The following is a 60,948-nucleotide window of genomic DNA, read 5'->3' on the forward strand; positions in this document are numbered from 1 at the left end:
CGGATGCTCTCCACGTGACGTGAAACTCGTTGTTGGCGACATGAACGCACAGGTAGGACGACAGGAGATGTACAGACCGGTGATCGGGCGGAACAGTCTGCATGCCGTATCTAACGACAACGGCCAACGATGCGTCAACTTTGCAGCCTCTCGTGGTATGGTAGTCCGAAGCACCTTCTTCCCCCGCAAAGATATCCATAAGACTACCTGGAGATCACCCGATAACCTAACCGAGAACCAAATCGACCACGTTCTGATCGACGGAAAATTCTTCTCTGACATTACCAATGTTCGCACATACCGCAGTGCGAATATAGATTCGGATCACTATCTAGTTGCTGTATGTATGCGCTCAAAACTTTCGACGGTGAACAACTCGCGTCGAAGCCAAACGCCGCGGCTTAACATCGAGCGGCTACGGGACACAGAAGTAGCCCAAGAATACGCGCAGCAGTTGGAAGTGGCCCTACCAACGGAAGAGCAGCTTGGCGCCGCCACTCTTGAAGATGGCTGGAGGCACATAAGATCTGCCATAGGTAGCACCACAACAGCAGCACTAGGTCCAGTGGCCCCGAATCAGAGAAACGACTGGTACGACGGCGAATGCGAGCAGTTGAAGAATGAGAAGAATGCAGCATGGGCGAGAATGCTGCAACACCGCACGAGAGCGAACGAGGCACGGTATAAACAGGCGCGGAACAGACAAAACTCGATCTTCCGAAGAAAAAAGCGCCATCAAGAAGAACGAGATCGCGAAGCGATGGAAGAGCTGTACCGCGCTAAAGACACACGGAAGTTCTACGAGAAGCTTAACCGTTCGCGCAAAGGCTTTGTGCCACAAGCCGACATGTGCAGAGACTATGACGGAAATCTTCTCACGAACGAACGTGAGGTGATCGAAAGGTGGCGGCAGCACTACGACGAGCACCTTAATGGTGATGTGGCCAGTAGCGGAGGTGGCACGGAAATAACTTTGGGAGCACGCGCGGACGACGAAAGACTTCCGCCTCCAGTTCTCCAAGAGGTAGAAACGGAGATTGGACGGTTGAAAAACAACAAAGCCGCTGGAGTGGACCAACTTCCGAGCGAGTTGCTAAAATACGGTGGTGATGCACTGGCAAGAGCGCTGCACTGGGTTATTTCCAAGATTTGGGAGGAGGAAGTATTGCCGGAGGAGTGGATGGAAGGTGTCGTGTGTCCCATCTACAAAAAGGGCGACAAGTTGGATTGCGCCAATTATCGTGCGATCACAATTTTGAGCGCCGCCTACAAGGTACTCTCCCAAATTCTATGCCGCCGTCTATCACCAATTGCTAGAGAATTCGTTGGACAATATCAGGCAGGATTTATGGGCGAACGAGCTACAACGGACCAGATATTCGCCATCCGCCAGGTGTTGCAGAAATGCCGCGAATACAATGTACCCACACATCATTTATTCATCGATTTTAAAGTGGCCTATGATACAATCGATCGAGAACAGCTATGGCAGATTATGCACGAATACGGTTTCCCGGACAAACTGATAAGATTGATCAAGGCGACGATGGAGCGAGTGATGTGCGTAGTCCGAGTATCAGGGACACTCTCGAGTCCCTTCGAATCTCGCAGAGGGTTACGGCAAGGTGATGGCCTTTCGTGTTTACTGTTCAACATTGCTTTAGAGGGTGTGATAAGAAGAGCGGGGATAGACACGAGTGGCACGATTTTCAGAAAGTCCGTTCAGTTACTTGGTTTCGCCGACGACATTGATGTTGTTGCATGCAACTTTGAGACGATGGCGGACACGTACATCCGACTAAGGGCTGAAGCTGGGCGAATCGGACTGAACATCAATGTGTCAAAGACGAAGTACATGATAGCGAGGGGCTCAAGAGAAGACACGGTACGCCCCCCACCTCGAGTTCATATTGACGGTGATGAAATCGAGGTTGTCGAAGAATTCGTGTACTTGGGCTCACTGATGACCGCCGATAACGACACCAGCAGAGAAATCCAGAGACGCATCGTTGCTGGAAATCGTGCCTACTTTGGACTCCGCAGAACGCTCCGATCGAGCAAAGTTCGCCATCGCACGAAGTTGACCATCTACAAGACGCTGATTAGACCGGTACTCCTCTATGGGCATGAAACATGGACCCTACGTGCAGAGGATCAACGCGCCCTTGGTGTTTTCGAACGGAAGGTGTTGCGGACCATCTACGGCGGAGTGCAGATGGAAGACGGAACGTGGAGAAGGCGGATAAACCATGAATTGCACCAACTGCTGGGCGAACCAACCATTGTCCACCTCGCAAAAATTGGGAGGCTGCGGTAGGTCGGGCATGTCACCAGAATGTCGGATACCAACCCGGTGAAAATGGTTCTCGAAAACAATCCGACCGGCACAAGACGACGTGGTGCGCAGCGAGCAAGATGGGTCGATCAAGTTGAGGACGATCTGCGGACCCTTCGCAGAATGCGTGGCTGGCGACGGGCAGCCATGGACCGAGTCGAATGGAGACGTCTCCTACGTACAGCAGAGGCCACCCATGCCTTAGCCTGACTGGTAAGGTAAGTAATCCATTGCTTCCATCTTTCAAACGTTCCGTCACTGATTCGTTCATCCCAACCAGGTGTCTTGTAGTAAAACTTTCCCGCATCTTGCTAGCAGGCGTTATGTTGGCCCGATGTTGTTCTCTCGTAGCAAGGCATTGTCTTCCTGCATTGATGTGTTGAATCGGATTTCGTCCGCTCTAGTGTCCCAAAGTATTCCTAGAACCCGTTCCGATTGCTTTTCTAGGCCAGAGTTCAAATCGAAGATGGTTTGTTGCTCTACCTCCCAAGTTGTTCAAGGACGGCTCGTTTCTAACTTCAAACCCACCGTACTTGTGGATTGCATTCACCTGTGCGACGACTTGGACAGCTTCTTCTATGGTTGCAAACCTGTCAATGTAATCATCCACGTAGTGGTTGTGGACGATTCCTTGCACCGCGCTAGGGCATTATTGGGCGAACTGGTTGGCATTCGTGTTTTTCACGAATTGCGCTGTGGCCGGGGAGCAAGTTGACCCGATGTTTACTACGTCCAGGTCCAGGTACGTTTCCAGCGGTGATGTTGGGTCGGTTTGATACACGAACCGCTGTGGATAACGATCTTGTGGTCAAATATGTACCTGGTGGAACAACTCTTTAATATCAGCGCTCACCGCAACCGTATGTTGTCAGAAGCAAAAGAGTACCGTAGGGAGAAGCGTCATTTGATCCAGCCCTTCTGAGAGCATGCTATGCTGTAATTATCACACGCGACGAGGATCACCGCTTTTGAGCTCCTCGGTTGACGTACGATGTGCGTAGCCTTTTTGCCCGTACTCATGAATCTGCTTTCGAACAGACCTGATTCATAACGTTGTTCCATCCGTTTTGTTGTTTGCTAGAGAATCCGAAGGGTACGCTCATCGTCTGCGGAGATTCCGGCGTTGGCCGGTTGTATTCCTACTAGTTCTAGCAAAAAATATACTTTCAACGTTCGGTTCAAATGATCACCTTCAGAACACTCGTAAACATGGTAGTTAACCGACAGTTGTCCTGCATTACGATGGCCTCCGTAAACGCATTAACCAAGCCTCGTCTTGACGGCTGTTGGACCCCCTTTACATCCTTCCTTTACCTTTAGTGGAGCTGCCAACTTCAGGTTATCAACACCGATTAGAAACTGAGGTGTCACGTTGTGAGGGCCCAGATAGCCGTAGCGGTAAACGCGCAGCTATTCAGCAAGACCAAGCTGAGGGTCGTGGGTTCGAATCCCACCGGTCGAGGATCTTTTCGGGTTGGAAATTTTCTCGACTTCCCAGGGCATAGAGTATCTTCGTACCTGCCACACGATATACACATGCAAAAATGGTCATTGGCATAGTAAGCTCTCAGTTAATAACTGTGGAAGTGCTCATAAGAACACTAAGCTGAGAAGCAGGCTCTGTCCCAGTGGGGACGTAACGCCAGAAAGAAGAAGAAGAAGAAGAAGTGTCACGTTGTGGTACTCTTGTATGGGTAGACCTTGCAAATGTTTGAATTTACCAGCTAGGTAATCGATCGGCAAACATTGCCTGGGCAAATCGAGGGACTCCACAGTTCCTACCTCTGACATAATGTACCTCGGTGCTCGTTTATCGATGCCAAAAATTTCTATTGATGCTCGATGCGAATCATTCTCTTCTCTTGTCACGTTACCAGTCCATTTGAGATACAGCGAGATCCATTTGAGATCACTTTAAGCGACGCTGCCAATTTCCGCTCGATCGCTGAAACATTGGAGCCTTCCTCGAGGAAGGCATATGCAGTGACCTTTTTCACTGTACAACACGACGGGAATTATACGAAACAACAAAGATGGAATGTCTCTGATGTGGAGATGGTGATCAAGTTTTGCTGGTGCGCTATAAGTCGTTGCATCTTTCTCATTGGAGTGACGAAGTGGATGGTGACGTGTTAAGCAACCATTCACTCCACATCTGCTGCTGATTCTGCAAGATCGTCGGCCATGGTTATATAAGCAGGTGCGACATAGGCCGAGGCTTTGAACTCTTTTCCAACGTTCGTCGGTTGATAGTGCCTTGAAAGCCGTACAGTCGCTCACACGATGTCCCGTTTTCTTGCAGATCAGACAATCGAAACTGTTGCTGGAATCTACTGGCCAATTCATGCTACTCTTCGTGCTGCTAGTTGCCATCGGAATGCAGAAAGTTCCAGTTGAGCGTCATTCTTCTTTCCCGCTTCCGGTATCGTTCATGTTCACTCCCCCATAGGAAGATACGCTGCACGCGTTAGCGACGACTTCTTTCATATACTCGCCGAACGTTAGAAGGTTTATCAGAGGTCGATTCTTCCGGTACGATGCCCATCGCATTTTGTACTCTGCACAGTAGCGTAGCTAGGGGAGTGCGGTGGGTGCTATCAAAACAGTAGAAATTCAGATTAAAATAAAAATAAAATGTATGAGGTAGGGAAAATCATGGAAGGAGGGGACCGGAATTTATACTGCGTAGGGCCCCTGTAGCATCCAATTTATTGATGAACGTTACCTTCATGTCAACGATGAACGTATATGATGGACAGAACATCGTGTTTTGGAAAAAAAATCTTCTAATCATTGGGTATCCGAGGGCTTTCTATAATTTGGCCCTGAGAAAGCCAGGAAGAAGTTTGGAAGCAATTTATTATGAGTCATATTTTGAACCAAACCGGTTTCCATGCTTTTTAAAATAAATATTTGTACTTCAGATATCACTATGCGATTATTTCTTAAGTTGACAGATTGGAAAAGCTTCACGAATTCTTCAAGCATTTTGTACTCTGCACAGTAGCGTAGCTAGGGGAGTGCGGTGGGTGCTATCAAAACAGTAGAAATTCAGATTAAAATAAAAATAAAATGTATGAGGTAGGGAAAATCATGGAAGGAGGGGACCGGAATTTATACTGCGTAGGGCCCCTGTAGCATCCAATTTATTGATGAACGTTACCTTCATGTCAACGATGAACGTATATGATGGACAGAACATCGTGTTTTGGAAAAAAAATCTTCTAATCATTGGGTATCCGAGGGCTTTCTATAATTTGGCCCTGAGAAAGCCAGGAAGAAGTTTGGAAGCAATTTATTATGAGTCATATTTTGAACCAAACCGATGTTTCCATGCTTTTTAAAATAAATATTTGTACTTCAGATATCACTATGCGATTATTTCTTAAGTTGACAGATTGGAAAAGCTTCACGAATTCTTCAAGTGATGCGGCTACAGTTTTCTTCAGGAATATTTACAAAGATTCCTCTAGGGATCCCACAAGCACTTATTATGATGATTCCTCTTATTCTCCCAGGAATTCTGCGTGAAAATTTCAATATGATTTCTCAAGGTATGATAAGATAAATTCCTTCAGAATTTGTTTAATGAAATTGTAAAACAGTTCAACGATGTGATAACTCCACAAATTCTCCTAAAAATTCTTACAGGATTTTCTAAAAAAAATTGTGTAGCCATTTTTTACCATTTTCTACAGTTATAACTATCTCAGAATAATAACTGGAGATATACGAAGATACGAAGATCCCGGTCGAGCTTCTCAAGCACGGAAGCGAGCAGCTTTACCAGTCGATCCACCGAGTACTGCTGAAAATATGGGAGGACGAAGAATTGCCCACCGACTGGTTGGATGGCCTCATCCACCCTATCTACAAGAAAGGGCACAGACTGGAGTATGTCAATTACAGAGGAATTACCCTGCTGAATTCGGCGTACAAAATTCTTTCGCGCATCCTGTTTAACAGACTGTGACCGCTCGAAAAGTCCTTCGTCGACGAATACCAAGCTGGTTTTTGTGAGGGCCGTTCGACAATGGACCAGATGTTTAGCTTGCGAATGATCCTAGACAAATTCCGGGAGTATAACTTGCAGACCACTTGATTTCAAGGCGGCGTACGACTCAGTGAAAAGAAATGAGCTTTGGCAGATAATGTCTGAAAATGGTTTTCCGGCGAAACTAATTCGGCTGATACGTGCTACACTGGATGGTTCGAAATCAAGTGTTCGGTACGCAGACGAGGTGTCAACCTCGTTCGTGACGTTAGACGGATTGAAGCAGGGAGACGCACTTTCGAATTTACTGTTCAACATTGCACTCGAGGGTGCTATTAGGAGATCTGGCGTGCAGAGAAATGACACTATTATCACAAGGTCGCACATGCTTCTTGGCTTTGCGGACGATATAGATCTAATTGGAATCGATCGCAGGTCAGTGGAAGAGGCCTTCGTGCCTCTGAAGAGGGAGACAGCGAGGATAGGCCTGACCATTGATTCTACCAAAACGAAGGACATGGTTGCAGGTAGAGATATAGGCAGGCTTGGTGGTGTAGAAGCTGAGGTAGTGTTTGATGGGGATGTGTTTGAAGTTGTTGAAGAATTTGTTTACCTTGGAACACTTGTGACATGTGACAACAACGTTTCCGCGAAGTGAAAAGACGTGTAACGGCTGCAAATAGGGCCTTTTACAGACTACGTAACCAGCTTAGGTCCTGCAGCTTGCAAACGGAAACAAAATTCGCCCTGTATAAAACATTGATTCTTCCGGTGGCTCTCTACGGGCACGAAGCGTGGACGTTGAAAGAGTCAGACCGGAAAGCTCTCGGTGTTTTTGAGCGTAAAGTGTTGCGGACAATACTTGGTGGGAAACTCGAAAATGGTTTGTGGCGCAGACGCATGAATCACGAGTTGTATCAAGTGTACATAGATGCGAATACTATCAAACGTGTAAAATACGGCAGACTTCAGTGGGGTGGTCACTTAGTGTGAATGTCGGAAGAAAGAAAGGTATTTTTAGATAAATTTCTAGTTGCAATATTAAAGAAATTTTGAACGAAAAGAAGAGGAAAATCATAACAATCCCAGAATGTATCTTTGGAGTTATTTCTAAAATCAATGGAAGATTTGATAGATGAGTTCCGAGAAAGATCGCTTCTTTGAGTTACGAATCTTTACTCAAATCCCTGGAGTATTTTTTATCTTTGGATGAATTCTTCAAGGTATCACAAACGAAAATCTGTAAGCAAATCCTAGGGAAGCTTGTGTAGAAAGCGCTCAAACTCCTGAAGAAATCTTCAGATTAATAGCTGAATAAAAAGTTAAGCAAACAGCTGAATTACATTATCAGAAAATCATGTAAATAATATTAGACGAAAAAAACATGTAGTGATAGTAGACGTCTAACATCACGCCGAATCTCCATAGAAATTGTTAGAAAGACCCTTTGAGAGATGATTGGTTGAAATCTCTAAGAAATATCCTGTGTTCTTTTCAGTCACGTTTCGGGCACGAGGTCTCTAAAGTTCATACTTTAAGACACTAGGCCAATACCAGCTCTAAAGTGGTCGTTTCGGCATATAAGTCTTCATTAATTGCCACCTTGATTCCTAAATATAAAGTTAAAAACGCTTTCAAAAACAGATGAACAAAAGTTTCATTATTTTAAATCAAAAATCGTAAAGTAGACAGAAAAGAAAATTTGGTTTCGATTGCTTGACTAGCCATATGTCAATTGTATGTTAGATTAGCGGCGCACACTAAAGGGCCCTCTAATTTGAGTCCGCACCGGGCCCCGAAAACCCTAGCTACGCCACTGACTCTGCAGGCAGCTTTTCGACCAAATCTTTCAGTAGGGTTGGGTTGCCCAGGTAATCCAATAGGTTGGCAGCGGTAATATGGTCACAAAGAGTTTGAGGGCCCTATTTTGGAAGTCGAGTTGATCAAAAATGACTCGACTGGAGTCACTGTCGACCAAAAATTTCGCTCGACTCGACTCTGTCACTCGAGTTTATCGACAGTTGTCACTCTATGTGACTAGATTACTATGGGAGTCGACGAGTGACATCTGAAATATGCATGCTTACTTTGATCGACAATGACTCCAGATGAGTCACATGAAACCGCTCGATTTACAAAATAGACCCCTGAATTTATGTTCCATACTCGATTATATATGTTCCATACTCGATTATAGTGACGAGCTTATCAGCCTTAGAACTCGGCCTACTTCTGACTCTTTAGATCAGCGACTCGATCAGCAGTTCAGATCGTCCATGGTACATGCGAAGTGCTTCAATCACGTGGGGTACAGAAATATGAAGAATTAGACGACTTCGCGTAGCTTCCCAGGCTGCACCTTTCAAACAACGTTGCAACCGAATCATTTTTCTCGCCACCACTGTATCCACAGGCTTGCGTGGTATAGGTGTACAGGCTTATAAACACTGGCCAATCTGCCGGATTCGCAGCGAAGTTTGGCAAGTCACGTGGCAAGATTTCTCGTGCAGCAAGTTGTTGAGGTGTGGGACCGAGTGCTACAGGAAACATGGGAGCTTCTGACTGCCTCCGAAATTCGTCAATCAGGTAAACAGGTAAACAATGCAGTAAACAGGGTTAATTTCGCTGAGGAATACGGAAATTCCTTCGAACGACTTCTGGTTGAAATGTTAAAAAAAATCTGAAGGGGGGGGATCTGAAGGTTCTTATGGTTCCCTAAGACAATTTCTACTTGTCGTATCATCTGATAATTCCTTGAAAAGTATTTGAAGAAAATCTTGGAAGAACTGATAAACAAATCCCTTATACAATAGTTGTAGAAACCCTGGACGAATTCCTCTTTAGTAACTCCTGATTTTATTCCTAGATGACATCTTAGAGGAGTAGGGTGATGTGCTAGTGTCCATCGTATTAAGCATTGATCAGTGAGAACTGCAATTTTCCCAGTATTGCAGTGAATGTTGTTGATACAAACCGATGCCAAACAATTCTTTCTCAAAACGGCTTTACCATTGTACAATAACATTTTGATAAATCTTGATCTATTTTTGTAAATAATGCAAATAAAATGCATCTTACCGTATTCTCAATCCGTCGTATCGTTTTCAACTCCGTCGCAATCAGTTTCCAGATTCGTCTCACAACTTACGGCTCACTGTGTGTATTGAGTGGTTGAAACACAACATATCAACGCTTTAATAAAATGTTTTACTAGAATATATAGATCTACGGGCATCTCCCCATTCCTTCAGCATGATAGTACTAATACTAATTTCCTTTAAAATTAATTGTTCGTCATCAAAATTCAGCCCAAACATATTAACACAATTCCTTTTGACCGTACAATTATGGCATTTGCTCACAGTACAGCGAAAACAACACAATCAAAGGAACCGTATTTTTACGTCGAGCGTCGCGCACGCATTGATGCGCACAAGCTTTTTTTCTCAGTACGACGGATTGAACTTTGTTTACATTCTCAATTATACGCGGCGGTTGAGGAAATTTCGTAAAATTTGGTGATTTATAGAACTTTTACGGCGTGTGATTGGAATGAAATCCTTCAGTGATGAAGTACGAAGGTTTTCCATAGTGAAAATAAGTGCCCGGCGAAGTAAGTAACCCACGGGGGGCGGAAAGAAACTTGTGTTGGAAAGTGGTGTGGCTCAGTTGATCGCTAAGCATTTCTCTCAAATCGTGTTCGTCCATGCGATTTCGGTGAAAAAGTGCAAAGTGTATAATTGAACTGAAGTTATTTACCGAAATACAGTAGTTTTATTGCATTTTTGGTGTACAAGTGTACAAACCATAACAACTTTCACAAAATTACACTTGGATAATGGATCTCACGCAGAAAATTCTTGCACGATTGACATAACTTTTCCGATAGTTGTTTTAACATGCCTGGATACGATTGTTATAAGCATATTATCGGTGCTTCTAAACTGACAGTATGGTTTGCCCAATCGCTTTTGCTTTTGTTTCTGTCTTCCATCACATGAATATTTCAATTATATTATTGTTGAATCAGCTTTCCGTACATTACTACCTTGAAACATTATGAGCTGTACCGCAAAAAACCGCTGTTTTCCAACAAGCGATGTTGGAGTAGATGTAAGTTGATGGGCTCTCACTCACAAGATAGTAGTTTGTATTCCTGCTCCCATATTTATTTACATTTTGTCGCATTTTTGCAATGTCGATAAAGAATATTCGTGACGGTTTTGACAACACAACATCAACAATAATACCATTGTCATGATTGTATATTAATATTGAGTCAATCATATCTATGGTTGATTCAATTATTTTGTGTAGTTGAACCAGTCATACCAAATAGTCAAACCAACCATAGATACTGTTGAATTAATTTCAATGTATGGTTGACTAGAATTCAATGTAAAATATGATTGATCTACCAGCAAATATGATTGACTGGACAATTCTTTTTTCTCCGTGCTATGTTGCAGGTAAGTTTCAATATCCTCTGTGGTGGAACATTTAATGTTTGATACGACGAATTGTAGCGCTTACGACGAAGTAGAACAAAACCCTAGTTATAAAAAAATCATGTGAATTTTTTTGGAAAACCCAAGGATTTTTTAACAGATTTCTGAAACGTTCTTTAGATAAATTCCAAGAATCATTCCAGTGAATTCAAGAATTAGCAAATGAGAAAAGATTCAACTTCAATACACACATTAATATACTGTTCTGAATAATAATGAATCTCTAGAAGGAGTGTTTGATTTCGCCATTTAATAAACTAAGACCATTTTTTTATAAAACATTGTTCCTCGAGCAATTTATGTTTGAATCTTTTGTTTTGGAATTCATGTGTTACTGTATTTACAAGGCGGGAACCTCCAGATTTTATACTGATACCGCCTTCGATCGCTGCCAGAAAGCAAAGAGGCGCAAAAATGGTTTCTCTTCAATTTTTTTTTTTTTTTTTTTCTATCTTTAAACGAGATTTTTAGCCCTGGGCTAGTTCATCTCGGGACCAACGGCTTTACTTCCCTTCCGAAGGAAATCGTCACTACTGAAATATTTAGTGACTATCTCGGGGATGAGATTCGATCCCAGGTCCTCGGCGTGAGAGGCGTGTGTTCTAACCCCTACACCAGGTCCGTCCCCTTCAAATTGAATTTAAGGTAATAAAAGCGTATAAAATAATTTCTCTTCCTATTTTTTTTTCTCTGCCCAGAATCGGAGCGCCATCGCACCCTGATTGAGACAATGCGATTACGTAGGAATCTGGCGTGAATTTGCGTTGATTCGATTTGTCGGTCGGAATATGTAATGCGACAACGTGCGTCATTTTTCCGCGCCTGGCTTGGTTAGAGAGACCCTGCGGACCTGTTTTGGTTATTTCCATCACGAAAAAGCATAATTTCAGTTGCAATTCTCTTCGGCGCAATAACGACACAGCACTGACAGCAGTCAACATCGGGAGGGCGTTTTTGCGCCCAGCGCAGTGGGCCCCACTTGTAAAATCCAATCATGAAAGGCTAAATTATTTTTCATTATTTTCATTATGTGCTTCGCATAAAACACCCGATTTGGGTCCGGGTTGCGCCATTACGGTGACAGCGTTGTGTTAGAAAAGCCGCCCGTGTGACAAAGCAGGACGTTGTTGTTGGTGGTGGTGCTGAAGGTGCCAACAATTTGCTGCCGGAAGGATACTGCACAGTCTATAATGAAAATGGGGACAGCGATGAAGTACGGAATAAAGTTAATAATTTCTCATGAGATTCGCCTCGCCCAGCATTAACCAACCCATGATTATATGACTTTCAATCAAAATGAGTGAAGGTGAAGATGCATCGAAGCTACACCTCGAATTTTCAAGAGCACAAATCTTGAGAATCGGACAACCGTTGCACTGGTGATCAGTGAGTTGCATTTTCAGCATAAACGGTTGTCTGGTTCTTAGATTTGTGCTCTTGAAAATACGAAGTTTGGCTACGATGCATCTTCACCTGAAAATCAAAACGTTCCTAAGCAAAAACTGTTATCAAATATTATGTAGCTTTATTTATGGTCCCTCCAAGTTCCCTCGTGCCTCAGGCAATTTGAAACACTGCCATTACCGTCTGGTTCCAGTGCACACAATGTGTTACACAGTGCAACTAAATGAGTCTTTTAAGCGCACTATCAACGGACCATTTTGCCATCCAGCCATAGAGCACGCCATCCAGAGCCCGGCCAAGCCTTTCCCAATTGGTCCCCAGCCAGCACGACGACAGAAACGTTACAGTTTAGAGCACCATCATCAGTGCCGGGTGCTACAGAGGCCACAATGATAATTCGATTTCCTATATTGAAAATTACTATAATAGTCATTCTACTGTTTAAAAAGGTGTGATAAAGGTAATTGAGCGTGGAATCGAGATAAATGGAAAAATCGTTCCAACCTTGCTCGGATCCTTACCATCCAGAGATTGGCTCGGTCCATGTACGTTTTTGACGACACGGTTACGTTGGTAGAAGTACCTTCTCAGTTGATAATAAATCTTCATCTATGAAGGCGACGATGAAGCTGATTGACGTCGGCGGTAATGAGGTTTTATGGAAATCGAAGAGATTTTTAGCAAGCCAATAAAAAATCCCATTACAATCAATTCGCTTATCGCGTCCACATCAGCTCGATTCGATGAAGATACGATACTCGATGGATCACAGATAAACGAGCATCTTGGGAGAAATAATAATCACATTATGGCTTACGTGGGAAAATGAGTTTGGAGGATAATTCAGATGATGGGAAATTTCCCATCAGGACGTTTCTAAATAATCAAATGAAGAATGAAATTGAAGCTTTCCTCAGCTATGGAATTGAAAAATCATTGAAGCATGTTTTCATGTTTTTACCAACCCAATCACAAAATTGGTTTAATCAAACAACATCACATAAAAAGTAAGACTCTCTATGAAATAATGATCTTATGTTAGATCAATTATTGCTAACCACAACTACACTAATAAACTTATTATTACGTAATACTGTCTAGCAATGTGTATTGTTAAGCTAAAAATATAGTTGTAAACCGAAATTGCAAGTAAGGATTTGGATAGACAGAGGAAAAAAAATTTGCCATCCAATTCACTCAAATGTTACTCTTTTCTTGTGAAATTGAATGAACGAAGGGTTACATACATATCGCAAGGGATTCGCAACATTTGAAGCAAATCGAAGATTGTTTAGCACGGTGAAAAATGCTATGTACAATAATCTCCTCATAAAATCGTGCACTGCTTCCAACACGGTAACATGTGGCATCGTGACCACCGTTTAGCCAAATTGGAAAATTATGAAGACACATTGTTATCTTGCAAGACATTTAACACACCGAGAACGACGCTTAAAAATCAGTTGAAACGCTAAATTCGACCCACTACATCTCGGCTATTATAAGTCCGACTTGTAGAAGTTTGGCACCTACAGAAATGCATGGGCTTCTAGATTCATGTCAGATTTGAAATATTTTAAGTAAGGTACCGCGGGGCAAGTGGGAACTAAAAAAACGATAGTTCAAACAAATTGCTCAATCAAATTTTCAAATGTCAATATTTTTCAAATCCAACAACACAATCACGTTTTGGCAACATATTTGCTGGTGTGTGCATGAAACTAATCGAATAATTTCGAAATTGTGAAAACCTTGAAAGAAAGTTTTAAAATGAGCCAATGGTCTAACTTGCCTCGCTAAGCGGGGCATGTGGGACACATCCAGTTTCATGCGTCAATCCACATCAGTAAGTCAACCATTACAATAATAGGATTGATAATTCATAGATTTTTAATTTTAAGTACATATTTGATGTACATAAGGGATCAACCATAAAATATGTTACGTTTTAGGAAGAAACCCTTTATTTAATAGTATGTCACCTCACATTTAATATTAACTGAAAATTCCTCTATAAAAGCGTAAAAAGGTATTTAACATGTTCAAAATATATCATTTATAAGTTGTTAATTAAAATGTAGAACATAAACAATCAATAATTGACGAAATTATAAATATGTTTTGTTATTATTTATATACGTGGCAGAAAACCACCTTATGGGGTGGAATTGTTTTCTCTCTCTACTTAATTTGGTAGAAATAACAAATAAAAACAAATAAAATAGAAAAGTAATCGTTCTCATGATGCATTTCAAATTTCAGCTGTGTGTTTGTTCAATTTTGAAGTCGTATTTCAAAAATAAAAAATAAATTTAAAAATAAAGAATAATAACACTTTTCTTCTCCCTCCTATGCAATTACGTAATTTGAGGTTGATCTTTTTTGATATAAATCATTTGTTTGAATGTTTTAGTGCTACTCTCTAGGAGAATGTATGAAACGTGTACGAAAAGTTTTGATTCTGGTTTTTGTTTTGATAGGTCCCACTTACCCCAGGTACAAATATATTCTGGGGTAAGATAGACCATCGAAAATTTCATATGAAATGAAAACAAAATACTGGTTTATCGTTAGCAGCTTGTAATAATACTCAAAATTATAGCATACTGATGGAAATTCGATTTAAAACACATTTATTTTTTGCGAGTCAATGCAAGATGTGGAACGTGTCACAATTTGTCATGCAAGTTGAAAATGGCGCTGAACTGACAACTGTTACATGAACCACATGGTAATAAAAATAACAATATGTTTAGTACTAAATACATTCCTTGTCATTGTATCTTCAACTTTCTAGAAGAATACCCCCATGAAAAACTTTTCCTAGTTGAGCTATGGCGAAACGCCCCACTTACCCCGTATTCTCACTTGCCCCGCGGTACCTTAACTACTGTTTGATTTGTAGTACTTAAAACACCCGAGCAAGTCCTAAAAACATTTCTAACCAGCAGTAACTTATAGATAACTTGAAATTTATCGCGATAACTTATAGATTTTTCGATTGTATGATGATCGTATTAGTGCAGCCAAGCAATTGGCATTGAATTTTTGATTGTTACCCATTCAAAGAACTACAATATATTTACAAAACTACGAAGCATACAGAAAAAATACATTCTCAATTATTACTTGAAATTTATCACGATGACCCAAACATTTTGTGATCTTAAAATATTCACATATTGAAGTCCATAAATTTTGCAGAATACTGATAATCACAAAATAGTGAAAAATACAGAAGAATACGTAATTAAGCATTTATCGCGATGACTAATCAATTTTAAAATTTTGTATGTTCATGAAAAACAAATTTGCTGAACATCGTTGATAGCTGTTTGTTCAAAGACTGCAATACTTTCACAAAATCTTGTTTAATACAGAAAATTCTGAAATTTCTTTTGCAATGGATCACTGAAGGTAGTTTTTGCAAGTGCCCACCGCATCGAAATAAGGGCGCCACACCCAGTCAACATTTTGGTTGGTATAACTTTTGTTATACATCATTCTATATGAATCAGTTCAATCGTATAGAATGCGTGAAAAGGCTATATACCTACCAAAGTGGAGGCCTTATGCGTACTTGGCACGACTTTTTCAGACTTTCTGCGATCAGATATACGATGCCACAAAATTTGGATGAAAATAAAAAAGCGAGTCTCGAACGCGGGATCTCTAGATTAGGAATCGGACTCCTTACCACTGTACCACCAAGGGTTACATATAAGTAAAATGATTATTTCTCGCATAACTTATGATCTCGCCCTAAAAGCCATTGGTAACCATCTGCGTAGCTCGTTATTTCTGAGTATTTCAATGGATTCACACTAGAGTGATGCAAATTTTGAAATTTTAGCTCCCCTATGCTTAAACGATTTTATTTATGAAAAATAGCATCCTCCCAAAAACATTCCCCCTTGAAGTGATTCGGAAGAAATTTGACTGTGCACACGCCATTTGAAGTATATATGGAGATTACTATGGAAAAAGCGAATCTTTAGTGTTCAGCCCTCTATCTCTTCGTCATAAAATTTTATGGAAAAGTGAACAAATTCTTCTAATGTGAAATCCTCCCAGCTACAACTTTGCCGAAGACCACTTTTTGATTGAACGTCAGGATAAATTGTTATTCATCATTATAAAGTTGGTTTGCATGTAGCATGCTTCACCAACTGTTCGGCAGGCAACAGTGGTGCTCCTGGCGAGAAGAATACACTGAAACTAACGATGTAGTAATCTTAATCATGACAATGTTGTTAACGCAACTATTTCAAGATATTTTTAAATTAAATGCAATAATATCAATATTGAGAACAATGTGGTTGAAATTACCATGTCCCAAGACTATAATACCGTGTAGTTTCAACTTTGTAGTTATGGTCAAAAGTAAAACTTCTTGAAGTCAAAATTGACTACATGTGTAGTGATGGGTAAAGGATAATGATTTCGATTTTACCATGGCCATGGTAAAAATTACACAACATAGAAAAAAATCTCAAGCTCATCTCAGTGGAAGACGCCATGTTTGTCTATCGGTTCTTTTGCGTCTAACCATCTAACCGATGGATAATTTATTTTGTTATTGGAGGCAAACAATAATTCGTATTTCAAATTTAAATAAAGCCTTGCAGAAACGACAACCCAGAGATACTTGATGATCAAGATATTGGTGGTAAGTATGATTTTGCTTTGATTGGGAAACCCATAATCATTCCTTGTAATTTTAACCCGTGATAAAAAATCCTAGAAAATGAATGTTACGAAATGGTTTCCCCATGGTACTGGAATGGCCCCCAGTGTTCGTACGCCGGTAACCGTAGCTTCCACCCGATAAAGTTATGCATCTTTTAGTTGGCGGTCATCACATCCAACGAGCCGGGCGTAGTAGTCAGCTAAGCACCAATTGCACCGACTGTGGATTGAAAACCGCTCTTTTAGTGGCCCTGAAAGATCTCCAAGTTCTGCAGCAGTCACGAGCAGATCAACGCGTCACTGCATCTCCGCACGGCTAGCTGAACCGGACCGAAGAGGTGTGGATAAATTATCATAAACTTAAAAATATAATTAAGCAAAATTGATTAACTTAAAATTTATATTTAATTCAATATATACGCATTATGCTTCAAATAACGAATTTTGCAAAATATCGGAAGATCATACGATACAGATCAGATATTTTGCAAAAAATTGCATATCTGAATGCATTATGCGTGAATTTTTAGCATTTGATAATTTCAGATAAATACATGTTTTCTGTAAAATCCACTACACGGCTTTCGTTATTTAAATGCAGTTGCTGGTTGGAAATTCCACTAAAAGTTGTATTCGTAGTTACCATGTCCTAATCAGTTAAATTTACCACACGATAGTTGTAACAAGAGATGGTTGAAAAAATAACTTTTACTGGCCATCAACATAACTACAAAACATGGTAATTTTTACTGATCTCTTTCCATGTTGCCGCCATGGTAAAATTGACGACAAAATGTGGTCGAAGCGAATGTAGTGGGTAGTCTGCACAAATAAAGTGGCGCTGTGCATTTAATTTAAACCATCAACATGGTAATTTTTACTACAATGCTGTTTTCAGTGTAGATCAAAGTAATCCAGGCTACACTCTTAAAAATAATGAAAACTACTCTGGACGTAATTCTGGTTATGACTGAATGGCACATGATGTAAGTGATGGAACGACACAAAAACGTGTCCTTGAAGACGTATTGAACAAAAAATGTAATTTTACATGTTGAAGGATACAAAAATGATGGAACCGTGATCGACATTTCCCGAATCAGACACTAATGTATTTGAAATTGGACAAAAATTCACGTCATTCGGCTCGCTTCTTTTATGTGCATCCCAGAAGACGTAAATCACATTATTTTTTGGTAATGTGTACTATGTTCTACAGCAAAAAAGCAGTGTTGCTCTGAAAGTAATTGGTTGATCATCGTAGCATGATTCAGACTTTGTTATCAATAATACCAAATTATCCTTAAGTCCCATCGAAATGTGGTCTTCGGCAAAGTTGTAGCTGGGAAGTTTTCACATGAGATGAGTGTGTTCACTTTTCCATAGATTATTATGACGAGCAGTTAGAGGACTGAACACAAAAGGTTTGCCTTTTCCATAGTAATTTCCATATAAACTTCAAATAGCGTGTGCACAACCAAATTTCATCCGAATCTTTTCAAATTTTGGGAGGATCATTTTAATCATAATTGACATCGTTTAAGCATAGGGGAGCAAAAACTTCAAAATTTGCATCAGTCTAATTCACACGTTATTTAACAACTCTATGGTGAAGCAATGATCATTCTCTACCTGACAGTGGTGATGGTTTGGATGCTTATTTATTCATTTACCCAGAAACAACGAGCTACACAGGTGATTACCAATGGCTTTAGGGCGTTATCTCAGTTTATGCGAGATTTGCCAATATTAATACATGCTTCATGTACAGTGACGCTTGCTATGTTGTTCTTTGAGGCCCATCGTCAGCAGATACCAAATTTGGGTGGCAATTTTTGCTAAGTTATTGCTATTTCATACACTGAAAACAGCATTGTAGTAAAAATTACCATGTTGATGGTTTAAATTAAATGCACAGCACCACTTTATTTGTGCAGACTACCCACTACATTCGCTTCGACCACATTTTGTCGTCAATTTTACCATGGCGGCAACATGGAAAGAGATCAGTAAAAATTACCATGTTTTGTAGTTATGTTGATGGCCAATAAAAGTTATTTTTTCAACCATCTCTTGCATTTAAAGTTACAACTATCGTGTGGTAAATTTAACTGATTAGGACGAATACAACTTTTAGTGTTATTTTCAACCAGCAACTGCATTTAAATAACGAAAGCCGTGTAGTGGATTTTACAGAAAACATGTATTTATCTGAAATTATCGAATGTTAAAGATTCACGCATAATGCATTCAGATATGCAAATTTTTCCAAATATCTGACCTGTATCGTATGATCTTCCGATATTTTGCAAAATTCGTTATTTGAAGCATAATGCGTATATATTGAATTAAATATAAATTTTAAGTTAATCAATTTTGCTTAATTATATTTTTAAGTTTATGATAATTTATCCACACCTCTTCGGTCCAGTTCAGCTAGCCGTGCGGAGATGCAGTGACGCGTTGATCTGCTCGTGACTGCTCCAGAACTTGGAGATCTTTCGAGGCCACTAATAGAGCGGTTTTCAATCCACAGTCGGTGCAATTGGTGCTTAGCTGACTACTACGCCCGGCTCGTTGGATGTGATGACCGCCAACTAAAAGATGCATAACTTTATCGGGTGTACGGCTAACGGCGTACGGACACTGGGGGCCATTCCAGTACGATGGGGAAACCATTTCCCAACATTCATTTTCTAGGATTTTTATCACGGGCTAAAATTAAGTACAAGGAATGATTATGGGTTTCCCAATCAAAGCAAAATCATACTTACCACCAATATCTTGATCCTCAAGTATCTCTGGGTTGTCGTTTCTGCAAGGCTTTATTTAAATTTGAAATACGAATTATTGTTTGCCTCCAATAACAAAATAAATTATCCATCGGTTAGATGGTTAGACGCAAAAGAACCGATAGTCAAAAATGGCGTCTTCCACTGGGATGAGCTTGAGATTTTTTTCTATGCTGTAATTTTTACCATGGCCATGGTAAAATCGAAATCATTATCCTTTACCAATTACTACACATGTAGTCAATTTTGACTTCAAGAAGTTTTACTTTTGACCATAACTACAAAGTTGAAACTACACGGTATTATATTCTTGGGACATGGTAATTTCAACCACATTGTTCTCAATATTGATATTATTGCATTTAATTTAAAAATATCTTGAAATAGGTGCGTTAACAACATTGTCATGATTAAGATTACTACATCGTTAGTTTCAGTGTACGATGCTTTCTGGATTGATATATGATCTGTCAGTTTATACAACTTAACACGATTCTATGTTGCACTATGGGGCTCTGCACAAAAAACATTATCTCTCTTTCACCCTCTTCACAAAATTTGTAAACAACAAGACCAGTAAACGTCAAAATCCCATGCAAAATCAAAACTGTGCAGAGTCCTATTTACGACATGTTTTGTTGTCAACACAGATTGTTGTTTATGAATCGTATTAGGGATTTATATAAAACTTATGTTGGCATTGATAGCGATTAATTTGGCATCTTGTGCGATTCGGATTTCTGACGTACGAATACAATCGAAGCTTGTTATAACGACATCGCAAGGGACCGTAATAGAGAAAAGTCGTTATAGAGCATGATTATAACATTAATATATTTCTCAAGGGACCGAAAAATGTCGCTATAAAGAGCTTTTGTCACTATAAAAGTTGTCGTTATAACGAGCTTCGACTGTATGTGATTTTAGATGCACATTCTTATACGATACGTGGTTCACTGAGCAGTATATGGGATTTCACATTGTGACAGCATTGCTGTTATGTCCAACACACAAGGCTACGGTGGCGCTTTCTATGCTTTCAATAGCGGCCGTTTTGGTTATTTTAATGATCTATTTATTGATTGCCTCTAGACCTTATCAATTTAAAGATTTAAATCATTTGTGGATATAAAAATAAATGCATGATTTAATATAGGGGGAGATCCCCTAGTACTGGACAGTACCCAATACCAATGTGTTAGAAATAAAAAGCTATTATGGAGAGTCATATTTGCGTAGAATAACACATCCTTGAATATTTTTTTAAAAAAGAAGAGATGTTTGAAAATCATTAAAAAGTTGACGTATCGCCCTAAATTAGAGCCTCCTTAGTATTTATTTTAAATATGGCATCATAATTTGAAAACTCATACTTTGAACTAAATATGGTCAAACTACGATTTTGGTCAAGCAGCTCCTATCCCCCAGTTTCGGACAACTCGAATTATTATATGATATCTTTGTAATTTTTGCACCAGTGTCTCAAACACATTTTTCATAAATTCCGTCGATCATGGTATCAAACATGCAATAAAGCTGCGTTCGACAAGATTGACCACCGAATACTTTTGCACAAACTGTCCCGCCTCGGAGTATCTATGCATTTGGTTTCTTGGATGGAGTCGTAACTTACGGGACGAGAGCTGCGAGTAAAAATCGATGGATGTGTATCATTACCCCTTTCGAACAAGTCTGGTGTCCCACAAGGAAGCAACCTTGGACCGTTGCTATTTATTATTTTCTTCAACGATGCTGGCTTGGTTCTCGGTGAAGGATTTAAGCTGATTCATGCCGATGATCTCAAACTGTACATTGTAGTACGGACTGAAAATGATTGTATGCGTCTTCAGATCTCGTTAACACTGTTTGCCGATTGGTGCCGCAGAAACAAGCTAATTATTAGCGTAGAGAAATGTCAGGTGATCACTTTTCACCGCAAAATGCATCCAACTGTTTTTCACTACGAAATTGATGGGATCATTCTCAACAGAGTTGATCATGTGACTGACTTAGGGGTTCAGCTTGATGAGAAAATGTCGTTTGAGCTGCATCGTTCTGCAATCATCTCAAAAGCAACGCGTCAGCTAGGCTTTATTTCCAAGGTTGCCAAGGATTTTTCAGACCCGCACTGATGGAAATCATTGTATTGTTCCCTGGTACGCCCTGGTATCTTGGAAAATGCATCCGTCGTTTGGCATCCGCACCAACTCACGTGGAGTCTAAGAATTGAACGGATTCAAAAGAGGTTCATTCGTTTGGCACTAAGAAACTTGCCATGGAGGGACCCCGATAACCTGCCACCGTATCCGGATAGATGCCGACTCCTGGGACTAGAAACATTGGATCGACGAAGAAAGGTACAGCAATCGTTGCTTATAGCGAAGTTGCTAAATGGCGAAGTCGATGCTCCAGAACTGCTTAGTTTGCTAGAATTTCGTGTTCCTAACCGAGTTCTCCGGAGTACAACACTGCTCCAATCAAGTTTCCATCGCACCGTATTTGGATACAACGAACCCATCTCAGCGTGCATCCGAGCATTCTCAGCTGTCGAAGAGTTTTTCGAGTTCGATAAACCGACGAGGTATTTTGCTAATAGAATACGATCTGTAGTTCAGTAATCTGTGTTAAGTGTATGTTATGTTCAAGTTTTTATTCATTAAGACTAACTTGTCAGATGGATTATTTTAAATACAAATACAAATACAAATACAAATACAAATACAAATACAAAAATAAGAAGAATGGCCAATCGTAAAATGTATTTTGAATGATGTCTTGCAAATTAAGTAAAACTCAAATTCTTCTTGTTTATGTTGCAAATGCATTAAATTGGCTATGAAAATTGTGTCAGGTATTGCGGGCCACCTTTTATGATTGACCAAATTGGTATCGTAAAACGGGGTAACTTTAATAATGCGGGTACTTTGATAGTGCGAAACCCACCACATACGAAACGAAATGAAGAAATTTCTGTTTATCAGTTAAGCAAAAGGAATGCAAAAGCAATGAGAATTAGTATGACCCTTCATGTCAAAGCTATTTTCGTTGAAATCAAGTGTATTTGAGGATTTACTCTGATAGGCAAAATGAAGTGCCCACCTCACCAGTTTTCGAATTTCTCTCATTGATTTGGGTCAAATTAAAGTTAAACACTTTATCACACTTAAATCTTTTTTGATATTTTATTTTTGATATTCTTTTAAAGTTGCACTTACGAAATTTTGATAAAAAAAATAATTTTACTCAAAGAAAAAGAAAATCAATTTGTATTGAGAAAAAATAGTGACAAAATAAAGTGCCCACTTTCTTTATGGCCCCAGAAAAGATGATTAAAGAAAAATAAAAAGCAATTTAATAGTTAATGTGTCCCCCTTTGGCCTTAAGGACTTGCTGGAGGCGCTTCGGCATGCTTCTCACCAGGTTTTGTAGGTGTTGTGGTTCTAGTTCTTCCCAGGTTCGCTCCAAGGCTGCAAAATAATTATTTTTGTTGGTAGCACCAGTTTTGTCAACCCTGGCATCGAGAATCGCCCACAAATTCTCGATGGGGTTGAGGTCTGGGCTTTGTAGAAGCCATTCCAGCGGTTCAATCCGACAAGACCGGAAGAAAGACTTGGTCTTCTTGGCAGTATGCTTCGGGTCGTTGTTCTAGAGAAATATGAATTTCTCTTCAAGGCCCGTCTGGATCAGCGAAACCTCCAGATTTTCCCGCAAGATGTTGATGTAGGAATCTGCCGTCATTATTCCGTCGATTTTCACGAGGCTTTCTACTCCACTCCATGAAAAACACCCCCAGACCATCACATTTCCTCCTCCATGCTTCACCGTTCCTTTTTTTTTTCTTTTTAAGCAATGGGAGGATAATCTGCTCAACAGACTCCGGACCAAGGTCCGGGAGTGTGGGGTTGGGGACCATTTACTACATGCAAGCAGTAAACAGGACTACAACCCCGACCCACTATAAACCATTTCCATTGCCGCCAAACCCTTCGTCTCTCCGGGACCACCAAGAAGGCATTGCTTCGGAGAGGGGCTATTGCACATCGAATCCTCCAGGTTAGCTGCGTAGCCATGCAGCAACGAACATCGATGACGCTTAGGAGGGTCCACCAAGGTAGCATGCCGCTTTTGCCAGCTTCCCAGGTGGTCCTCACCTCCCATTGTCCGCTGAAGGCGGACAGGGTCGACCACTACGCCCGCGCCCAGCTGCACCGCAGGTATCGAAAACTGATACTGCGGGCTTCCCAATTTGACCTACTGAAGGCTCAGGCCCTATCAGCTAGCACCAGCTGGGATTGCTGGCGAAGGGGCCTCCACCTGCCCCGAACAACCAGAGGCTCGCATCCAATCCAGTAGGCCAGCGCCACGACAGCAGCGCTACCAGGATGTTCTCCCTGCGGCCACTTAATCGCTGTAAGATCGATTTCGATCGTAGGGCACCGGTGTGACCTACGTAGCCGACTGCGAACCCTTGGACCACCTGTTGTTTAGCGTCTGCACTAGCCACTCCTCGAGTCCACTCGCCACCTCCTTTCTAGTTCCGAGACGATGTGGGTGATAGCCGATAAAACGGCATTCCAGCCAAACTCGTCTTCACACATCCTCTGAACCAAATTGTCCGGAGTCGTGTCCCGACCGCATGTGGCAAACATAAAGGGTAATGGTGCATTCCGGTAAATGGTTTTTCCGGTAAGTGGTCTTCCGGTAAGTTGCATTCCGGGTAATGGTTTAGAATCCTCAGATACCAAAATTTACGTATAACGACATCAATTTTTTGCATTAAACGATGCTTACAAAGTTTCAAGTATAAAATGTCTCGAAAAGGAGTACAAAAGTGGAGGCAATATACGTGCATATTTTATGTGACAAAAAATGGCATACAATGCGAGTGTTTAAATTTTCTTGCGAACTAATCTGTAATCTTATGAAACTTATGATAACAAATGTTGATCTGCCAGCTGCTACGGTTTGATTCGTCTTTCTTTATACCAATATACGGGACGAAACGAAATGTACAAATGAACTATGAAGTTAACAGAATACATTATGTACAGAATGTTTTATGATTTTGATGAGTTGTACATCGATGAGGCCTTAGGAGTCCGTAATATGAATGAAAACAGTATATTTGAAAAAGAATCATAAAACGAGCTCACTAATTGGTAATCTATCGTCAACAGGGCAGCTTAAAAAAAACATTCAATTTCGTCACCAACGCGCCTAACATATAGGGGCCGTCCATTAATTACGTAAGGGGTAATGGGGGTTTATGGGATTTCTTACATGCCTCACAATTCATTTTTATTTTTCATACAAAACATCTTACCGTGAGGGGAGAGGGATTTTAAAAATATCGAAAATTGCCTTACGTACGATCAAATGATTACGAACCGGCTTACTCGCACTACGCAGGGTCATAATATAAAAGAATTGTTACAAAAATTTTCATTTATTAGAGAAAAAACAAACAAGCGCATTAAACTTTTTTCGCTGAGGTGGTTTCATTGTTTTCACCGTAACTCTACGAATATAAGTCCTGATCAAACTAAATTTTTTAGGGCTTTGTACTTGTAGCTCTAGTTTTATAAAGTTTCCTAGTTCTTCCGAAAATGCTACTAGGCGGCATCCATTTATAACGTAACGCTAAAATTGGAAATTTTCGAAAAACACCTCCCCCCCCCTCCGTAACGCTTTTTGTAGGGAAATTTTAAAATTTTTGTATGAGTCGTAACGCTTGAGCCTACCCCCTCCCCCTCTTCGAGCGTTACGTAATTTGTGGATGTCGCCCTATACTAAGTCGTTATGCGCTAGCTGTATTTTGCGTACTAAATAGCATATTGCTATTTTAATGTCAAACTGTATCTTTTTCAAACAACACAGAAAAGAATTTCCCTCGGTGTCTTCCCACTAAAAGCAATACAATTGGAATTGTTGTCGGCAAATCCTTTCGTTTTCACACCATTGAGACGTTTTTATTCCCTTCTATATTTTTTATTGTCAATTCAATATACCGACTCGGTGCTGCCGGTGATACTTTTCGCCAATCTTTTCACACTCTCTTGAACGCGATTGGCAAGGATTTTCCATCCTTTTTTTTTGTACGGGAGGCGGAGGCGCTTTCACCACAATACCTACAACATCGTGGTTTGTTCGTACGGTACACAATGATGCTTTCAATTCTTCTTGATTGTCCTCATGCAAAAAGTTAGTATATATTCTAGAAAGCGGGTGTGATATCATTGTCCGTGCCGTGGTCTCTTTTGTGCGAAGAATTTATTTTTCCTTTTCTTTTGCTACCCTTTTGTGCACTTGAAGCAGTATTGCGAGGCGACTTTGGAGTAGATGTGTTTCGCCAACGTGGTAGAGAAGAGGATTATGGACATATAATATCAAATGAAGGGCGTTCCTAGTGGGTGTACAGTTAAGTGAAGTGTAATTCTATTAACACTGCACCTGAGAATTGTATCCATTCTACATTTGAATCAGAAATGCTGTCATCATGAATTGAGCTTACAATGCTGTATTTTTTTGTAGAAATAATTTCATGTCTTTTATAAAAACCACCACTTAGTTCCCGAAACCCCTAAAATTCAAGACGAATGCGTTAACACACCTTAAACCCAACAAAGGATCGTTTGAATTCACCCCAGACCCGCTGAGCAAATTACATCGAAGCCTTTCCTAAGCCAAGGTGGCCCGTTTCGCAACGAAATCCCTCGAAGGCGGCTCTTTGTTCGTGAATCGTGCATATCTGTAGAATGAGAGAATGTACTTCACTGTAAAAAAATAAACGACTAAACACCCTTGGTACTACTTACGTGTCCTTGTACTTTTGCACATCCTGCGGGCTTAGCGAGGGACGGGTGCTTGCGAATGCCTCCAGTAGGTGTCGCTGGTTAATCGTTATCTTCTCCGGAACATGCTGCGCGACGTGTGAAGAAAAAGAAGAAAAGCGATAGGAGACAAACATATTAAACGATTATCGTATTCATAATCGACCATCAAACGCAGCTTTTAGATGCGGATGGCAAAATGTGGGAGTGGATTAAACGAACGCTTACTCCAGGGTAGGTAGAATGTCATTGTAAGGATTTTGCTCGTCTATAAACAGTTATTATGTTGCTAATGTAAGCAGCTTTGCGATGAAAGCGAGTGGTTAACGGCGTTTCGATGTTACCGCTATTATCATCACCAGTCTTAAGATGTTGATAATTTCAGTAAGATGATGTAACTGTATAAAGAACATTTAACGATGTTCAAAAAATTAGAATTCTTCACTGAAGCCAACTCATGGTATAACCAAATTAGCAGTTCATATTTATATAAAACACTTTTTATTAGACTTATCTGACTTATTTGAGTTTCCACAAGTATGCAAAAAATCTTTGCGGATGACAGGCCTCTCCGCCAAATGATGAGACCTGAGTGTCGTCTAAGTAGATTTCAAAAAAGTTTGGATATGTTTTCTTCATAATTGCAAAATTTTAACAATTTCTCCTAATGCTTACAAAACTCAACTTGTAATATCTCCACATAAAACAGAAGCTCTTTATATAAAAACTTCAAAAAGACATGTTATCTCGATGAGAGGATGTCACGATGTGGCTCCCTCTTTGGTATAGTACTAATCAGTTACATATAATATCGAATGTTCAAACATTGGAACAAATATCGAATACAATTATTAATAACTTTAGACAAAAATCGTTGCATTCTTCTATTGCCACGATAAATGCGTTCCATATTTGGGTTAGGTAAGTTGAAGTTAATTTAAAGCGACTTTTTTTTTACAATAAGCAGGTGAGTTCAATTCACGTGTAAAAATTCTGAAGGTTATGCCAAATGAAATGTACAGTGAAACCTCCATGAGTCAATATTGAAGGGACCATCGACTCATGGAAATATCGAGTCATGGAACAGCAATTCTTTGGAAAGCTGCTTCTAGGGACCATCATAGTAACCATGAAATTATGTTTTTAGTATGGTTCCATGAGTCGATATCGAGTCATGGAACATCGACTCATGGAGGTATCACTGTAATATGTTGTTAGCAAAATGTCAATAATAGCTTATTTTAGTTTTATCAAATTAGGGTTATGGTGTTGAATAACACAAAACACCTAGACATAAAAAATGAACGTTTAAAATGATACAGTAATGAAGAAATAAAAAAAAAACCTTTACGTTAGAACATAGCTTGAACACAATTACGAGCATACGCGATGAAATTACCAACGTTCAGTCAATATCATAGTAGGTAATCATCATTCTTAGTTATTTTGTTCTAAAATCATCTCTTCTAATGAAGATATCCTATTCTTCCCACAAAAAGGCGATGACTATCGAAACACCCTCCCTCAGAAATCACAATTCCCACTTTCTCAAGTGCAAACAAAGTCCTGTGACGACACGGAGCATCCGAGCCATTATCCCCCTCGCTAGAGCAAAAGCCAAAGATTCTTTACCCGCCTTCCGCTTCATGATGCAATAAACGCGAAACGGAAGCCGCGGAAATCTCTTATCTCTGTCTTGCGGTGGGTGTACGAGAAGAGACGCAAGGGAACTTTCGTATTCTGCTCGTATACCACACCGACATCACACCAAGAAGCGACAGAGCAGTAATTAACTGCTCTGTTTGGAGCTGCTAGCTGGCAATAATTAAAATCTGGTTGTAATTTAACGCGGATTTGGATTCGTGCGTTACTATCGCTGAATGCGACCACTTCGGGTGGAGTAGAAAAGCTTCAACAGTAGGGTATCCCAAAATTGCGATTTGTTAGACAATTTGGGGACACACCTTCAAAATGAAAGATAAGAATATTGCAAACAAACTTTTGTATGGGTATATGAAACGTTGTCTATAAATTGCCCGTTGAGATTTATAAAAATGACCGATGATTGTCACCAATATCTAACAAATTAAAGGAGCACTTTCAGCAATTGTAGAACAGAGAAAATGGAAATGTAGCGAAAAACAGGATGCACATTGATGACGACGATCAAGCTGAGGACCCACCAACCATACACGCTCGAAAAAGAATTCCAGAAAACGTGAACTGTCAAAAATACACCGTGAACTACCGTCGCATTATCGTGAACGTTCTCGGAACCCGGCAGCGCATTCATCTAAACATTATCTAGTTCACGGTGTATGAAGAACTGTAAGGCTGCTGGGAAGGACGAGAACCCGGTCGAGCTTCTCAAGCACGGAAGTGAGCAGCTTTACCAGTTGATCCACCGAGTACTTCTGGAGGTATGAGAAGACGAGGAAATGCCCACCGGCTGGTTGGATGGCCTCATACGCCCAATCTACCCTGCTGAATTCGGCGTACGAAATTCTGTCGCGCATCCTGTTTAAAAGACTGAGACCGCTCGAGGAGTCCTTCGTCGGCAAATACCTAGTTGGTTTTCGTGAGGGCCGCTCGACAACGGACCGGATGTTTACCTTGCGAATGAGATAAATTCCGGGCAGACTAATCATCTCTTTATTGATTTTAAGGCGGCGTACGATTCAGTGAAAATAAAAAAACAGATAATGTCTGAACATGGTTTTCCGGCGAAACTAATTAGGCTGATACGTGCTACGCTGGATGGTTCGAAATCAAATGTTCAGATCGCAGACGAGGTGTCAACCTCGTTTGTGACGTTAGACGGATTGAAGCAGGGAGACGCACTTTCGAATTTACTGTTCAACATTGCACTCGAGGGTGCTATTAGGAGATCTGGCATGCAGAGAAACGGTACTGTTATCACACGGTCGCACATGCTCCTTGGCTTTGTGGACGATATCGACCTTATTGGAATCGATCGCAGGTCAGTGAAGGAGGCATTCGTGCCTTTAAACTAGTGTTTGATGCACGCTGTGTAATAGACTATCAATATTCATACATTTTGTCTTATGAAAGGTGGAACGATTATTGCTGTAAAAAAAGGTTTTATGTACCGTTTTAGCATCACCTCACATCGAGGCGTCGATAGGCGCATGGTGTACGCAAGGTCATTGGCTCGATCTCAGGTTGCCGCGAAAACATTTTTTGTTTTCAAATTTTGGTTTCATAAGGTAAAGCTATAAATTTCAACCCGATTTATTGTGGCGAATGTTCATAAGTGGTTCCTATGTATCTCGATAGCCCATTTGCCTGAGTGTGGAGATGTGTTTGAAGCAGTGTTGATAGACTCACACTCAAATCTCAATCAATACGCTCTCCAGTGAGAGCAAAACTCATTAGAGATCTGTTTCGCAAATCTCACGCTTGAGATTTTGATGCAAAATCGCTCAATCAACTCAACCCGTAAAAAATGATTCAGTCGCAAAACCCGTCAAAAACTCGTAAAACCCGAATGTTGTTGTTTACGTTGGAAAGGATTTCTATAATTTTACCAGACTAACAAGAAATTATTGCCGTGTGTGAATAAATTGTGTAAATACGAGACAATGAGTCAAAAATATGAAACAACTCATCAATGATTTTATGACTGCTGATTTGCATGATTGACAACTCACGCATGAAAAATCTCCTGCGTGAGTTATGAGAATTTGAGTTTTTCACAACACTGGTTTGAAGTTGTTGAAGAATTTGTTTACCTTGGAAAACTTGTGACATGTGACAACGACGTTTCCCACGAAGTGAAAAGGCGTGAGAGCCTTTTAAGGACTACGTAACCAGCTTAGGTCCCGAACATAGAAACGGAAACAATATTCGCCCTGTATAAACATTGATTCTTCCGGTGGCTCTCTACGGACACGAAGCGTGGACGTTGAAAGAGGCAGATCGGAAAGACTTCGGTGTTTCCGAACGTAAAGTGCTGAGGACAATATTCGTTGGGAAACTCGAAAATACTGTATGAATCACGAGTTGTATCAAGCAGGGTTTGGAAAAATCTTGAAATTGACTCTACAGTAGCCAATCAAAGACAATCACAGTCAGCAAAGCCAATGAAACTCACGCCCATCGCTCATGAAGGCAAAAAGCTTTGAAAATAGCAAAATACCCGTTGCTAAGGGCAACCCAAAATTACTGTAGAAAAATATTCTGTCTCCCACTACATTTCCCGCATTTAGACCCTCAAATGACACTAATGATTTAGAAAATTCATGCACCCAACATAGGCTACTTGATGATATTTACGTTTTTGAACTGCTGTACTGAGAAGAGCCACGTGAGTTTCTCGAAATTCAAGCCTACTACTATTGCCCTTCCCAGCACTGGTAAATATACGAATATTATCGTGTGAAATACGGCAGACTTCAGTGGGGTTGGTCACTTAGTGCGAATGTCGGAAGAAAGAATTACGAAAATAATATTCAGCAGGGAACCAGGTAGAGGTCGGCGTCTTCGGGGAAGGCCACGAATACGCTGGCGGTACGCAGTGGAAGAGGACGGGGCAACTGGAGAAGTTTCGCCCAAGACCGACGAAGATGGAGCTCTACGATACGCCCGGCAATGGCGTAACGCTACGTTGTAGCCATTAAGGTATCAAGGTAGGTAAATTGTGTACAAAAATATATTGACTAATAAGGCTTATTTCATCTTTATGGAACAGTAATTTTATGAAGAACGTCGTGTTTTTGGGTTCAAAAATACATTATTTTGTAAATCATGAAAGATCCGGGGCCCTCTATAACTTGAGCCGGAGGAAGCCAAGAACTGCTTTGTCTATTCTAAATTAAGCCGGTCTGCAAGCCTTTCAAAATGAATGTTTGTACAGTCAGGTCTTCTATTAGACGCTGCTAAACACTTTACGCCTACCACGATTTCTCAGCTGTCGTTCAAATTGATTCTAGTAAAATATGGTAGGTAATAAGCTCATACTATGCCTCAGTCACAAACGAAAAACAGCTTTATCCGATTTGAAACAGCTGGGAAATTGCAGTGTGAGGGAAGTGAGTGGCAGCGTCTTATAGGAGATCTGACTTAATCCAAAGATTACTAAGCGACTTTTCCATAGATTTAAAGATTCTTCACGGAAAAGCTTCAGATTTTTTTATAATGGTTCGTCAAAAGCAGGGTTGGGAAAAATTCTGAAATTCACTCTACAGTTGCCAAGCAAAGCCAATCACAGTCAGCGATGCCAGTGAATCTCGCGCCCATCGCTGCTGTAGGCAATAAGCCTTGATAATTGCAAAACACCCGCTGCTAAGGGCAACCCAAAATTACTGTAGAACAATGTTCTATTTCCTGCTGCATTTCCCGCATTTAGAGCCTTCAATGACACTGACGATTTAGAAAATTCATGCACCCAACATAGGCTACTTGATGAGTTTCACGTTTTTGAACTACTGTACTGGGAAGAGCCACTTGATTTTCGCGAAATTCAAGCCTACTACTATTACCATTCCCAGCACTGGTCTAGAGCCTTTTTTTCAGGAAAACAATAAAGCCACCTTCAGAGATACATCCAAATAATTATAAATGTTTCTCTAGTGTTTCAAAAAATTCAAGTTTTTTAAATGATTTCTCAAACTAGTGAATTTTTTTCAGAATTTCCTACAGGAAATCGTTCAGCAATACAACAATGTGATTACTCTAACGCTAATTTTCCAAGAAATGCTTACAGGGTTTCGTAGGAAGTTTCTTTCAGTTCTACGATCTTTTCAGTAATTACCATTTCAGAGTAATAACTAGAGAAATATTCCTACAAGAATACTTCCGAGAAATTATACACAAGTTTATTCTAGGTTTGAAAAAAATCGTGTAGTAAATATTTCGAGAAACCAAACAAGAAAAGCTCTCATGTAAATTATTTCAGTATTAGTTATCCCGACAAACCTTGTTCCGAAGTAGGCTGGATGATATTGTGAAACTAAATTCCACTGGAAAAAATGTCAGTTGCCTACCCATGTTTTTCTTAATTTTTCCGTGAAGTTCTTCGACTTTATACGCACACTAACACGTCGGAACGAACGTACCGACGAATCAGGTAAATCCGTTGACTCGTTCTCAAGTTATTTCATACAAACACCATTCTATTTTTATTTATATAGAATATATAGATTACTTTGTGTTATTTTAAAACAACTGTTCCAAAACAATTGTTCTATAAATTCAGCCAGCGATTATTCCACAAAAATTTAAGTAGGAATTCTTCCAGAAATTTTACAATTTCAACCGGGATTTCCTCATACCTTTCTACAGAATTTTTGATTTATTTCAAACATTTCTTGAATGATTTTTGAAGCAAATCTTCTAAATCTATCTATATAAATAAAAATGGAGTGGTGTTTGTATGTCACGAAATGGCTTGCGAACGGGCCACCAGATTTTGACAATTCTTTCACTGTTGTCTTCTTGAAGGGCTCCAACGTGTTCGTGTGAAGAAAAAGTTTAGGGAAGTTATCGTAAAACTTCGTAAAACGGAGGAGTACTAATATGTCATTTTGTATAGGAGATACCATGACATTTTTCAAAGCCTACTTGATGACTTATGGCAAGACGAAGTTAGCCGGGACCACTAGTTCTAAATAGATTCTTCAATTTAACAAATCATTTAGAGTTTCAGACCACATAATGCTACAGTAATTATTTCTTCAAAAGTTCAATTCGAGGTTTTCCAGGGATTTTCTATTGAAAATTCTGCAGGAAAATATGCAGGGTTTAATTTGGTAAATTTTCCAATTATTACTTTATCAGTTTTTCGGGATACTTCTCTAATACTTTCTCAAGAGCCTAGAATAAATCCGGAGATCTTTTAAAAGCTCTTCTTGTAGGAACTTATCATCTTTTTTACCAGAATAAGTGTTATCTTAACACTTCAGTCGTCGCGCTGTTGTATTTTGTACAACACTGATGGAAAAACCTCGCTTGTCGAACACAGCATTAGCGTAGTGGTTTTGACGGTGACAAACCGCGCGACGACTGAAAGGTAAAAGATAGCACTTATTGATAAATTAACAAGGAAGGATAACACCTGTAGATAAATTTCAAGTCCTAACATTAAAGAAATTTTTAACTTAAATTAGAGGAAATTCAAAAAAAAATCCTGAAAAAAAACTAAGAAGATAGTTCTGAAATCTATGGAAGTATCACTAGAATATAGTAATATTTGGCATAACCTACAGAAGTTTCTGGAAAGATCCTGTGAGAGATGACTGGTTGGATGCTCTGAAGAATCCTTATCCAGGCATGATGTCTCTAAGTTCGTATTTTGAGATACTTAGCCGCTATCAGCCCTGATGACTACTCACATGACAATTGTATGTTATATTGACATGTATGTTACATGTCAATTGTATGAATCGCACCATCGACTTCTTCAATACTCGTTTGGAATATTGCAACACCCTAGAAAAGTTTATAAACTCTACACCAGCAACTCATGCTTACCAGTGATACTCGGTGAAAAGATCCCATTACTTTTACCATGTAATATGTGTGTTTATTTCCATAATGTTGATAATAAATAATAGGAACAATATAGGCGTGATCCATACGGAGCCTTCCTTAGCCGAGTGATTAGAGTCCGCGGCTACAAAGCCATGCTGAAGGTATCTGGGTTCGATCCCGGTCTGCATGAAAATGTCTACATGAGCCAATGAGACTCACCGTCGTACTTACTTTCCTGTAACCAGAACTGTTTGGCCTTGCCAACATTATAGAAAACAGACATGAAAAAAAATCAAAAATGATCAATTTCACCCGAAATTACGGTGTATGATGTACCGTAATCCGGGATAACATTGTTCATTTTTTGGATATTTCTTAAAAATTTCATTTGAAAATGTATATGTTTCAAGTTTTATATTTTTAAAACAAGTACTGACATCCATTTATGTTGTCTATATCTTCTTCTTCTTCTTTCTGGCGTTACGTCCCCACTGGGACAGAGCCTGCTTCTCAGCTTAGTGTTCTTATGAGCACTTCCACAGTTATTAACTGAGAGCTTACTGTGCCAATGACCATTTTTGCATGCGTATATCGTGTGGCAGGTACGAAGATACTCTATGCCCTGGGAAGTCGAGAAAATTTCCAACCCGAAAAGATCCTCGACCGGTGGGATTCGAACCCACGACCCTCAGCTTGGTCTTGCTGAATAGCTGCGCGTTTACCGCTACGGCTATCTGGGCCCCATGTTGTCTATATACTGTATCTTGTTTACTGAAAGTTTAAACCATGTTAAAAAAAATGTTTTAGGTGATTTTTTGATTAAGCTGATATGGGGTAACATTGATCATTCATGATTACAACGTTTGGTAATATTGAAAATACCATTGCTTACTGAAATCATAGTCCCTGAAGCCGAATATGATGGCCAAACTCTTACAAGTAATTTAATTTTGATTTATTTCAAAATTAAAAACACCTTGAATTGTGGAATGCGTCGGCAATTTCCAAAAGAAATTCTGCATTCTTTATAGTAATTTGTAAATTATGCTTAACTGAACATATTTATGAAAATTTTGACCACGGAATCATTTTCGGCGATGCCATTTTTAGTAACAATCGCATTTCTCTTGCTCATATCGTTTTCGGAACTCATGTGAGACATGATTCTTTGATGTTCATTAGCTCATAAATAGAAGGTAGAGAATCACTATTCATGCATTGAAAATATTTCATCTATAAACGTTGATTCGAACTTTTTACGAGGAGGGTTATTGCGATCAATTTTACCCCGCTGATCAATGTTACCCCGGATTACGGTACTTAATGAACTCGCTTATGGGATCAGTATATTTTTCTCAGATCGTAAATGAAGAAAATTAAAACAAATATCTCAAGAATACTTGCAATAAGTTTGATAGCCACTTTTGATGATTTAAAGCAGAAAAGTACTAAAAAAAAGTCACAGTATTCAAAACTTAAAAAAATCCATATGCAAATTTTTGTGAAAAACATGCATTGAATGATTTTTGCCAGATAGTTTGGACCCCGAAGAATCCGCAAAAAAAAAAATCCAAAATAGTGAGTGTCACGAAATTTTGCAGAACTTCTTGATGTTAGTGACAAAATTCAGGTTTTTTTCATAAATCTCAATGGGGCAACCTCTAAGCGTTATTTCTCAAAGTTTAATTTTTGCAAAATCCTTATGTGTCGTTTGGAGGTAGAGCCCTGAGCTCAGCAGGACTTCAAAGTGCAATTTTGGAACACCCTATTCAACTGCTGCCTAATTGGATTAGTTTTCCAAGCGAGCGGAGATTGTCATCGCGCATAAGAAGAAAGACAATAAGGGTTGGGAAAATGCGGAAAATGGTACGTACCTCATCATCCTCGGCACTGGTGAGACACTCCTGAACGGCTAGCATGTTGGCGGTCGTCAGAATGGATTGAATATCTGCCCCGGTATAGCTGTTGGCTTTCTTGGCAAAATGTGGTAGTTGCACGTCAGCAGCCAGATCCAATGAGCTACTTTGGTTCTTGAAGATCGCCAGACGCGATTTCTAACGGATTAATTAAAAATTTATTGATGATTAACTGATATTCCAGGTCAAAGTCTAAACCTACCTCATCCGGTAGACTACACTCCACTAAACGATCAATTCGGCCCGATCGCAACAGCGCTGGATCCAGAAGTTCAGGCCTGGATGTAGCTCCGATCACAGTCACCCCTTGAAGACCTTCAACGCCATCCAGTTCCGTGAGTAACTGATTCACCACACGATCTGTAACCCCGGTGGAGTCATGTCCTCTTCGGGGCGCTAAGCTGTCGAATTCATCGAAGAATAGAACACAAGGTTTGGCACTGCGTGCTCGATCGAACAAATTCCGCACATTTTCCTCACTCTGACCGATGTACTTTGCCAACAACTCCGGACCCTTTACCGATATCATCCGGAGGTTCCACGTTTTCGCCAGCTTAGAAACTGTAAATGGATCATCTCATTTAAAAACATCAATTATCATCTCAAAACACACCGACCTAAATAAGTCTTGCCCGTTCCCGGAGGACCGAACAGCAAAATGCCTGCCTGATTGCGCAGCGGTGAACACTCGAAGATCTTCGGGAATTTAGTCGGCCACATTAACACCTCCTGGAAAACATCGATGGCGGTTTCCAAGCCTGGAACTTTATCCCCCGGAACGTCATCGTCATCATCCGGCTCATCCGAGCGCTTGTGACTTTCGATTCCTTGCAGGCAATATTCGTTGGTAACATCCAAGGCACTACCGATCATTCCATCCGTCACCAGTGGGGATTTGGAATCTACGATCAAAAGAAAAAAAAATGTTAACTCAAAATCTCCTACAATCTCAAAATTCATGAGTCTCACTTTTCTTGAACGCGTAAAATACCGCTCGATCAACCATCTGCACCAGGCTCCCAACCGAGTAGCCTTCGGTCGAGTTGGCCAGCTTCTTCCAGTTGATCTTCTTCTCCAGCTTGCAGCGTTTGTTAACGAACAAACTTTTGATCACAATTTCTCTATCAGTCTTGTCGAGGTTTGGTACCTTCTGGAGGTCATGGAACAGGTGAGATCCCCGCGAGGAGTAAAGCCTCTGGTTAAGGTTGGCAACGCTGCTGATGGAAGCGATCACCGAGATCGGGTTGGTGCTGGTGAACTCCTCGATCTGCTTGCGTATCACGTCCGAAACTCTGGAAATATCACCCGTTGAGAGATTGAGCACGATCGAACATTTAAAATGGAACCTACTTATTATGATACTCGGCATCCTGGGTGTTCTGATCACCGGGATTGTGCGTCAGGACGTCCAGCCCTTCCAAGTACAAGACTGCCGGGCTGTGAAACATGCACATGTAAAATGCGTGGCGAAGATCCTTCAGTATTGAGTCCGGTTTGCGCCCTTTGTGTTTCGAGCATTGGAACGTGGTCGTGAAACAGTGATAAGGTGCTTCGGCTAGGCGACGTAGTACCGTTTGGACGATGGTTCTTTTACCACTCTGGTTGGATCCTGAAAGAGGCGAACAAGGTATTGCAATTTCATGAAGTTCTATATTTTTAGTAGATTTAAATTTTGTTAATAAATCCTTAGAATCACCTCAAATAACAAGCACATTTTCATATATCACACAGTTCAAATGTTAATATCAACCAAGCTGACGAATTGAATAGGTCTCATTTTATAGTTTTTAGGCTCTAGCGCAAACTAGCATACCTACTAGGAGGTCCTTTATTTTTCGAAAATGTGAAATGTTATAAGTGCGTCATTGTAAAGTGCTCGTTTTGATAAGAAAAAAAAAATCATGTAAAATTTTGAAGTTCCCACGTGGACGCTAAGTGGTCCCTCAAAGACCTGAAAGGTATCAGGTATACATCACCCCCGTGCGTAAATCGAGCTCGCTGCTCTACTGCACGCTTCGTGAGTACGCGAAGCCACTAGCGCGCGTTGATAGTGAGCATAGAAGTTTGTTTTCTATGTAGTTGTTGTTTTTTGTCAGCGTGCACTGTTACGAAGATGTATATAGCTAGGGGGCAGTCTTCAAAAAATCCCACTCCAAGAGCTGCTGAGCTCGAAAACCATCAGAGCAAGATTAATTCCACGCGCATTTTTCGTTTAAATCCAGGCATGCAATGAATCATGCCACGTGTATGAGAGGATTGAATCCCAGGATTCAATCTTTGATCAACTGTTAGCCGGGTAAATTAATCGAGTAAGCATTGATATTTCATTCCATATCGGATGAAAACTTTGGTCTGACAGGACACATTTGGAATGTGTCTGAAATATTTTATGTTGCACAGCTGCTTCCAGTGACCAATTTTTGGAAACTAGCAACAATTTTTTATAACATTCTGACCTGACGTAATGACTCATCATGTAGACGGAACTCCGAGCTCTTGAACAGAAAATATGAATCAAGTGCAGTTGATTGAATTTCCGTTGAAACATATCTGGATTCAACGAAACTCCGGCGTAAGAATTTTTGTCTAAATTAATTTCTCCTTGACTGAAAATAACTACAAGTAGTCCCAATTTGTAGTGGTATGATACCATTTCTACTCTATCCTTATTTGCTGAATTTCATTACCTTCCATATTACAATGTCTCTTGTTCGGTAGTCAGGTTTTATTTGTCCCAATCCCCTACGAAACGTCAAATATTCCACACGAAGAGCATTTTACCGTTTTGACTCATATTCCGAACACTTAAGGCCAACAGTGACTTCAAATGCATCTGATTGACATAAATTGGCGGATATTTGTGTAAAATTTCATTTCTTCGCAAAGCCTAACTGTTAGCTGTTGGGTGTACCGATAATAATGTTAATTTAATTAGTTTTAGTATTGTTTTTACGTTAAAGTATGGAACAACATTTTGATTCAAATGCCGAACACTGTGTTCATTATGTCTCATATTCCGAACACCTTGATTCAAATTCCGAACAGCACGAATAAATCATATTCAAATGAATAATTTCGCAAACCAATGTATCTGAGCTTGTTCTACTAGTCTCAAACTTGAGAATCATCACTACTCCGGCGGTATAAATTATATTGGAGACGGTTAAAGCGAATTGCAATTGACTACCGTTTCCTTGATATTTGGTGACATATTTCAACGAAACATTTCAACCAAATCGCCATACAAAAACCGAGTGTTCGGAATATGAGTCTGTTCGGAATTTGAGACAAAACGGTACCTTGAATCGATTGCTTATGAGCATAATGACAGAGATTCAATCGTGGGATTGAATCCTTGCATAAATCACGCACGCTTTGGAAAAATCAGGATTCAAAACGATCCAGCGCATTGAGATGATTTCAAAGCATGCTTGTTTAAATCTGGGAGCAGAAGGATGCTCTTTGAAGACTGCTAGGGGGTGCGAACTGGAAATCAACAAGCAGCAAGGCTGCTGTCAAACATAAAATATCGTAAAAATAATCCGAGTATGCCTAGGCCTTAACTTCACCACGCTAAAAATGTTATACGTTGTATGTAACTCAACGACCGACATATTTTAACGAAATGTTCTATTTAGTCCCAATTATTCATTAATCGTATAGAATGTTTGGCAACATGTTTCAAATTCATTTACGATCAGAATACAGCTTTCTACAGCTTTCTTAATGATTTGATTTTTACTCTGATTGATAATAAAATCTCGTGTTCACTATCATAAGGGTTATGGCAATTAATGAATAAGATAGAATATTTAATGAATTAGCTGGATTTATTGTATTGTACAAATATTATTCCGACACAAATGCACCTTGTCGTTGTAAAGTGTCGTAAATAAATCATCAATCAATCAACTATCATAAGGGCGTATCTGCAATGATCGATTAATTTTCGTCGATTTTCTCTTTTGCAAATTACTATGCCGGGCGACTGTTTTCGACAGCTAATCTCGTTTTAGCGGAAAGCACTCATAGTTCTTCGTCAAGCAGCAAAATGATCCAAAAAACGATTGATTTTCTTATACTAACTCAAAGAGAAAATCGACGAAGATAAATCGATCATTGCAGATACGCCTATAAGATACTGAAGGCGAGAAATCGAAGTACAGATATTCAGTGAAACCTCCAGAAGTTATTATTAAGGAAACCATTGAACTCGATATTTTATGAGTGTAGTTTAAATGGTATTTTCAATATCAACTAATAAAAGTTTCACCGCATATCAGTACTTCAGTTTTTTTTATTGATCAGAGTAAGACTGAACAAAAATCAGCATCTGCAAAAAGACTAACGTGAAATACAGAGCTGTCAGCATTCTTTCTAAACATGCGTCTTGTAATTTGTTTATTTGGGTTTACAACAACAGACTATCTATAATTCCAATAGTATAGCATGAAAATCATTTATTGCATGTAAGAGTTATTATTTCAAGCAATTGAACAATTGAGCAATTGAATTATGATATCAACCAATAATAATTTTATATTAAAAATGTCTTATTAATGTTCGAATCCTCTGAGCAGAATCTCAATAGAGAAACTTAAAAGTAGATGGAGTACCGTGTACCTTTTAATTCCGCTCCTAAATGCTTATCTTTGACAGATACACGTATTTCGACTACCACTTGCAGTCTTCTTCAGTGTCAGTTACTCGTATCCACTAGTGGAGTATACTTTTAAGTTTCTCCAATGATTCAAGTGTACATATATTCAATTAATGTGGCTCCATATTGTCTTAGAGAACTTGAGCCTGGAAATGAACCTAATTATGATAAGCTTTACCGTGATTTAATTATAAAATCTTACAATTAACAATTAAATATTCGGTATTGAAATACAACGTTAGTGCACTGAAATCAACGATTTTGACAGTTACGTCTTCAAAAAAGCGTAATTCAAAATTTCGCCTACCGATTTTTGGAGAGTTGTAGAACAATTATATGAGCCAGCTGCCTTTAAATGTTTTATTGGTTGTTTTTCTTTGATAATAACGGTAAACGAGTTGGGCGAATGACCATAATGGTTAAAACCCAGTAAAAAAAAAAACGGTAAACGAAGCACCGTGTCCCATACATTCGAAGCACTATGGGACGCTTCTTTAAAGAAGTTTAAAAAAACTTAGATAATAGAAAATTCCCCTATATTGCTTCAGGCATTCCTTCTCGGATTATCCTGGGAATTACTCCAGGTATCACATAAAACAGACTACTCCAGATAATACACAAACATTTGTCCAGACAATTATTCTTTGGGATTCCATCAGGGATTTAATTTAGAAACTCAAGGAACAGTCAAGGACTTGAAAAAATACCTAAAATTTCTTATACAGATTTCAGAAATTTTTCAAGAGTTCCAACGAAAAATAATCCATGCATTTTACCAGAACTACCTCAAGTGTTATTTATTTTGCTCAAGGCAGTATAACAAAACATTTTGTAGAAATAAAAAATCGGCTTTGTAAAGCTTTAAACGGCCATGAGCCTTTAAGTAAACAAACTGATAAAAAAATCTCGATCAGTGCAATTCATAAATTAACCCTGTGATTTCATAAGTAGAACTCAAATATGTTTTCTTCGGATATCTTCACAAAATTCAAACATAAATTCTTCCAAGAATACATTAGGTATTATTTCAGATTTTTTTTAATTAAGTCATCCGGAAGCACTTTTTGCTGTGCGGCCTGTGAAAGTGTAGAAAGCAAAACCTGACGTTTGTTATAATAGTTTAATATACTTCTGTCTTGAGTTCAAACATTGGAAACGTTTAAAAACTACGTTGCGCTTAACGGGGAGGTAAGTTACAAAATTACAAAAATATGATTGAAAACTAGAACGAATACCAACCGGTTCCAAAAACAGCCGTTTCACCATTTGAACGGCTCTTTGGGCAGCGTCCATTAATACCGCAATCCTTTTTTATGATATTTATTGAAATTTTCTTTTGAAAATGTAAATGTTGCAAGTTTTATATTTTTAGAACAAGTACTGGTACCCATCGCTTGTGGCTATGTACCATATTTTGTTTTCTGAAAATTTTAAGCATGTTTTAATAACCCACGTAGCACAGTTTGTTTCAACTCAAGTACAAAATAATCTCTTTAAACTAATCCAAGTTGTCAATGGTTGAAAATATGACTTTCAATTGCACTGAATAGCAACGCAAAAAGCGCAAGAGGTGGAGTCTGTTTGCAACATATTTAAGTTATATCGAAATTGCTTATTTGTGGCAAAATACTTGAGAAAAAAAAAATATAAACGAGAACCAAACGTTCGACCTCAAGATCACCAAACTTCTCCTCTACTCACTATTCTTCCAGCTCTTCGAACAATTGCTTCACCAATGCACTATAAAAGCGACCACATGGCCCATTAATCAAAGCTTGTTGCTTATAACTTTACTGCACCCTTCGGAATACAAGTTCATTACTGTCGAAATCAGACCAATCTAAACTTTTTGCAAAAACTTCCGCGCAACATATGAGAAACACCATAAACACCATTCAAACAAACAAACAAGACCATGTTTTCGTTGTTAGATGATACATAAGGTGCAACTCAACCATATTGCAACTCGATTCAAACAAACAAACTTCTAGCTGTCATACAGGTAGTTTAGTGCAACTTGGTCGCAACTGGGATGAATCTTCTTGAGTTGTGGGTATGGAAACGAAAATTGAATGCGAGTTGCGGATGCTTTAAATGAAAGTAATTTGAAACATAACAACAAAACATGGAAACATCTTGACAAACTTGACTTCATTGCTATTTGCAAAAGACATATGCGGCAAATCTCGTCGTTTCAAAAATGTTGAACGTCAAACAAGAAGTGACATGCTTGTCATTGGAACGGAAATGAAACTTTATGAGCCTTGATGTTGATATGCAACCGAACTAGAACCATGTAAGTTACAGATGCTTTTATTGATACGCGATTTAAATCGTTTTTTGAAAAGCATCTCTTTGGAAGATGTTTCGTGTGCTACTTGGGAAATGTTCTATATGATTTTTTTAGTTAGCTTATATGAGGTGACATTGATCACTCATGCGAACAATGATTGGTAATGTTGGAAATGTCGTTACTTACTAAAATCATGGTCCCTAAAGCCGAATATGAAGGCCAAAATTTTATAAGACATTTACTTTTTGAGTAATTTGAAAATTAAAAACACTATGAATTACGCAATACGTCTAAATGTAGGCAATTTTCTAAGGAAATTTTGCATTCTTCATAATATATTGTTTATTTTGCTAACTGAACAAACTTACAAACATTTTGACAACGGAATTGTTTCCAGCGATACATTTTTTAGTAAAAACAGCATTTGCAAATGCGCATAAACAAAACTAAATTTTTACAAGTGGGCTCCGTGGCCGTGTGATTAGTGTCGTCAAGTATATTTAGTCGCATCGTGTCAAAGAGTGTGGGTTCGATTCCCGCTTCAGTCCGGTAAACTTTTCGTGGGGAATGTTTTCCGACTGTACCACTGGGCGTTGCATGCTGGTCCGTTGTCTAGTGTGGTGCTTCCTTCATAGGGCTTAATGCCCAACGGAAGCATTAAAAACGTGAGTGTATTTTTTAAGACCTCAATTTTCATAAGTTATATTATTAATATAAGATAGAGAAGTACTATTTTTGCATTGGAAATATCTCATTGAAAAATGTTGGTTGGAACGTTTTGCTATCAATGTTACCCCGCTGATCAATGTTACCCCGGATTACGGTATCGCTAAAATTGGCAAAATTGACAAACTTGTCGGATGCATTTTCAAACAAATTTATTTTTTGTTTATTAATAATTAAAAATGAACGTTTTTCGATTGAGATCCTTCAAAAACATGTGAATAAAGTTTAGGGAATCGATTTTTGAGTACTATTCGGAACTGGCATATTTTTTTATGATATATTAATGAGAAAATGCGCCAAATTTGTATCCGCGTCAAACATGGTAAGTTCACGGTACCTACGTTACAATATCGGACTGAATCAGTTTATTTTGGAATCGTCAAAATTGATGGTGCTCTACAGACACCATGAGGTAAAGGGGTAAGAACTTCACCAAAACTTTATCTGCAGAATCCAAATCAAAATACTCAACATATTACTTTGGATTTTACATTTTTTGCAAGGCAAATGTGTATTCTTAGAACAATGGCTACACTTATCCTTGGAACTCTAGAAATATTTTTAAGACATTTTTGTGAAAAATTATGTAGAAATCTGTGGAAGAACTTCTGGAGAAATTTTGAAACTATGGGATTCCAAGAAAAGCTCTTGAAAAGGATTTTGAAGTAGATGCTAGAGAAACCATTGGAAACATTCTTATATAAGTTTATTAAAGAATCTGATATGCAAGATATATTGGTAGTTATTGTTGGTAATTTTAAAAGAAACCCTAGGTGCCAGAAAGAATTTTAGGAGGGAATGTTCAAATAATTTTCTATTCTTAGATATATTTTTGAAAGCACTTTTGGAAAAAATCCTTGATTAAATTGCATTACATTCATAACTCCTCAAAAAAGAGATCGATAGAAAAAAATGAAGTGATGGAAAATTTACATGTAAGTAAGGCCCGAAAAAAAATTAGGATTATCACTGAAAAAGTTAGCTTAGAAGAAATCTTGGATTGAAGCCTAAAAAATCAACAACAGTATTAATGAAATAATTAAATGAAACAAATCTTAAAGGAATTGCAATTTTGAAATTCAAGAAGAAGTAGTTTAAAGAATCTGTTCAGAAAACTTGAGAAATATATGGAGAAGCTTGCGCAGGAATGCAATAAATGCTGGTATAAAACTTATAAATGCATGCCTTGTTTTCTTAAAGCAATGCCTTTGATAGAACACACTTTAGAATTTCTGAAAGAACTCTTTGAACAATGCAAAGTATCCGGAACGAAAACTAAAACAAATCCCTAAAAAATATCTACAGAAATCCAGAGATAAATACTTGGTAAAATTTCCATTGGATTCTCCAAAGAAATACTTCGAAAAAATATTTGAGAGAAATATGGATAAATTCGGGAATTATTATTGGAAGAAATGCAGGTGGAATCTGTTTTATCTACTCATGGGGAAAATTATAAAATCTTTATATCCTGTGGTAATAACTGGTAAAACTGAAATTGCTGGTCAATAGGACAGTTGCTATCAATTGAATCTTCAGACTTCAAATTTGAATTGCTCAGGTCGTTAAATGAATCCGTTACACAGGCAACACATTGAACCAACACGCGTTTTGGACTCCACTTTGCTCACTATAAAAGAACTGTGTGTCCTTAATAGTTCAACGTTCCATGCGAAATGGTATGGTTGTTTTTTAAGAGAAACTATGAACGCCTGTTTTAAGGCATATTACTCACCCGCCACGATCACATTGTAGCTCTTCCTCACAGCGCTCCTCTCATCAAGGCACAGCTTCAACTTCAACTGATCCACACAATCATCCACGATCTTCTGGAACTTCCCTATCTTCACCACTTTCTGATCTTCCACTCCCACTCCCAAACACTTCTTCTTCTCATCGTCCTCACTAGGAACCACTCCGTTCAAATTTTTCACTTCTCCCGAGCACATAATTTTGCTCTGCCTCAAAATTACCGCATTCACCAGACAATACTTCAAATTGCCCGGTTGCAGCTTCACCGTCAGATAGTACTCCGGAAGTCGGAATACCTGACCCTGATTCAACAACACCGGATGCACTTTCGAGTTGAACAAAATGAACTCCTTGAACTTCTCCACGATATCGCTCTCGATCTTGGACGCCACCTTGGTGGCCGGAACCAACTCGATCATGTCCACAATGTTTAGGGCGTTCTGTTTCGCCCGCAAAGTGATCTTTTCCCCGTGGTGGATCTCCAACTGTTCCATCAGCTTGTCATTGACTTCGACGGTGGGATAAGCGTTACTAGGGAAACGCTCCGCATCGGAAGTGAGCCGCACGTTGACAAAGTACTCCCGATCGTCATTTGTGGACAGGAGAAACGGCAGATGGATGTCCATTCCGGCGGGGATGTTCTCCTTGGTGATGTAAATGTCGCATATTTGCGAATTGTTTCGCCGGCAGTTCCACACACCTCGGATCACGCGGAATTCGTAGCTTTTTGGGACTTCTCGGGTGAGGGTGGCAACCAGGTCATCCAGATACTGCGATTTGTTTTTGAACTGGGCTGATGCTAGGGGTTTTGGCGGTTCATCTGCGATAATAGGCCGTTCGGTTATGATGTTTGCAATAGTTTTGCTGGTTTGGAGTTTGCTCAAATGCCTGTCGAGATCGCTTTCAAACAGTGAGTTTCGGACGGCTGTTTGAGCGTTGGATAAGACTCCGTTACCATGAGTAGAACTTCGCTTCAGAATGCCGTTTTCTTTGGGTTTGTCTGTGCTCTCTTTCGGGTGGTTCTCCTTACCGTTTTCCAGACCATTGTTTTTGTGCCACGTGATTGGTCGCTTTTTGATTGAATCTGCTATGGAGACAGGCGATGATGATGAGCTGACCAAACCGACGGAACTTATCAGTGTGTCCCCATTCTCGATGCCGTTCGGTTTGCTTCGCTGCTGATTTCGCATTCGAACAAGTTCTGCTATGTTCAAGTTTGTATTGCTGCGCGTTAAGGCACTCGGCACGGTTTGTGCCTCTTTTTTGAGCATGGGTTTTTTGTACGGCTCTACAACTAGTTCGGTGTCGTTTTCCAGTCGACCGTATGGAAGAGGAGGTATGGTAAATTCTAGAAAGAAAAAGGATTGATATTTAGAAAAAGACCAGGAAAGAAAAACCTAAGGACTGGTAGCGACTGAACAAAACAACAAAACTCTCATTCAGTATTCTTTGAGATTTCAACTAGTATTTGCTCGACGGATACTCTGAATGGATTTCTCACGGATTTCATTTGGTGATCCGTTTTATTGATTTTCCAAGATATTATTTATTCAATAATTTATCCTGTATTTTTTTCAAGGATATTTCCAGATATCATTTCTAGAATTTCTTCCGAGAATATTCCTTTGTTTCATCGAGTCATCCTCGAACTTCCTTTAGATTGTTTCCAAAATACTCTATCATGATTTCAAATATAACCGGGAGTTTCTTTAAAGATTTCTCCAACAAATATATCAGAAATTTGTTTAAGGGATTTAGGAAAACATGTCGAAAGACAAAATGACGAATGGCAAAACGTCGAATCCCAAAACGTTGAAAGAAAAAAAAAATGTCGAAAGGACAAAACGTCGTTTTTTATTCTACCTAAAAAGAAATATTCTTTCTCCTTTCGACGTTTTGGAATTCGTCGTTATTGGATTCGACGTTTTGCAACACAACTTTGAGGATTATTGTTGGTAAATCATAAGCCAGTACCTATTTACCCGGAACATTAAACAAATATTGCAACGCGGGTAGATCACCTATTCGTGGCACGTTACTGAGTTACGATCTTCCATATTCTACTCGTAATGTTAGTTTGTAACGGTTCGTAACGGAGGAGCATACGAGAGTAACAAACCACTAAGACACACTTATTTGCTCTAGATGATGAGAAGGTCGAAAAATGCCTCAATCAGCATTTGAAGCTGGTTTCAATTCACGAGACAAGTTCCTTCCGATTTCAAGTGCTTATTTTAGATTGCGAGGAAGTAAGTAATTCCGAATGAGTAGAGCAGCGGACCTCCAATTTTCAAAAATATGCTTCATTTTCCTGGAATAAGGAGGTGGAACCTGTTAGAAACAACTATTTATTTGATACGCAACAGTGCCGATGTCAAAATCAGTATCATTCAACTAACCTAGTGGCTGTTCCTGAATGATGTGCGCCGTTTGGAAATATGGTGACAAACTGTCTCCTTCGAAAGGTACAAATAGCACAGCGTAACAAAAATTGACGTTTTTGCGTGTCTCAAGTATTAAATTATATGTCTATAGTAAATTTGGGGTCGCTGAATCTGATGCCGTTCTCAGAAATATCTCTGCACGTCACATTTTTTAGCTACTGGTCGTCAAAGTGGTATAAAAAATGGTTTTCATTGATGTTGACATGAAATTTAAGGTATTATTTATCAAACTTTTTTGTGATCTGATCCACCAAACATGCAAAATATTACTTCAACTTCCATTTCAGATATAATTTGGTTGAAATTGTACGATTCAATTTAGAATAAATCGTTTTTTTTTTTTTCAACATGCTTGCACTCTTCATACACAACTCTTCGTTTCTCTTATATTGCAAAATACAATACTTTTCCAAAACACCACAAAATAACTTTTGAGCATCGATAGTATTATAAACTTTTCTGTTAAGTATTGTTTTACACATAAAGTTTGAATTCTGTTGCAAGTTAAGCAAATAAATTGTCATACAAGTTGACAAACTTGCTGCAAGTTGGCTGATATAGTCAAATTTTGCATTTTCAACACCCAAAAACTAGACGTGCTATGATATTTTTGATAACGGAAATAGATTAAGCATTAAGTAAATAGCGCTATTTTGATGCTTGAGACAAAAACGTGTTCCGAAGTGTAGTTGTACCTTTTCCCTGCCTTTGCAAAACGGTAAAAAATGATAATTGTATTAAAAACGACTAGGGGCGATATACCAATAGCCGCATAGCTAAGAACAAATATTCGTATAAAATCGAAAAATAACGCTAGCGTCATTATTTTTACATCATCTGAAAGCTTTTTATCTTGGTTTTGTGGGAAAAATATGAAAACTACGAAAACTCATATGTTTGTATTTATTATCGCTTGTGCCACTACAGGAATACAAGTGCCTATAGTAGCACTATTTCTTATTTCTGTTCCTATAGTAGCACTAGCATCACTGCGTTGGCATAATACTAATCAAAACTGTATTTATACAAAACTTTTATATCTTTCCTACAAAGTGTGGATGAAAAGCTTTCGTTTGATGTAAATAAATTTCTTAATTCAGCAATTATTTCGTATAATAAAAAATAGTTTCTATCAGTAGTGCTACTATAGGAACAATAGGTTTACTATAGGCGCGAGGGAGCTCAAATTTTAAGCAAAACTAATTATTTCGATCATTTTTTGAACAAAATTAAGCTGTGTATCAATGGTACTTAGATAAATAGCTCCTGACCTTCATGTCAAAAAATATTTTGAAAAGATTTATAGCAAAACGGCCGTAAAAAGCCACCAGTGCGACTATAGGGGACTGCTCACTAAGGGAATACCGACCCTACTTGATTATTCCGCAAAAGTAATGGAGTAGAACGATATGCGCTATACAAAGGAAACGGATATACCATAGACCAGTTGTTCCCAACCTTTTTGAAGCTGCGACTCCTTTTGAAGTTTTTAAACCTTTCCGCGGACCTCTAAAAATGATAATCTCCAAACGATTTTTGTAGATTCATCATGAATCAACAGATATCCAAAATAGACAAGCCCAAAAATTTTGCTGTAGTCCACCACAGATAATGCAAGAATTCTTCCAAGATCATTCGGAGTTCACTAGGAATTTAGCCAGAAACATCTTTCCAAGAGTCTGATCAAAAACTTTTAAAGCATCTTGCCAAAATCAAACTAAAAATCAGGTAGTTGAGAAGATTTCAACAAAAACTGCTCAAAATTTTTCAATATTCAAGGAACATTTCTACAAATATCTGTCGAATGGTTTGAGTGGAAATTGTTTTCTGAGGAACTTCCCAGAAACTTTTCGAACATCTCATCAGGAAGCTGGCAAAATCTGTCAATTATTTGGCTTAAATATGCTAGGACTTTCATACTAATACTGCTAAGAACGATGTTAATTTTGTTTCCTAGTTTGCACTGAAAAAAATGCAAATTACATTTACGACCCTGATTTTTTTCGCGATCTACCAAAGACTGGCTGACGACCCCCCAGGGGGTCGTGTCCCACAGTTTGGGAAACTACGCTTTAATGAACTAAATTCGTTCCCTTATGCATCTAATTATGTTTTATTAGAATGAAATATAATGATAAAGACCGTGGTTGATCGGTCGTACTGGCGCAGACAACGGTAAATGAAAAGTGCCTGAAAATGAAAGCGTTTTTCGTGTAGCTCAGCTGTTGTTTGCAGCATAGTTGTCCCACGATAACGGGAAGTTTAGGCAAGCATGGGAAAAACATGCTACACACGGTAGTCAGATAATTCGACGAGAGGAATGTTTGCCTTTTTATTTTCGTGTTCTGATTAACTCATAATTCTTTACATGATTATCATTATCGACATTATGATATTGGTAATCACACCCAGACTGCATTCCAATAACAAGCATTGGACAGTTGAGTTTTGAAAAGAATTTAACATGACTTAGTGCAGTCTTAGGAGTTTTATCGATGTGTTTAAAAGACAAACAAGCTGAAATTTTAAGTATAGGTTTTAATAGACACTATACAGCTCCTTCTACATACAACTTATTATCAACAAATTTAGCCGGCAAACAAGTTTTGAAAGAAGCACTTATAGGTATCCACAAAGCAATCTAAAGTGATTTTTACTTAAAAGACCGTTTAGCTCTTTTCAATGCTTTAATAAATCTGTTAGGATTTAATGCAACTCTAATAATACCTCAATAAATAACATCTGGGCCTTCCTTAGCCGAGTGGTTAGAGTCCACGGCTACAAATCAAAGCCATGCTGAGGGTGTCTGGATTCGAATCCTGGTCGGTCTAGAATCTTTTCGTAAAGGAAATTTCCTTGACTCCCCTGGGCATAGAGTATCATCGTACCTGCCACACGATATACGATTTTTTTTTTTTTTTTGTAAAACTTTGTTTATTGTGCGATTTAAAAAGTATTATTTACAATAATTCGTTTAAATTCCGCAATTCAACGCAAATTCTAGTCCGCTTATATCAATTCTATCGTTAATATTGTTAACATAGCAGATGTAATAAACAAATAGTCTGATGTTCTCCAATGAGGGTTGAGAAAGGTTCGTAAAGGATAATCTGCGCCAACCATTCAAAATCGTTGACACTTTTCTTTCCAGGAACTGCCACGCTGCCATCACACGGGGACATTCACTAAACTTGTGTTGAAGTGTTTCTGTCGCTGCACCGCAGTGTACACAGTTTTCTCCATCCGTTCGCCCTATTCTATGCAACAAACGACGATGTTCTTTTTTCTGATTCACAATCAGATAGAGTTCGCTACGCTCCATCGACGATAGTTTTTTCGATGCTATATTCTTCCAAACTCGGGCCCAGTTAACGTTTGGATTTTCCTGTTCTACCTTTGGGGGATCCGTTTGTTCAACGTAGAAACGATAAATCAGATCGGCGGATGGGTTTTGCTGAATTTGAGGTGGCAAATTTGGAAAATTTTGGTGAATCAATTTCAAACAAGGATAATCTGGGAGGGGATTATCTTGGCCAATGAAGGACTTATAGTATACCATGGAGTCGATGTCGTGGATGTGCCGATTTATAAGCAAAGCCTTGCACTTGAAGATTGGGAGGTGCAGCTTTAATCCACCATGGTCTGTGCTACGCGCCAATTGCTGTATCGGGACACGCGCCGGATTACGGCTCCATATAAAACTGCCCATTTTTGCAGTGATCTTAGCAATGTGCACGCAGTACGGAGGAAGTATCGAGGAAATATACCACATTTTGGAGCTTATGAAGGTATTCAACAGAGTTATTTTTTGATGCAGCGTGAGTGCGCGCATACCATGCAACCATACCAGTCGAATGAATGTCGTCACCAAAGCATCCCAATTCAGTGTAACCATCAATCTGATGGAATTGGCGAAAATGACACCCAGTATTTTTATCTTGTGTTCGGTTGCCACCCATGGCACTCTTATTGGGTTTTCTTCCAAAAAGCCGACGTCGATAGATTTCGTTTTCTCCCAGTTTAGCTTCGCTCCAGCAATTCGCTCGAAGTGTGTGAATACCTCTCGAACCCTCGAGTCTTGCTATCGTCGTCACAATAACAGTGATATCATTTGCGTACGCTACTACTAAATCGGTACCACACTCGCGCTCCAGCTGTTTCATTAGGGGGTGTAGATACAACACAAAGAGGTGCATCGATAGGGGATCGCCCTGACGAACCGAGCGCTGTATGGGTATTGCTGCTGAGAGATGTCCATTTACGAGAAGGCGTGAGGATGATAAATTTGCTATTCGCTCTAACAGCTGCACGAAACCGGGATTAAATACGAGAGAGGTCATAGTTGTATGCAGAAAATTTCTTCTTACACGATCAAAAGCATTTTCGAGATCGAACGAAACAAGTTTTCCTCTCTGTTTTCGTCCGATCAGGCTGGCAATTCTATCTTTCAGTGAGAGAACAGCCTGGTAGATATTCCGATCAGAATTTGAGCACTTCTGGCTTCGGGTGAGTATCTGATGATGTTGCATTACAGTCTCTAATCTACCTTTGAGAACACGTGATAGGATTTTATAGTCTACGTTAAGTAGAGATATCGGCCTGTAGGAACGAGCAGAGTCATTTGTACCTTTCTTTTTAACTAACACGATTACACCATTTACAAACTCGGAAGGAAAATTTTGGGCTAACGCTTCGTTGATTACGAGATTGAGCTCTCGGTGGATAATATCGAATGTGCGCTGGTAGAACTCCTTCGGAATTCCATCGGGACCCGGTGATTTTCTATTTGCACTTGATTTTATGGCCGAGTATATTTCTTCCGTAGTTATTTCGTTAGTACATGCATCATTATGGACGTCTTCTAGTGGGATTATTCTCTCGCAGTGGAACATGTCCTCTTCAGCTAGCTCACTTCTTCCTTCCGTGTAAAGATCTCGAAAATGCATGAACAAATTCTGCACGATAGCATCCGATTCATGGAGAATTTCATCGGCTTCCCCCTGCAGTCGTGTGATGATTGTCTTCTTTCGTTTTCTTTCTCCTAACTGGAACGTTGAAAGTGGTTCACCTGCGACATATGTTTCATTTATTCGCACAAAGTGTTGCGTGAAATTTCGCTGTGATGCAAGCATTTGCGCCTTAATGCGGTTAATCGTGGATATCATGTCTCAGTTTTGATAGTAACCGTCATATGCCAACCTTAATTCTGCATATAATCGTTGGTGCTCGTGATGAAAGTCATCGAAAACAGCTTTTGATTTCCAACGAAAAAAAGATTTGATCTTCGGTTTGGCATATGCGAGCCACCACGTTATCCACGATGGATAGCTACGGCGCTGGCGAGTCCAGTATTGCCAACGAATTCCAAATTCACGGATGTTTTCATCTGTCAGGAGGTGCGGGCGGAGGCACCAGAAACCTGAGCCATGTGGACGGCCGAGAGAGGGAAGACATAGGCGCACGGTCACAGCTAAATGATCGGAGAAGGAACAGACGTGTGTTTCGGTAGTTCTCAGTTGCTCACAGAGACCACTACTAACATACACACGATCAAGCCGAGATGCCGAATTGTGTGTAATGTATGTTGGACCTGGGGTACGCGATCGAAGTTTTACCCATACATCATGGAGCTGTGCTTGAAGCACGGTCGCTTGTAGAGCCGGACTGTGGTTGTTATTTGTTGCATCACATTTCCGAAGCACACAATTAAAGTCCCCTGCCAAGACTACGTGTTCGGTTTGGTGCCGAAGATAATACGCGATCGTGTTGTTGAAGAATCGTTCTCTTTCCGCACGCATTGCTGTCCCTGATGGTGCATACACGTTGCAGAGAGTAGTGTTATTAATCTGTAGAGCTATTAACCTGCCGTCGAGACTCTTCTCCACCGAGGAAAATTGAATGTGTTCCCTCAGCGCAATAGCTGTCCCCCGCCTCATGTGGTCTCTGCGTTATCCGTTAAGTTAGGGAGAGGGAGTGGGGGGAAGTCCGCTTCTGAGCGTTGCTTCGGCGTCTTGTGGGTAGTCGTCGATGCTGGTGGAGGCATTGCTCTATCTGACGATTCAGGAATCGGTTTTGTCAGTGTTTGAGTGACCGGTGGCTCCGATGGAGGAGCGATAGGGATGTTTTTTACAGGTCGTGACTTCGGTCCTCATGAATTTGGATCGTATGGCTTTGGTCTTGTTGGTTTGGGTAAAGTCTGCTTCGTCACATTTGCATATGATTTTTGGACGAGCAGTTTTTTTATTCTGCACACAAGTAATACCGTTGTGTACGTATTCACCGCAGTGCTTACATGTCTGTTGCTGCCCGAAATATGACAGATTTGTCGTTTCTCCGTCAATTGTTACGAAAGATGGAATGTTGGTGTGAACCATCATCCGCACGACCCGTACTCCAGTCGGAATGCCGCCAAAGTGATATTTTTCATCCCACATCAGCTCGTGTATCGATAGAACATCACCATATCCCGACAAGAATGCGGTAATGCACTCGTCCGAGACATCTTCTGATAGATCTGTGAGTTTTACCTCTACAGCTCCATCTTCTAATACGATTCGTAGTGGGTAGACCTTTCCGTCAACCTCTGTCGAGTGCTTGTTGTCGTGTTCGGCAGCTACTCGTTGTGCCACTTCAAGCTGTCGCACTTTCACGAACGCACAACCTAGACTTCGACTTTTCTGGATTCTCGCGACATCTTCGCGAGTCAACCCGAGTACAGTACCAACAAAATGGTGAAGCTCCTGATAGCTTGGCTTCTTTGGTACTTTCGAATAGTCGATTCGAAAAGTATTCTCGCGGCGACTCATCGCGAAACATTCGCACGCGGCGACGAAGAACGCGATACGAAGTGGCTCAGCGATGTCCAGCGAGAATTAACGACTTGAAGAAACAGTGCTTAACTTCGTAGACTTTCTGTGCGAAACGCGACTGCTCCGCTCGGAAGTTGAGCGCTAACTATATACGAATGCAAAAATGGCAACTTTGGCAAAGAAAGCTCTCAGTTAATAACTGTGGAAGTGCTCATAAGAACACTAAGCTGAGAAGCCGGTTCTGTCCCAGTGGGAACGTTAATGCCAAGAAGAAGAAGAAGAAGAAGAAGAAGAAATAACATCTAAGATTCAAAGATCATTGAAATTACTTAGGAAGCGAGCTAAGAAGATAATCATGAATAGAAACAGTAAGCAAACACTCAAAAAAATTACGCACAGCATTCAAAAACGTTGGAAGCATGTCTAAAAGAAACCAAGCGGTATGTTTAAAGGAAACTTTGAAGTAATATCCTATGAAATTCATAGTGAAATGTATCAGTAACTCTTACAAGGGTCTCTGAAAGGACTGGATCCTTGAGAAGGTTTCAAATGTTTTTTTTTTAATTGCTAAAATAATTAAATCCTAGCCCAAAATGTAAACCGTACCTGAGAAAAAAAAAACTTCTGCTGAATACCAAGCTCAGGAATTCCATACCAGAAATTTCAATACTTACTACCTTTATGAAATATTAAAAAGCCCTGCAGAAGAGGTAAAATACCTCAAATAAGGCTGCTACAAATATTAATTTTCTTTTATGTCACACCCCCCCCCCCCCCCTCTTTAAAAATCCGAAAATTTTGAAGGGGAGAAAAAAAAGATAATCATTTTTTTGACATCAGTTAGGTTTTTTTTAATTTTTAGAGTAACAACCAGGTAAAATAATGATCCAGATGACGACTGGAAAAAGTTTAACAACTATCGTTAAAAATAAAAATTCGAAAAATAACTTTTTTTAATTTTTTGTTCCTTATTTATTTTTTATCCCCCCTCGTACGTTCCAAGTGGTCTCGGACATAAAAGAAAATTAATGTTTGTATCAGCCTAATATCGCATACATATGCTACAAATACCAAACTGATAATTAGATCAGGTATTACAGTACCTTAATACATTATGAATTTTCACAAAGCAACTAAATTTTTCAATAGTAGTTCAATACCTCAAGCAGTCCTCAATAACTTTCGAATACCTCAGAGAGAAATTTTTAATTGTTTTATACAATCTTTGCAATACCATAATAATACCTGAACTTTTAAACAATACCTAATTATGATATAATACCAAAATATGGTATGTACAGATAGGTGCGAGTCATTCGTTCCTGTTCGGGTAGTCAAATCTCTAGGGAAAAAAATCCTCCATTGCAAGCTCCGAGATGAATTCATCAGGGATTCCTGGAAATGTTCTTGAACAACTTCGAAAAAAGCTGGAAGAACTTCTAGAAAAATTGGTTTGTGAATTCCAGGAGAAGTACTGTAAAAATCCCAACTATTTTCTTCCAATACTCTGGGATAAGCTCAGGTAACATAACTCCTGAGCGTCCATGAAAACCCACCATCTTCAATAGGTGGGAGCTTGAGGTAAAATATCCTGGGCCTCCACCCTCGGCGAGCAGCGGCGCTTGAACCAAGCTATTACGCACTGTAATTGGAGGAAATGCCAATGCAGAACCCGTAGCTTTCATAAAAACTCTACTTTTCGCATCTACAGAATACAAATTCCCAATGATATAATATTCTCAACGCTAAAGTACACTTTAAAACAATACGGATCTTAAAGCTTATCGTTTACATCTACTAACTTAATTATAACACTGCGGAACACGTTTTTGGCTCCAGCATCAAAATACCTCTATTTACTTAATTAAGGGTTGCTGAATCCATTGCCGCTTACAGAATTATCATAGCACGTCTAGTTTTTGAGATATTGATTGTTGAAAGTGCAATAACTGACTATTTTAGCCAACTTGCATGCAAGTTTGCCAGCTTGTAAGGCAATTTATTTGCTTAATTTGCCACAGAATTTAAACTTTATGTGTATAACAATACTTATCATCAAAGTTCATAATACTTTTAATACGGAAAAGTTATTTTTTGATTGTTTAGAAAAGTATTGTATTTTGCCATATAAGAGAAACGAAGAATTTTGTATGGAGACTGCAAGCATGTCGAAAAAAATCGGTTTAATCTAAATTTAATCGTGGAATTTCAACCAAAATATATCTAAACCGAAAGTTTAAGTCCTCTTTTGCATGCTTGGTGGATAAGATCACAAAAAAGTTTGATAAAATATACTTCAAATTTTAGGTAAACATCAATAAAACCAATGTTTTATACAACTTTGGCGATTGGTAGCTAAAAATTGTGACGTGGTGGAAAATTTCGGAAAACGGCATCAGATTCAGCAACCCCAAATCAACTAGAGACACATAATTTGATTCTAGAGACACACAAAAATGTAATTTTTGTTGCGCTGTGTAATATTACAACAAAATTTTACGGAACTGGTTTTTGTTGGAGACACGGGACGAATGAAAGCAAACCCAGCAATGGAGACACGCTTAATAAGAAATAGAAGAATGCGATCACCTGAGGAGGGAGCCCCTACTGGAGCTGGTCCTGGGACGGGGGACAAAGCGAGCGGCCAGCGGCTGGAAGAAGATAATGTGCAATAGCGGTCTTCCAGTCAACGGGCTTAGCCCGTACCGCGAACGCAAAACAGAAACGACAGCAGCAGAAATCACCATAGCCATGCCACACCTACCGATATTACTGTGGCTGATAGACGTCAGTCAAAACGGCCTATTTTAGTGAACCGGGTCTTTTCAACAGGTCAGTGGCTCAGCGGCTCGCAAAAGAAGAGCGAACTGAACCGAGCGAACGGAAAAAAGCTGTTCACTCCCTGTTGCGCGACATGCTTTGTACCTTTCGTATCTTTCGCTCTTATTCTTCGTACATTTTTCCCCAGAAACTCACAATACTTGGCCGATTTCCCCTACCCGAATCAAATGGAAAGAGCAAAATGTGTTTTGCCATTCAAGTGAGCACTTTTACTCTCTATCTTTCCTGTGTATGCTGAGAGTGTGAGGCTGAAAATTGTGTTTGCATGTGTGCCGTGGCGCGCAAAGCAAGGTACGTGCCAAGCCCAGAAACGAACGAAGGGGAATAGGGGAAAAGAATCGGTTCGTTCTTTTCCCGGGTCACTTTTTGTCTGATCCGTGCTGATCAAAATGAACCGACTCATGCCAAAAAAGAGTCACGGAACATTATTCTTTTGAGTGACTTTTTGCACTATCTTTAGGTGGGCTTCGTTTCAATTGGGCTCTCGTTAGGTGGGCTATAGCCCACTTAAAACGAAGCCAAACGTCACTGTTTGACATAAAGCTCGATTTATTAACGTTGGTAGCCCTGAATTTCTATTGCATTCAATATTTTGACAGCTAAAAACTCAGCCCGATTAGTAAAAGTCTTTCACTAGGTGGGCTACAAGTTTAGTGCAACGAACGAAAGTTGAGTATACCTGCCTGACCCGGTTTTCTAAAATAGTTGCATAAAGCTGTATAGTGGGATCGCGAGATCATAACGGACGTCCTCATCCATGTCAACCGCCCCGACATTGTAGTCTGCGACAAAAGGATGAAAAGAGTAACACTTATCGACATTGCTGTACCGCTGGACCACAATGTTCAATCAACGTTACGTTCTCCAACAAGATAGCAAAGTACCATGACCTGGCGGAGGAGTTGATGCAGACGTGGCACTTAGAGGACGTCCGTATAATTCCGGTAGTCCTCTCAGCGACCGGAATAATCCCGAAATCTCTCCTAAGGTCCCTAGACGAGCTGGAATTGAAGAAGAACCTACACAGCATCCAAAAAGCGGTGATTCTTGGAACCTGCAGCAAGGTGAGACGGTTCCTGAATCATAACTAGAACAGATTTCTTACGTGCCATATAAATTATTTTTTATTTTCATACAAACAATCTTACTATGGGGGAAGGGGGGTTGAAAAATCGCCAAAATTGTCTTACGTAATTAATAGATCGCCCCTTAAGAACATTTTTCGCAATTAGTATCATACAGGTATAACTGCAATGATCGATTTCTCTTCGTCTAGGTTTTTTTTCTTGAACCAGTACCTACATAAAATTCAATCGAGTTTCGTCACATTGAATGAATGAATGGACGAATAATACTTACTACTGATACAAAAATGACGGTTGAAAACATTCGCCCGGTTGAGTTGTTATTTAAAGAGAAAATCTATGAAGAGAAATCGATCACTGCAGTTATGCTCTTATGATACTAAACGCGAGATTTCAACTATTCTAACAATATGAATACTTTCGGAAATCTTTAAAAGTCTTCCTTATTTTAAAACCAAGAATCCTTCGAAACATGTTAAAACTCTATTGGTGTGGTAGAAAGGTGTCAAAAATAGTATGAATTTAAAAACTAGTTTTTCCTGAAGACAGATCCAACAAATTATCAAGAAGGAAAAAAATAGACTTTTTTATCTATTGAAAATTGAGACTAGCTTTAGATTAATGACCAAGTCTATAAAAAAAAAGTCCTACTACCAGTCCTGCAAGCATTTTAACTTAGGTTTCAACTTACTGATTTTGATCTTGATGCTAATTGAATCGTTTACCCACACGATCAGATTTTGTCCTTTGGTCACTATCCTCGTCTGGTCCAATAGAATCGATTGAATGCGACTACTGCTCACTTGCTGCCAAATAAATGGATTTCAATTAGTGTCTTTCAAGAAAATCGTCCATTCAATAAACCTACCAACATATCCCAATCCTTTTCGCTGGCCGCCGTCACCTCCACTGTCTTCAGCGATCGCGCCTCTATGATCATGGCCACCATAACGGCGTCACCCTCCTTCAGTCCCATGGCGGTGGCTACCTGTGCATTGATTCCGATGCGATTATCCTGATACCCGCCGCCTCCGAATGGCGACCACGACATGAAGAAGCTATCGATACCGTGCGTGATGCTCAAACAGCCGTTTTTCTAAAAATAACCAACCAAACAAACCAAGAACCGCTTATTAAGAGATGAACATTTCCTCCTCGCTTTCGGGTGGTCCTCTCCACCCAGCGCTGATCTTTTCCACTAGCCTATGTGACAACTTTTTGCCATGGGCGTAAATAGAATACTGGCCTAGGAGACCAGGGCCCTTGCCCAATGAAGATCGCGTATCTTGAATGGCATCCCAAAAACTAAAATTAGTCTTTAGTGCAAATTTCAGTTTATATCGTTAAGATTAAGAGTGCTAAGGTAGTTACAAAAACTAAGTGAGTAATGGTATTGACCCTATGATGTGAAAGATTTTCTAAATCATATTCTACGATTTTGACATAAATGGCGAGTGCAATTAATGCAAACTTTTTACGCCAATGTGTTTCTACTGTCGTCGCTGGTGGCAAGATTATTTTTATCTCCCATCCCGAAAGCCAATCCACTTTCGAAAAGTGGCGGATTTCTGCGCATTCGTTGGCGCTAGAGGAGAGTGGGGTTATAGAAAGGAGCTTAGACTACTGTAACGAGAGGACGCATGCACTGAACTCCACTCTCCCCTTGCGATATGAATGAGATTCCGTCGCCTTATGCGACATAATTGAAATTTTAACGAGATGAATCGGCGTTTATTTTTGAAACTGCCATTCTTTTGTCTTCCGGAATGTTAAAATTAGTTTAAAAAACATATCTGATGATTAATAACAACTTACGTAGCTGGACAGCATCCGATGGTAGTTGTCCGGAAGTGTTACGTAGTTGTTCCGAAAGGGGGAATACGACACCGTAAACGTCCGACGAAACATTTTCCAGCCCTTTGACCAGTCAAATTTGCCTCTGTTCGATAATTCTGGCCACGGTAGATTTCAGGCACTATGACTTGCAGCGGCTGCACCAATCACGCACTATTATTTTACGGGACGAATCTGCGCGCTCCACTTTGCGGTAGGTTCGATCTTGCACTGTCCTCTCGGTCGCCAGATTGTTACGTCTAGGCTGAAAATCCTCACTGCCTGCACGCAAAAAAATTGTGCGGTAAAAACTACCATTTTAGGGGGTTAACTTAAGCGCTCGCACCGGCAATTTTCAGCAGACCATGAATGCGCTTGATTCTACCATGTCTGTAGTCGAAAACAGATGGATGAAAATGAGTTCTGTCAAATGTACCAGTAATGTGGTGGGATATACCATAAACATAGTAATTTGTTCTGAAATTCCATGGTAATTTTAAGAATGGGCGTAGTCTGCTACAATAGTAAATTTTACTACAGAATTTT

The 60,948-nt window shown here is 39.6% G+C and overlaps 1 protein-coding gene and 1 long non-coding RNA gene across 2 annotated transcripts; both read right to left on the minus strand.

The window, feature by feature from the left end:
* Positions 1-19,114: 19,114 nt before the first annotated feature.
* Positions 19,115-19,887, minus strand: LOC110678600. The gene is made up of 3 exons (XR_002501771.1): positions 19,705-19,887; positions 19,576-19,645; positions 19,115-19,527 (listed from the first exon to the last, which is right to left on the minus strand). It is a non-coding gene; the product is annotated as an uncharacterized LOC110678600 (long non-coding RNA).
* Positions 19,888-26,247: 6,360 nt separating this feature from the next.
* LOC5567213 (peroxisome biogenesis factor 1) lies at positions 26,248-60,685 on the minus strand. Its single transcript, XM_021848880.1, has 11 exons — positions 60,385-60,685; positions 59,438-59,665; positions 59,261-59,375; positions 45,374-46,738; positions 37,310-37,568; positions 36,929-37,251; positions 36,577-36,861; positions 36,162-36,520; positions 35,918-36,097; positions 26,538-26,641; positions 26,248-26,470 (listed from the first exon to the last, which is right to left on the minus strand). The coding sequence occupies exons 1-11, from the start codon at positions 60,475-60,477 to the stop codon at positions 26,401-26,403; spliced, it is 3,381 nt and encodes a 1,126-aa protein (XP_021704572.1). The 5' UTR covers positions 60,478-60,685; the 3' UTR covers positions 26,248-26,400.
* Positions 60,686-60,948: the final 263 nt, after the last annotated feature.

Source organism: Aedes aegypti, chromosome 3 (assembly GCF_002204515.2).
Source record: "Aedes aegypti strain LVP_AGWG chromosome 3, AaegL5.0 Primary Assembly, whole genome shotgun sequence".
NCBI lineage: Eukaryota > Metazoa > Arthropoda > Insecta > Diptera > Culicidae > Aedes > Aedes aegypti.

What these genes read in the sequence shown, in the direction of transcription:
- LOC5567213 (XM_021848880.1), bottom strand. Translation starts at nt 60,477, where the DNA reads ATGTTTCGTCGGACGTTTACGGTGTCGTATTCCCCCTTTCGGAACAAC. An exon ending in AACGGGCAAGACTTATTTAG is followed by an intron (nt 36,521 to 36,576) that starts GTCGGTGTGTTT and finishes ATCCATTTACAG; the next exon opens with TTTCTAAGCTGGCGAAAACG. An exon ending in GTGCAAAAGTACAAGGACAC is followed by an intron (nt 26,471 to 26,537) that starts GTAAGTAGTACC and finishes CTCATTCTACAG; the next exon opens with ATATGCACGATTCACGAACA.